Raw genomic sequence first — 72,089 nt, 5'->3', positions numbered from 1 at the left:
TCCCAAACACTTCCAAACTAACTAATCAACATACAAAATAAATAAAAAAACAACCATTCAATCCACAAAAACAACAAAAATCAACCAAAAAAATCAAGTCATTTTAGTAGTCAACAGAATCCCATGATGTGTTGGTCAAAGCCCTCACCTACACAATACCATTTGAATACCAATCAACATTATTTCCATGCCATTATAATGGACTAGAGAAATTACACTAGACAATACATGGGCGCACCTCCAAGAAGGGTGTCCCCATTAGTGGCCAACAGCTCAAACACTACATAGTCAATTATGAGGAAGCAAACATTGATTGTTTGATCTCCCAAGTGTAATATAAGGATATTCTTCTCACTTCCCCTTTTATCTCGACCCTTGTCCAAACCATGGGAAGTTGTTGAATGGAGGTTCGTTGATGATCCTAGCCACATTCACTTTTCATCCTTGGTAGCTTGAGTTTGAGTATCATTGAATAATTTTTTAAAAAAGAAGTAGTTCATAGATACTCAACTTATTACACAACAACTACCAAGTCACTAAAATAGTCCCCTAACATAGTCATAACATCCTTGATCTACTCTTGAGAAAAGCCTCAACTGTTTCTTTCATTTTGGTTAGGACCTTGGCACTAATTTTGTTGGGGACCAAATACCTTGACCTCTCCACCCTTGATCCATGGCCCTAATTTCTTCAATTATGAAGACCTTAACCTCTCCACCCTTGATCTTAACTTGGATGTAAGGCTTGCCATCCTTATTGAGAGTTTTGTAGGACATGAATTTCCTATCCCTTGGCAATAGAGGAACCTGAATCAACACTAGGATCTCAATCCACAAACTAACGACACTTTATTTTATCCAATCAACCATTTTATATAAAAAAAGGTCATTTAAAACCTAATTCTTAGCAACCTCACTTACTACGAGCATTCTATTTTGCAAGGCAAGTCTTGTTATCATCTTGTAAGAGAGATTACCTCTTGAAGCCTTTGTTTCTCAGAGATCTTAGAAAGTTGGTTGCTAAGTAATACATGTTAACTAACCCCTACTATTTAGTTTTATGGATAACTTTTCAAGGTCCCTATAAAGCTTGTTGTTAAGTACTATTTTCACTTTGAATGCTAGGTTTAATTTCATTGGTATGTGCACACCTATACATTTTCAAGACATTTAACAAATCTTAAAAATGTATACATGTGTACATGCCATGTGTCAAGAGCCTTACTATTAGTTCTTATTATCATGGGCACTTGTAACTACATCTAGGCCTGGGGTAATCATACAAGAGCAAACAAGTTGATCAATTCAGGCCTGTGTCATCCTTGTTTTACTTTTCCATTTCAATTATGATTGGCCCAAAAAAGTTTCGAACATCCATTTCAAAGAAAATTCTTAGAAAAAGAACACTTCTTAACTAGGAAGAACTCAAGTTCTATATATGTTTAATACATTGAATAATGATAATATTTTGTTAATAGCCAAAGCATATTCTACATAATTTATTCATGTTTCCAAGTTAAGAGAAAAAAAATGATACTAGAGAGAAAGTAACACTTTAAAGTCCCCATAGGAAAGTCCTAGATTTAGTTGTTCACTAATAGAAATTATGCATACCATGATTATCTTTTAATAACAAAAAATTTTGGCTTCTAAAAGAACATTAGAATATAAAAGGATGCCAACATGAAGCTTCCACATCATTATCACAATGATAAGAATGGTTTCCAAGTTAATAGAAATATGGTACCATAGAGAAAACAACATTGTGAAGTCCCCATAGGAAAGCCATTAATTTAATCATTAGTTCAATAGAAATTGTGCATGCCATGGTTATCATTTAATAACAAAAATTGGTTTTCTAAAAGGACATCCAAATCCAAAAGGATCTTGGCATGAAGCTTTCCACAACATTATCATAATTAGAAAATAACATTAATATTTGATTCATCCAAATAATTGATCATGAGTATTATACCCTATTGTCTAGCTATTAAGCCATAATGAAGAATTGTCATTTTTGTGGCATAGAAGTCATTTGGTAAAATATATGATGAGTAAACATCATACTCTTTGGTCGGGACCTAAAACAGGCCTGACATTAGATCTATGGCACTAGTGGGCCTCTACTACGCACCCAAACCACACCTCGGTCTTGTGGCCAAGAGCGTCTACTAAAGGATATACTACCCTAACCTCTAATGTAGAACTTTGCATTTGTATGGATTGTAATCCAATGGATAACCCTTCCCACAATCCTTAGAGGGAGTCCCTACACATATCAATGTAATACACCATGTAAGCATAGGCAAAGGGAGCGCCCCTCAAGAGACTGATTGCCGCGGACCCCATTACGGCTCTCTAACACCTTGGGGATTGGCCCCAAGATGCACCGCTCATACGTAGAACACATACGAAACATGATCCACTCTTTTAATCAATCATTCCAAGAGATGTAATACATTCCTCATTGCACACTCCCCAAGGTAAACAATTACTACACCTATGGCTTAGGATACCTCCCCTCCTCAATGTGGGTCATTGCTCATAAAAACAATTGATGTATATCTAAGATGATACATGTGTTGCATGCAATGCAATTGTGTATGATTTATAGTGCTCAAACATTTTTCCTTATTGACAACCAACATTGTGAAGGTGCGAAAACATTTCTTTTCATGCCTTCCCTTGAAACATAATTCTTGTATTGCATAGGGCCAGCATTGAGCATGCTCGTGCTATTGAACCCTCTTAATTTTAAACCACATGCGTCCTATATGCCATGCATAAGTAGAAAACCAGGATTCAATGTATTATCAGCACTTAACACCCCCCCCTTTGCCTACTGCTTACGATTGTGCATTCAATGGTAGCTTTAGAGAGTATTTTAAAAGTATTCTCCCTTCATAAAGTAGTAAATACCCACTTTAACATAAATACAGGGCTGAACTAAGGCTCACTCCCATGCCTCAACTCTATCATACATTCACAAACACAAATGTGATTTTTTCTTTTTTTTGACATTAAAAATGTATTTTTCATATTTATTTATTGATAAATAGTGATATCTTTTACTCTATTGATTTGGATTGATTAATCTTGCTAAGAATTTTTTTTCTATTACATTTCATCCCATAAGAACATCATATAAGCAATAAAACCCCAAAAATGCATGATTTTCCTTTAATAGCAACGTTGTAGGTTTTGCGTATTTATAAAGAAATTATTAGATGAGTGATTTTTCTTGATTTCCTTAACATTTCTGATCAATCACAACATTTACAACCAAATATAACTATTTGCAACCATTTACCAACGAAAATGATCATAAAACAATTAAACTTACGACTTACTCATAGAACTATGTCTTATATTGTATGTATCTCGTGATTAGAGGCCCATTGAAGCTTTCCAACAACCCCGTTGACACTCCTTCTAGCCTCGATCTACACTCCTACATGCTCAAGTTCCATCCCACGGTCACAATCTCGCATCTCAACCTACTCCCTTCTCATATAGAATCAACCATGGAAACACACAACAAGAGGAGAGAGGAGAGAGAAAGACTAGAGTTTGATCTTTCTATTTACTACATCATTTTTGCATAGATTGAAGTGATTGGAAGTGTAAAAATTGTTCATATTTCTGCCCTCTCCATTCCTCTTGATGCCAACAGGTGCAAAATCCCATTTTTTAATGGAAAAATGGGGTGTTGAAAACAATGGCATCCCCCTCCCCATGTCATTTGATTTTTGGGCTTTTAGCCCTTAATTACATCATTTAGATCCTAAAATATATAGTTTAAATTTTATATTTTCACACTGCATGCAAAATGGTTTTTGGCATTTTGGAGGCCCAAACAAACTTGGATTCGAGATCCAACTGGATAGGTGCCTTCACATCATTGAAATCTATCAAGTTGACCTGTATCATACACTTTCTGGATTTGGAATCACATAGCTACTTTATAACTCAAAACCTTGTGAAGATTCAATGGGGGGTCAAATGACCTTTGATCAATGAACGGAGCCTTGCCTTGGATTCTTGGCATCAAAATCTATCTATGAAAACTCCAGCTCATCAATCCACAACCGTTCCATTTTCCATGAAAAATTGGTCTTTTGTGCCTGTTGGGCACTTTTTCCCATTAAATTAGGCTCCAAAAATCCACTCTCATCTTTCATAGGTTGAGCTATAAGAATACATATGCCAATTGTCCAACAGTTACATAATCGTGTTAATTTAAGCCTTTTATGAGGATCTCAACTCATAGTAGATCCCCATTCCAACTATGATCAAAATGTAAATCGATAGAGCTAGCATTGCTTAAGATGAATTATGTGCCATGCTCAATGTAGATTTGGTATTATGGTTGTTTTAGTCTACTAGACATGCTCATGATGATTTTTTGATATTCAGTACTATTTTGACTTTGCTTGCTAGGTTTAATTTCATTGGTATATGCACACCTGTATATTTTCATGACAATTAACAAGTCATAAAATTGTATAGATGTGCACATGCCACCTGTCAAGAGCCTTGGGCTGATATCAATAGGAAAATGTAAAAGCCCCTCAAGATCACAATTGAGAAAGACATATTTAACAAAGGCATAATTAGCTAGGGAGTCTACAAAACGATTCCACTGATGAGGAATCAGGTGGTAAGTCATTGCCTCAAACATCTCAAGGATGTTCAAGGCTGCACCATGATACATCCTTAGAATGGGATCTCTCACACTATAGGCCCCATTCAATTGGTTGACCACTAACTACGAGTGGCCTTTCACCAATAACTGGCAAATACCACCATGTGTGGCTAAATTTAGCCCCATAAGCAAAGCCTTGTATTTTGTCATGTTATTAGTAAAAATGGTACCTAAATACACTCCCATTCTCAAAACCACTTGACAATAGGTGTCTTTTATGACAACCCTACACTCACATGCTTAGCAGGCCCTTGAGAGGTTGCATCAAAATATAATATACAAACCAAGACTTCATTGATGTAACCTACCATAATGATCAACCTACTCGTACTTATGATACTCAAAGTCTAACCTAGAGAGGGGGTGTAAGATAGGTACAATCCCTCCTTCCTCACTAAACTCAATGGAGACACTCACAACAATGATAGCAATAGACTCGAATGTCCACGTGAAAGATTTATCTTGCCACTTAATAATGTGATAACCCTTACTCCACCAGATTACTTTGCCTTGGTGGTAACACCACTCTAAATATAGATGCTCAAGATAAGGAATGGCTTTTCCTATCCAATAGTCTTGGTATCCTCTGCAAGTTTAAGGTGAACCTTGAAGGACATGCAAAGGCACCAAGTTTGACGTTAACCCCTATACATAATAGGGCTTCAATTTATTAAAGTTTACTTTCATTTTCCACTCTCCCTCTTGCAAATTTGCTAAAAGGGCTATAGAGTCATTCTTTCTTATACAAACAATTTTATAAAGGCCATCCCACTTGGGCGCTAACTTTCCTGAAAATAGCTCACGATGGGCATCATAATATAGGACCAATTGACCCTTGGAAAATTTATACTTCCTAGCACAAAGGTCATGAAGCACTTGTATCAACTTCTTTCCTACTTCTTGATGTAATAAGGCTTACAATATAATCTCATCAAGATGTGCAAGGGAAGTAAACCTTTCTTATAATACTTTCTCTTCACCCAAAGAATGATTTAGAACAAATCTTATTGTATCCATCTCAATCTTGAAATGTAAAATACACTCTTTCCCATATACTAATTTAAAAGGGGTGTACTTAAATGTCATATTATAAGCCCAAACAATCACATACAACTTTCTTATCCCAATCATGCTTATCTTCGGATACCATCTTAGATAAAATCTCCAAAAACTTCTTATTGGTACTCTCTACTTGCCATTTTTCTTGGGGGTTATAAGGCGTGGTCTTATTGTGCTTAATCTTTAGAGCTTCCATCAAAGCATCAATTCCTTTATTCAAAAAATGCATCCCACGGTTGGACACAAGCTCTTTAGGTGGACCAAAATGGCAAATAATTTACTCCAAAATGAAACTAGCCATCTCCTTGATATTATTCTTCATTGTAGCATAAGTTTCATACCACTTCATAAAATATTCTATTACCATTTTGATATAATGGTTCCGTGTAGTAGATGAAGGATGCATAGGTCCAACAAAGTCAATGCCCCACTTCTCAAAGGAAAGGTCATTAAAATGGAGTTTAGTGGCCTCCCACAATTTTTCCCAGCATATGTATTTGATAGATATCATAATGCTTAGCATATGCAAAAGCATCCTGAAAAAATGTTGGCTACTAATAACTAGCATATAATGCTTTCTAGGTAAGTTGTCCAGCAAAATGACCCCCACATGCTGAATCATGGCATTCATGCAGAATGAATGGCACCTCATCAAGCACTACACAACAAGGATACACCTCATCCACTCCCCTTCTATACAAGACACCATCTATAATGAAAAATCAAATTGCTTGTTCTTTTCTTCCTCTTCTCAAATTTAGAAGAGTTTTCAATGGGTTATCTGTGAGAATAGATAATGTGTAATAGATGCATACCATGATAGGATTGAGGCTACATCAATCTTGTATAGATCCTTGCAGTCACTAATATCAACCCACTATTCCTTAGGCTCACCAAAATCTACCAAATATTCAATAATTCCTTGTAATTTTGGTGGTTTTCTTCTAATCTCATAGTCAAACTCCTGCAAAGAGATTAACCACTTGGCTAGGTGGATAAATCTGATATATTCAAAACTGCATTTAGAACACAATTTGGACACTATGAATTTTTAGTGATGCCTTTTGGTCTAACTAATGCACCAGCTACATTTAGTCATATGATGAATCACATATTTTTGAAACATCAGCATTGTGTTATAGTATTCTTTGATGATATATTGGTATTCAGTAAAAATGAGAATGATCATTATGAACATCTATCTTTAGTTTTCAAGTTGTTAAAAGATTATAAATTGTATGCTAATCCAGAAAAGAGTGAATTCTTTTAAATAGAAATTGAATATCTAGGACATATTGTTTCATTAGAAGGTATTAAAGTTGACCCTAAAAAGATAGAAGCAATTTTAAATTGGCCCATACCCAAAAATGTGCATGAGTTACGTTCTTTTCTAGGTCTTGCTAGTTTTTACAGAAAGTTTGTGCAAAATTTTTCATTACTTGCTTTACCTTTGACTAAACTTTTAAAGAAGGGTATTGTGTATAACTAGACTGATAATCAACAAAAATCTTTTGATTTATTGAAACATGCTTTAACCCATGCTCCTATATTACAACTACCTGATTTCAATAGACCATTCTTTTTAGTAGTTACTGATGCTAGTGGATCTGGAATAGGAGCCGTCCTTATGCAAGATAATCATCCCATAGCCTACTCTAGTTGTAAACTGAAACCATCTGAACTTAAATATTCTACATATGATAAAGAATTGCTAGTTGTAGTACAAGCCTTACGTTAATGGAAACATTACTTAATGGGTTCTGAATTTATGATTAAAACTGACCAACAAAGCATTAGACATCTCCTTAGTCAACCCCAAATATCTGACCGACACATTAAATGGGTAGCTTTCATTCAATTTTTTCATCCCCTTATACAATATCAACCAGGAAAAGAGAATGTTGTAGCTGACGCTTTGAGTAGAAGACCGACAATTCATAATATTTCTGTGATATCATTTGATTCCCTTATCCCTATGAAAGATATTTATCATTAGGATCTTACTTTTTAAGCTGATTGGAATAAATTAGTTGCAAATAATTGGATTCCTATTGATTCACTATCTTACAATAATGGATTCATGTTTTATGAAAAGAGATTATGTGTGACAATTTCATTTAGATCTTTTGTTTTGAATGAGATTCATTGTCCTCCATATCAAGGTCATAGAGGTATTATATCTACTTTGCGTACATTGACTGAAGATTTTTATTGGCCACATATGGACACTGATGTATCTAACTTTGTTTCTGAATGTTTAGTTTGTCAACGAGTGAAAAGACACCATGGTAAACAATATGGTTTACTAATGCCATTATCTATTCCATCACGACCATGGGAACAAATTTCAATGAATTTTATTATTGGTTTACCTAACACTAAAGCTAACCATGATATGATTTGGACTGTTGTAGACAGGTTTAGCAAACAAGCATATTTCATTCCATGCAAGAAAACTTTAACTGCATCTCAAGCAGCTCAATTGTTTTTGAAAACTGTGTTTACTAATCATGGTTTACCAAAAATTATTATTTCTAATCGTGATTCTAGATTTTGTAATAATTTTTGGATTACTTTTTTTGCTAACTTAGGAACAAAGATTGATTTTTCATCTACATTTCATCCTGAAACTAACGGTCAAACAGAAGCTACTAACAGTACTATTTTTGATCTGCTTACACTATTTCAAAACCACACACATGGGATACATATCTACATTTACTTCAGTTTGTATATAACACTACACCACATACAGCTATAAAGAATGCATCATTTGAAGTTATTTATGGATATAGATTGCCTAGACCTATTGCATCATTATCAAACAAAATTCAAACTACTGATGATATTCCTAACATGCATGCTACTATTTTTGATGAAGTTAAAGATATGATTGCCAAAGCCCAGCAACAATCATATACAAAACAAGCAAATAAGAAAAGACAGGCCATGAATTTTAAAGTTCATGATTATGTTTGGTTACAAATAGAAAACCATAGATTACAAAGTGTAGATAAACACCCAGTAGCGAAATTAGCACCTAGATTCTATGGACCATTCAAGATCATACACAAAATCAATGACAATGCATTTAAACTAGAACTACCACAACATTGGAAAATTCACAACACCTTTCATATTAGTTTATTACGACCCTTTAGAGGCCAATTACCTGTCCACCCTATCTATGAAAACCCACCTTTGCTAGATGAAGAGACTGAAATCCTTGAGCCTAAAGCTATCAGAGATACTGACTTTATGACCACTAGAACTGGCCGTAGATATTCTAGATATTTGGTTAAGTTTAAAAACCATCCTGTTGAAGAGGCCCAATGGATGCACGCTAGAGACTTAAATGCTTTCCCCACTCTGTTAGCTCCACATTGAGCTAATAGCAATTGAGGACAATTGCTATCCCACCGCGGGGGTATGATACCAGGAGGCATATTACAAGGTGGATTCCATGAGGTTTTACGGTGGATTCCGTAAGATTTTATTATTGGGGCTCATACACAAAGTGGATTCCTTGTGCGAGAAGTTGATGGGGACGCCTATCCTTTTCGGGCGTTTATTAATTTTATGTGTACATGGGTGATTCCATAGATGGTGATTCCACAAAATACATATTTAATTAATAAACGTTTATGAGTTTAGAGTGCACACTCGTGATAAATTAAGATTAGGATTGATTTCTAACCAATTTATTTATATAGCTGAAGACTGCTAGGTATTCACTTTTTTCGGTTTAATTGTATTATTTTACTAACGATTGTGAATGCTTCAGTTGATGTGTAGAGATAGCAGTAGTGGCAGTGGGAAGCATTGGAGGATAGCGTGTATTCAAAATTTATTGTCAATATTTTGATGGGCGCATACCTTAGGCGTGGCGCCTATATTTTATCGTGCTTATAATCAAGGCGCTTGATATTTATTTATTATTTTTGTATGTGCATGGGCGCACGATTTAGATATTTGTTTTGGACATTGTATTTGGGTACACCTGACTTCTTGGGCGCCCATTAGCTTTAATTCTATTTGGCACAAAAGCAAACTCAAAAGCTAAAGCGTGCTATTTTGTAATTTGGTCTATTATTTGAGCTTGAAGATGATTAATATATGAAATACATGCTTTGTGGAGCGCTCACACAAGGCATGGGGGGAGATTGCACCCAATTGGTCTCTTGTTCATGTCGTGTGAGCTTTCTACATTGAATTGTGTGCAAAAAGTAGAGTTCTTTTGTTCTTGGGGACCTTCTGACGCTCACTACGTGTGCTTATGGCATCCGATCTGTGCACCACTATCTGACCTCAAGTACTTTACTTTTAAACATGTTTCTCTTTCAACTACAGCCTTGAAAGTTCTAAAGTGCTCAAACGCTTCATTCTTTTCCTTCATAAAATATACCCACAGCTTGCTAGATCAATCATTAATGAATGTGACAAAGTATGAACTGCCTCCAAGAGATACCTTTTGTATAGGCGCCCAAATATCTGTATGCACAACATCAAGGATATTTCTGCTTACATCTTTGTCATGTGAAAAGGGTTGTCTTTCCTGCTTACCAAACTGACATGCTTCGTATACCTTATGAAATTCTGCAACTCTAAATGTAGGCAAACCTGTAACCAACCATTTGGACTGCATTAATTTCAGCCTTTGTACATTTGCATGTCCAATGCGTTTGTGCCAAATTTCAATATCTGCAACAACACCTTTTCCTTTAGCATACATAGCAACATTCATAGTAGGAATTCCAGCATCCAGAGTAAACATACGTCCAACTCTACTTTCCTTTGCAACCAACCTGCACTTGTCATTGAAGTCTTTTACAAAGCAGCCCTTTGCATTAAATTTGACTTCAGCCCTTGCTCTACCATTTGACCGACTGACACCAAGTTCTTTGTAATAGATGGCACATGTAATACATCTGAAAGACTCTTTGTCTTACCATCATGCAAGGATAAGGGAACTTTTCCAATATGTGAAATTGGGTGGCATGAATCATCACCCATCTGCACATAACCTGTATTTTGTAAATCCTGCATCTCTCCAATCCATTCTGCATGGCTAATCATATGATTGGATGCACCTAAATCAACATACCAAACATCATCATGTGTTCCCTTTCCTGTAATAGCATTCAGCATATGCTGCATAACAAACAGACGTTTCCTTGCTGCAATTTACCACTGCGAATATCATCTTTCTTAGCATAACTTTGGACTGCAATATGACCTGTTTTTCCACAGTAGTGACACACAATACCAGAGTTGTTAGAACCTCTGGTCTTCCATCCACCTCTTCCTCTAAAGCTCCCCTTGCCTCTAAAGTTACCACGACCTCCTGAAACCTGCATATCGCCAAATTGTTGATTCAATCTATTTTGCTAGTTGTCACTATCATGTCCTGTACCATGGCCTCTTGATGAGAACCTGCCATGTCCCCTTCCTGAACTAGAGTAGAAAGCTTGGACCTGTTCACTACTTTTTTCAGATGTCTCACTCTACATGTTGATCTCTTCATAAGGGAGACCAACTCATCGAAATTTGGAAATGGCTTTCTGACATATACAGAAGTTACAAAAGACTTCCAAGCCTTTTCATTATTAAGTCCACCCAAGGTAGACGATACCAAATCATCATCATCGGGCATTGCATCAATCGCTACCAAGGCATTTGCAATGCTCCTTACCTTCAGTGCATACTCATTGATAGACATCTTCCCTTTCTTCAATGTATTCAACTCTTGCTTGAGTTGAATCTTTCGTGCCTTTGTATTTATGGAAAACATACTTTCAAGTATGGTCCAATCTGCATATGAATTCTCTGCATTTCTAATATGTCCCAGCATATTATTGTCAATTACTACAGACAGCCAATACATGACCTTTTTGTCTTTTGCATTCCATTCCTTCTGTGCCTTTGTCTCTTCTGCAGTTGGAGGATCACTCACCTCTGGCTCCTTTTCTTCACCTGAAACAAACTCGTAGAGGCCTTTTCCAATGAGGAAGTTCATGACACGGAACTTCCATGAAGGGTAGTTATTCTTGTCGAGCTTCTCAATGATGGGGTTTCCACTATTCTCTGCCATTATCACAAAACTAATACCAAACAGCAAGCAAATCTTCTGCAATCTTTCACAACACATGCACAGCACTACACCAAGCAACCTTTTTCACTGATTGCTCAATAATACATGTAATCTGCAACCTATTTGCATATAAACCTTATGTTTTCTTCTTGCAAACACCTCAAAAATTACAGATTCGCAATCTGTAACCTGTGCATCCACTTTCGGTCAATACAGCCGAAATCACAATGTATCCTAAAACTGTTGTCTACAACCTTGCGGCTCTAAAACGGGGCCTGAAATGACCTCGGATGGCCAAAATAGCAGCGCTCTTTGCGCACACCAAATATCACTATAATCCGAGATTTTTTGCTCTGCTCTGCTTCTGGTGCCTCCACAGGCACTATCCAAGAGAAAGAGTGGAAGAGTGGGAGAGCTTCTTACCTATGGCTTGCTTGCTCGAACCTTGCTTCTTCTCCTTCACTTCAACGTTCAAAATCAGCCTCTCTTAGTGGCGCGGCTTTGATACCATGTCAAGAATCACGTGGTGGGGGGACTTGCTCAAGATGCTGCGTCGAATACACACACAGAATGCACAAGGAGAAGCTCATTCAAGAGACAAGAAGAGAGATGGAGGTCAAAACGTTTTCTTGATGGTTTCTTCTTCTTCTTCCACACACTTTACAATGTACACAAAGTATAGATAAGATACAACATAAAGAAAAGTGGCCTACTAAGTCAAACAATGCATAACCAACTACACTAGTCAACTGGCGCTATAACTATGCCAGCTGTAAATAGGTGTAACAACCTGAATATAACAAGTAATGAGTCAGTGGCCATGTGAGAGTCATAATGACCACCGATGTGCTAAGTGTAGACGTGTGGACCCATCTAACCAGGCGGTCCATCATTAATGTGTGCATGTGTTGAGCTTGCCATCTCAACAAAAGGCCTTAGTCTATGTATGCACTTTCAATTTTAATATCAAGAAAATGAGACTTTGCGGGTGATTTGAGGAAGTGGGAGGTTGAGGTGGTTACACCCTCTCTCTTCCTTTATCTTCTCCTCTCACTTCTCATTTCCCTCTCTCTCATTTTGGCACAATACTTTCCTTCTTGTTCTTGATTATTTCTATTGTGCTTCATTGCCTAATCTAATGGAGAGTCAAGAAGAGAAAGAGGGTGAGGATGCTTTTTATTTATCTATCTCTTGTGTGCCTCTTTCTTGTGTGTTTTGAGGCATGGTTCTTGGTGAGGAAGAAAGGTTTCTTGCACGTTTTTGTGGCTAGAAACGTATTTGCAACAACCTCTACCACCTAGCTGGTTTGTGGTTCATATTGTGCCATGGCATGGTGATATTCATGGGTTCTTCAATAACCTTCTTGTGTGGCTGATGAACATCAAGTAGAAAGAGAATCTGAATTGGTAAGTGACCCATCAAAAGAGTGGTCTCCACAATCTTCATCAACAATATATGAAGTGAGAAACTCTCTAAGGCCTTGGCAGGCAATTCAAGCTTGAAGTGAGATATGCTAGCTAGGGTATTTGACAAGGAAATTAGAGTGGACAACTAGCTCAAAGAGAGAAGCTCCAAGAGATCCACTTGAGAGGAGACTAACACTAGAAACTCTGAGAGAGTTTCAACATCAAGAAAAAAATTAGGCCCAAGTACTTAGGATAACAAAAAGGGCATGGACGCAAGTCAGGAGAGTCAGCGGAGATGAAGATGGACCTAGCCACATTATGAGAAATGATGAGACAACCAACATGCCCTCACGTCCAATGTATGTATTGTGGAAAAAACCACTTGCTAGTAGCCGAGTGTCAGGAGCCAAGGTCTTGACCTTGCACCAATTACAGTAGGTTTGGCCATGATACCTTACATTGCAAACTACGAGGAAATTCCCATACTCGCAACCATATGGACAGCCTTACCTAGTAAATAGGCCACAAAAATTATTCAAAAGGGGAGCCGCATTATCTCTCCTAGCACCTAATGATGCCAAACCACCCATTTCTAGGATAGAGATAAACCACATAGGCATACTAGGTCACATGGACCCTATGTAACCCATCCACCCAGTCCACTATGTGGAGGAGCTTAATGATGAAGAGCCTTACGTGCAGCCCTACGTATCGTATGGCGAAGAGGGCAATGCAATCCTTATGGATTACCAACATATACCACTGATGGCGTTAGGTATGGGTAGAGACAGAGGCTTAGGGGGGTAGACCCAAGAATCAATTTCTTGTTGGAATTGCAGTCACTTGGACACATCTCCTCATGTTGCCCCAAATGAGAGCACACTAATTAGGAAAATGCCGATCCAATTCTCTGTTGACTTTATTCATGAAGGGAGTGGACTATGACATCCTATTAGGCCGGCCCTAGATGCACAATGCACGGGTCATAAAAGACTAGGATAACAGTCTAACCTTCGTAGGCAATCAAATGGAGGCAGTAAAAGTAGAGATGGATACATGGAAGACCACACTAGTCGGCCTAGATGCCATCTCCACCATGACGAAGGGTGATGTGCAAATTAGAAAATCTTACATGCCACTAACCAATGGTATCCCTTGTCCCAAAGATGAGTAAGATTGGATGCATGTGTGCGCCATGATAGATCTGCCATTCTTGGACAGTGAGTATGAGCAAGCTGCTACCAAGGATAACTGATAAGCCTTGAACCAAACCCTCAGTGCCAATCTTCATGATGGCCAAAAGCTCGAATGGATGATCCAACCCCATTGAACTCCACATCCCAAGTAACAAGCAAGAACTCTTGGAGATCCTAGAATATCTAATAAGCAATCTAGTTGGCAATCTAGCCTCTAACCTTAAACCTCTCCAAGATATCTTGGACAAACCTAAGTGGTGATGGACCAAAGTGCATGAGTTAAAATTAATGTACAATTGGGTCTTCATCACTGATGAGAAGGAAAGGCCCTATCAAGACTTAGGAGATGTCGAGTAGAGAGGAGGATGGTTCTTGCAAAGAATAAGAGGATTGTTATTCCTTCAGTGATGGAGGCAAATGAGAGATGGATATGGTGGAATATGACACTGAGGGAAGAGTGATAGAGAAAATTTGAATTGACTCCAACCTGTGTAGGAAGAGTGCCTTTAGAATCAAGAGAGAAGTCATGTGCATGGATTGTGATCGAGCATGGCTGGAGCACATAGGGGCAATTGACTACAAACAAGAAGGCATTCCCCAGTCAAGTGCCTTGCCAGTGCTTAGGATAGAGTCATCTTCCAAATCATGACCACCAGGTGACACTCCCTCTTCTAGCAAAGATAGAGAGTTTGATTTTGAGTCAGAGGTAAGTTCAGATAGTGACCCTAAGGTGCCACAACCACCTAAGACTAGATGCACCAAAGGGGACTTGCTAGTCCACGTAAGGCGCTGAAGGTTGAAGGAAGAATGACAAAAGCAGCCTAGGGATATGCAAGCTGAAGAGAAAAGGAAGCCGTAAGACCTAGCAAAGCGATTTACTAAGTTTAAGAAAGGTGATAGGGTAGTGATCTTGCTAGGAGCCAAAAGACAAGGTTAAGCAAGTGAACCAATAGAAGGACCATCCAAAGTCAAGGAGGTTAATCTAGCTAAGGAAGGGCAGACATCCCAACCTATCTTTATTACCAATGACTTGACCAAGGAAGAGAAGGCAAGTCTCATTGCTCACTTGTGAGAGTACATGGACATCTTTGTTGAGAAACACGGATCTAGAGCATGGCAATGCAAAGCTATGGAGGATGGTAGGTGAAGAACAAACTCATATTGACATTACAAGCACTAACTGACAAGAAGACAATGACTAACAAACTGACAATAAGTAAGAGATTAACTGAAGAAGATAAAACATCATCATGCCATTGCATTCATATGATATTCTGTTGTGTACAACTGATGTACCAAGTACATTGTTATATAGGAAATGGGATGTAGCACTTTATGTCACTGTGCTTATGGGATTCAGACTGCCTGCATATTCTTGATCCTGAGGCACCATACAAAGAGGCTGTTAGGTGTGATTGCTGAATCTCAACACCCCTCCTCAATCACAACTAGGAAGGCACAAAGTGTGCAGAGGCTGTAATGAGAACAAACACCTGTAAAGTGTGGGCACACCATAAACATGGCAAAGCACCAGAGGCTGTCGCAGAAAAAAGCTAAGTGTGGGTGCCACAAACATGGTGGTCATCCAGAGGCTATAACAGGGGCCTCACAAAGTGTACAGGGACTGTAGTGCCAAGTTACATAAGGAGTTTACAAAGCTTATGGCAGGAAGCATTAGGGCAAGGAAATACAGGACTAAAAAAGTTGGTTAAAAAATGGGTCAAGGACCGTTAGGCCCTTGCAGTTTTGAGCATTTCTTTTGACATAGATTTTCAATTGATTGCAGTTTTTCTTGTACTTGTACTTCACTTTTCTTGCTGCTTCAGAGTCTTCATGATTGATCTTTTGGTCCTCTTCTTCTTGTTCTTCTTGGTCTGCTTCTTTATGGACTTTGCTTGCATTGGTTGCGGTTGCGGTCTTCATGTCCATGTCTATGTCTATGTTCCCCTCAAGCAAAGAATTTCTTATTTTCCCCAAAGCAATAGGCATGTCTTCTAGTTCTTCAAATAAACACAAGGATGAAACTTGAATCAAGGCTTGAATCTTCCCTGCAAGTAGAATAGGCACATCTTCTATGTAGTGTAGATAAACAACACAAGTCATGTTGCTCTTCATGGAGTGTATCCACATAGCGATCTTTTTGTTCGTCATTTCCATGACCAAGGATGAGCAGCAAATCAACTCCAGATTCTCAGATTTATCAGTGGAAGGGCAGATTGCAGTGTGTCAAGAGACACAAGTAATATTAGTGTGAAAACACACTATGTAGTTTGATTCTTGATGCTTGTTGATGTCGTCTCGTTGAACTTGACCTTCACTTTGAATCTTCTGCTTGCTAGCTTGGAAGGCAAATCTTGCTGGGAAATTCAGTGACACAGTGGATCAGAGTGGCAGGGCCTTCAGTGAGCTTGGAGTAGGCAGGGTGCAGGGTGGCTATGGCTGCCAAGCAGTCCAAGATGAGAATGAAGTTGAAGATGAAGTCATGTACCCAAGCTGAGCTACCTAGAGTTGAAGAGGACTGAGAGAGAGCAGAGGAGAGCTTAGCCATGCTCAACCCGCTCTGATACCATGTTGAGAAACACGGATCTAGAGCATGGCAATGCAAAGCTATGGAGGATGGTAGGTGAAGAACAAACTCATATTGACATTACAAGCACTAACTGACAAGAAGACAATGACTAACAAACTGACAATAAGTAAGAGATTAACTGAAGAAGATAAAACATCATCATGCCATTGCATTCATATGATATTCTGTTGTGTACAACTGATGTACCAAGTACATTGTTATATAGGAAATGGGATGTAGCACTTTATGTCACTGTGCTTATGGGATTCAGACTGCCTGCATATTCTTGATCCTGAGGCACCATACAAAGAGGCTGTTAGGTGTGATTGCTGAATCTCAACACCCCTCCTCAATCACAACTAGGAAGGCACAAAGTGTGCAGAGGCTGTAATGAGAACAAACACCTGTAAAGTGTGGGCACACCATAAACATGGCAAAGCACCAGAGGCTGTCGCAGAAAAAAGCTAAGTGTGGGTGCCACAAACATGGTGGTCATCCAGAGGCTGTAACAGGGGCCTCACAAAGTGTACAGGGACTGTAGTGCCAAGTTACATAAGGAGTTTACAAAGCTTATGGCAGGAAGCATTAGGGCAAGGAAATACAGGACTAAAAAAGTTGGTTAAAAAATGGGTCAAGGACCGTTAGGCCCTTGCAGTTTTGAGCATTTCTTTTGACATAGATTTTCAATTGATTGCAGTTTTTCTTGTACTTGTACTTCACTTTTCTTGCTGCTTCAGAGTCTTCATGATTGATCTTTTGGTCCTCTTCTTCTTGTTCTTCTTGGTCTGCTTCTTTATGGACTTTGCTTGCATTGGTTGCGGTTGCGGTCTTCATGTCCATGTCTATGTCTATGTTCCCCTCAAGCAAAGAATTTCTTATTTTCCCCAAAGCAATAGGCATGTCTTCTAGTTCTTCAAATAAACACAAGGATGAAACTTGAATCAAGGCTTGAATCTTCCCTGCAAGTAGAATAGGCACATCTTCTATGTAGTGTAGATAAACAACACAAGTCATGTTGCTCTTCACGGAGTGTATCCACATAGCGATCTTTTTGTTCGTCATTTCCATGACCAAGGATGAGCAGCAAATCAACTCCAGATTCTCAGATTTATCAGTGGAAGGGCAGATTGCAGTGTGTCAAGAGACACAAGTAATATTAGTGTGAAAACACACTATGTAGTTTGATTCTTGATGCTTGTTGATGTCGTCTCGTTGAACTTGACCTTCACTTTGAATCTTCTGCTTGCTAGCTTGGAAGGCAAATCTTGCTGGGAACTTCAGTGACACAGTGGATCAGAGTGGCAGGGCCTTCAGTGAGCTTGGAGTAGGCAGGGTGCAGGGTGGCTATGGCTGCCAAGCAGTCCAAGATGAGAATGAAGTTGAAGATGAAGTCATGTACCCAAGCTGAGCTACCTAGAGTTGAAGAGGACTGAGAGAGAGCAGAGGAGAGCTTAGCCATGCTCAACCCGCTCTGATACCATGTTGAGAAACACGGATCTAGAGCATGGCAATGCAAAGCTATGGAGGATGGTAGGTGAAGAACAAACTCATATTGACATTACAAGCACTAACTGACAAGAAGACAATGACTAACAAACTGACAATAAGTAAGAGATTAACTGAAGAAGATAAAACATCATCATGCCATTGCATTCATATGATATTCTGTTGTGTACAACTGATGTACCAAGTACATTGTTATATAGGAAATGGGATGTAGCACTTTATGTCACTGTGCTTATGGGATTCAGACTGCCTGCATATTCTTGATCCTGAGGCACCATACAAAGAGGCTGTTAGGTGTGATTGCTGAATCTCAACACCCCTCCTCAATCACAACTAGGAAGGCACAAAGTGTGCAGAGGCTGTAATGAGAACAAACACCTGTAAAGTGTGGGCACACCATAAACATGGCAAAGCACCAGAGGCTGTCGCAGAAAAAAGCTAAGTGTGGGTGCCACAAACATGGTGGTCATCCAGAGGCTGTAACAGGGGCCTCACAAAGTGTACAGGGACTGTAGTGCCAAGTTACATAAGGAGTTTACAAAGCTTATGGCAGGAAGCATTAGGGCAAGGAAATACAGGACTAAAAAAGTTGGTTAAAAAATGGGTCAAGGACCGTTAGGCCCTTGCAGTTTTGAGCATTTCTTTTGACATAGATTTTCGATTGATTGCAGTTTTTCTTGTACTTGTACTTCACTTTTCTTGCTGCTTCAGAGTCTTCATGATTGATCTTTTGGTCCTCTTCTTCTTGTTCTTCTTGGTCTGCTTCTTTATGGACTTTGCTTGCATTGGTTGCGGTTGCGGTCTTCATGTCCATGTCTATGTCTATGTTCCCCTCAAGCAAAGAATTTCTTATTTTCCCCAAAGCAATAGGCATGTCTTCTAGTTCTTCAAATAAACACAAGGATGAAACTTGAATCAAGGCTTGAATCTTCCCTGCAAGTAGAATAGGCACATCTTCTATGTAGTGTAGATAAACAACACAAGTCATGTTGCTCTTCACGGAGTGTATCCACATAGCGATCTTTTTGTTCGTCATTTCCATGACCAAGGATGAGCAGCAAATCAACTCCAGATTCTCAGATTTATCAGTGGAAGGGCAGATTGCAGTGTGTCAGGAGACACAAGTAATATTAGTGTGAAAACACACTATGTAGTTTGATTCTTGATGCTTGTTGATGTCGTCTCGTTGAACTTGACCTTCACTTTGAATCTTCTGCTTGCTAGCTTGGAAGGCAAATCTTGCTGGGAACTTCAGTGACACAGTGGATCAGAGTGGCAGGGCCTTCAGTGAGCTTGGAGTAGGCAGGGTGCAGGGTGGCTATGGCTGCCAAGCAGTCCAAGATGAGAATGAAGTTGAAGATGAAGTCATGTACCCAAGCTGAGCTACCTAGAGTTGAAGAGGACTGAGAGAGAGCAGAGGAGAGCTTAGCCATGCTCAACCCGCTCTGATACCATGTTGAGAAACACGGATCTAGAGCATGGCAATGCAAAGCTATGGAGGATGGTAGGTGAAGAACAAACTCATATTGACATTACAAGCACTAACTGACAAGAAGACAATGACTAACAAACTGACAATAAGTAAGAGATTAACTGAAGAAGATAAAACATCATCATGCCATTGCATTCATATGATATTCTGTTGTGTACAACTGATGTACCAAGTACATTGTTATATAGGAAATGGGATGTAGCACTTTATGTCACTGTGCTTATGGGATTCAGACTGCCTGCATATCCTTGATCCTGAGGCACCATACAAAGAGGCTGTTAGGTGTGATTGCTGAATCTCAACAATCTTTGCTTGGTTCCTTGATGAGCTGAAAGGGGTAGATCTAAGTGTCGTAACTCATAATATCCCCATGACATGTGACACAACACCGATCAAGCAGTGACCATATCCTATGAATCCCAAGCATGCTCACTCTCTCAAGGAAGAAATTGACAAGTTACTAAGGGTAGGATTCATTTACAAGATTGAGCACATGGATTGGGTCTCGCCCATTATAGTGATGGTATTGAAGAAGAATGGAAAGATCAGACTATGAATCAAGTACAAGAAGGTAAATGATGCTACCAAGAGGAAAAATTATCCATTGATATACACTAAACACATGCTAACACATGCTCGAGAGAATAGCGGGAAAAGAGGCCTATAGTTGGCTTCTCAGGATACAATCAGGTGCAAGTGCACCCTGACGATAGACACAAGACCACCTTCACCACCAAGTGGGGCGTCTTTGCCTACATAGCCATCCCATTTAGATTGACTAACACACCTACTAAGCCATGCCTTTTAGGTTGACTAACACACCGACTAAGCCATGCCTTTCAGGTTGACTAACACACCTGCTACTTTTTAGAGGTTCATGTGCACAATATTCAAGGACATGCTGATGCAAACTATATCATCTCTCATTGCAACCCCTTAAAGTGCCGCTTCTAGGTAAAGCAAAAATGCATCCTAGGGCCCATGGTATCCAAGAATGGAAATGCCAATGATTTCTCAAAAGTTAGGGTTATTGTCGATCTTCCACTCCCAACCAAATACAAGTGAGTTTAGTGCTTCCTCAACCATATAGGGTACTATTGACCATTTGTCCTAAACTATGCATTGATTGCTAGATCCCTGTACAAGCTGTTGATAATGTTTGAATGGACTCAGTATTGCCAGCATGCATATGAGCAATTGAAAAAGGCTCTAACCACCACACCAATCTTAAGGGCCCTGGACTAGACTGTAACCTTTCATGTTCATATCGATGCTTCAAAATTCACAGTTACAGCTGTGTTGTGCCAGCGAGTGACCACAATCTAAACTATCCAATGAGTTTTACTAGTAGAAAACTCATAGATACAGAAACGAATTACTCCACAACTAAATGAGAGGGGTTAGCCATTGTGTTTGCTGTAAAGAAATTTCAGCATTATCTTTTTGCTACGCCCTTTATTTTCTTCATTGACCATCAGGCCTTGTTGTATCTAGTGAACGAACCCTGTGCTACAAGACACATAGCTTGATGGTTACTTCTACTTCTCAAATTTGACTTCTCCATCATCGTATGCAAGGGAAAGCAACACTATATGGCTGATCATATGTCTCACACACCCATCACAGGAGAATCCATTGGACAAGGCATTGGAGACGAATTTCATGACACACATCTGTTCACCCTATCTAGTGAAAGAGAGCTATTTAGAGCTGACTTGATGCCATACTAGGCATATGACATAGTCCAAGTGTTGAAGCATAGACTACCTGAGTGACCCATAGAAAAGGTCCGATGGAGGAGACTCATTCTCAAAATCCAACCCTATCAATTAATAGCATGCCAACTCTATCCACTAGGGTAAAATGAATTACTATAAAGATGAATGTGTGAGCACAAAATGCATGATGTACTAGTTGAGACGCATGGTGGAATTGCTTAAGGACACTTCAGTTGAGATACGACAGTAGCCTGCAAGTTGTTGCAATCTCAACTGTGGTGGCCCATGCTTTTCCAAGATGCAGCACAATTCGTGAAACATTGTGATGAGTGCCAATAGACCAAGGTGCTAGTTTGCAAGGACATAATGGAGCTAAGCCCCATCAAAGCATGATAACCATTCGAGAAATGGGGGATCCACTTCATTGGACAGTCCCATGGCTCAATATCGAACCCAAATACATCATCATTGCCATCGATTATCTCACAAAGTGGGCAGAAGCGCGAGCCACCACGAAGAACGACAGACAAACCACTGCTAAGATATGGGAGCAGGTAATCTTTTGATTTGGATGCCCCATCAAACTTGTCAGTGTTCAAGGCACACTTCATCAATGAGGTGACTACTCATCTCTTGTCCACCTTCCTTATCATCCATCTAAAATCCTCACCCTACTACCCTCAGGCACCCTCAGGCAAACGACCAAGCAATATCAACAAATAAGATTTTGGTAAACATCATGACCAAGGTAGCCTTTGTTTCATGTAGCCATTGGGATAATAAGTTAATGGCAGCCTTATATGGGCCTATCGAACAGCCTATAAAATAGTTGTGGGACAGACCCCCTTAAAGTTGACCTACAAAATGGAGGCAATTCTACCTATAGAGTTCTTCGTCCCTAGTTTGAGAATCACCATTCAAAAGAGATGGGAGGGAAAGAAAGCATGGACAAGACATCTAGTTGAGCTAGAAAATGGAGGCATACTATAGAATCTTCGTCCCTAGCTTGAGAATCACCATTCAAAAGAGATGGGAGGGAAAGAAAGCATGGACAAGACATCTAGTTGAGCTAGAATGCTTATCAGAAACTATGCTTCTAGCCACCCATGCGCTAGTATACAAAAATGTAAGATGTAAGAGCTGTGACATATGATTTTTGATGCCGAGAAGTGCTTGAAAATAGCCAAAAAATCTAAAGTTTAGGGGAAAAATATACTTCATCGAAGGCGATAGCTGCAATCGGTACGATTTTAAGCGGCAATGCCCAAAAGTGCTTTAAAGACCCACTGGACGGCGGTTGGTGAATTTTCATAATTTTTTGGCATGTCAGACGAGACTTCTGGAGATGCCCGATAATGGGGGACTTCGAGATGGATGCCGAGGAATTTTCGGAGGTCGATTCAAACGTCGGGCAGTCCAATGGAGTGCCCGAGGCCAAGGACAAAAGAGGAGTAGTGTAAAAAGGACTTAGGGGGCCCAAGGGGGGTGACCCTTGGGGTCTCACCCCCCAAAATTTGACAAATTGGGGGGGGGGGGGGGGTTTGGTGGAGAAGAAGAAAATGGTGACGTCTGCACATGCGCCAATCTTTTGGTGGGAGAGGGGCTATGGGGGCTGAAGAATAAACCCCCCTTTTGATCAGATCTTTAATCTACATCTTGTCTTTGCTCTCCATCATTGTTCTTTGCCCATCCAGTGGCTACCCGGTTGCTCAGATACAAATTCAATCTTTCTCTCTCCTCCCTCTCTCTCCCCTTAAGAGGCAATTCATGCCCATAAAGAAGATTGAAGACCGCTTGTCCGGCATGGTACTGGATCACTCCCAGATTGGTGGAGGGCTAGAGTTAGCTATTCAAAGGTGGGCTGAGCTTCAAATGAGGGCTGATCTGTAGTCCCGTATCAGATATTAAAACCTGCAAAGAAGGAAAAAACCGGTAATTCTATTTTACAACGAAAAATTGCTTGTTTTTTACATTTGATTGGGCCAATGTTGTTCTTATGGAGTGAAAATTGGTAGACATGTTGTTTACTATTTGTTCTATGCTTGCATGATGAAAAATTTAGGAAACATCAAGTTGAAATGCTGGAAATATTTTTAGAAACACATAAAACATGGTTTTTATGAGGAAAATGGGGTTTTTGATGTTTTCGGGTGGGATAAACTAATACACATGGGATAAAATGCTGATAAAATTTATATTTTTGCTATTTTGAGAATCAAGAGCCACAGCTCTAAAAATATTTCAAATTTCTATTGGAAAAATAAAGAAAAATAGAGAAAATGAAAAAAAAGAGAAAAAATAGGAATATGCCTTAGAAAAATATGGAAAAATATAATAAGTAGCTGTGGATGTATGGTAGGGCAAAGCATGAGGTTTGGCCTCACTTTTTCCTATCTTTTTGTTATAGTGTGTGATTTATTGCTCTTTATATACTAAATAATGAAAAAATAATCTCTATACACCTATGCAATGAAGCAAAACTTAAACGGTGAGGGGGGTAGGATTTTGTGCGACAGTTTGAGGGCTGAAATAATACAACTTCTAATTGGTTTTTTCTATGCATAGCATTTAAGAAACGGCCTATTTGGAAATAAGGGATCTAGTAGCACAAGGTTCGCCTTGGTGCTAGATTCTTGCAAAGAAGCATATACATATTAGTTGGAAGTCATGAAAAGATTGTTTGTGTACTAGCACATAGGCTGATTTCGAAACATAACTGTTTGTGCGCAATGAGACATCCACTATTGCATTGATCATACATGTGGTATCGAATCCTAGAAATGCATAGCAATTGTTTGAATTATAGTTGACCCACATTTGAGAGGGTGAGATTCCCCTTGCCGTAGGATAGTCATTCATTTCGTGGGGAAGATTATTGGTGAGAAACATGGTATCTCTAGATCTCGCTGAAAAGAGAGGAGTTTTGTGTGAATGTATTTATATGTAAAAGCAACGCATCTAGGGGCCAATCTCCAAGATGTAGGAGAGCTGCATTAGGGCCACGACAATCAATCGATGGGGTGTGTCCTGTGTCTATTTAATTGTCACATCCAAGAAGAAGGGCATTTAATGATATTCTTGAATATGACCTTGAAGGGAAGGGCGGTTATATGGTATCACGGCCTTGAGGTTGGAACCATAACCACTGTGGATTTATTTTGTGAAGCCTTCCGAAGGGTGTTCACCCTTGAGAGAGGTGGCCAATATTGGCTACATGTGTTGAATTTGACACGCCAAGAACCACATGAAGATATACGAGCATATGCCACGAAGATCAAAGAGGTTTTCCGTAAATTGGATGTGTCTATCCCTATCCCACCTGTTGCCTAGTTGCAATACTTCTTGCATGGTCTTGATTTTAACATCCAGGTGCAGCTGAGTAGTGTCACCTTGGCGGATATAGACACTGCCATTAGATGAGCGCAAGAAATAGAATCCCAACTGCAAGTGGCCTATGCTTCTTGAATCAATCCCACTATGGGTCTAGCATTAGGAAATAATTCACAATTGATCAATGGCAATGGAAGCCAAGGGATAGGGATGGCCAACCCTAATGGGAGAGGGAACATGGTGCCGAATGTGCCTTTATTACCATCTTTGCCTAGTGTGACTATGCCTATGGCTAGCCAAGCAGCGAACCCTAACGTCATTCCTGTGGGTTAGCAACCAATGCCTAATCAAATTGTGTGGCCAAGGGATTGACGGATAGATGATCAAGGCTATGATTCGAGTTTGTCAAATGTCCTTAGCGAAGTCAAGGACATGATGAAGCACTTTACAGCTCTGGCACACCCAGATGAGATTAAATTGTAGAGCTTGCTACATCAGGAGGTTTGCTCTTGATAATGAGACAAAACCTTGTCACTTGTGGGGAATGTTATCAGACCACGCGTTATATGGCAGGCGATGGTTGATATGGGTAATGCAAAGAGTAGCCGAGACCCATCTACCACTATTGTCCTGGACCCATAGATTGGTTAGATGACATGTTATGCATACACCTCTTGCTATATATGCAAGAGGTATGGGTCATAACTTGATGCATTTAGTTTAGGGTTGAAAGCCCTATTTTTCCCCTTGGAATAGAGTGTACTTTCGTCTCGTGGGGGTCACTCATGAGTATATGTATATATAACATGAGTTCAAAATAAGGGGTTTTTAAAACACCAATTTTATACATTTTTTACATATAGAAGGGTGTCATATAAAGGGGTTACTTACAAATTGAATAGATAAGGGTTGTGTTTTATTCAAGAAAAATTCACAAATTAGGATATTTATAAATAGGCCATGAACGCACGTTATATAGAGAATATATATATAGTGAACCCCCTGAGACTTGCATATATCTACCTTCTTCCAAGGAGGGATCTATATGAGCTGGTTTGTTTGATTTTTTAAGGCCAAGCGGGCTAGTTTTTTTAAGGTTTTAATGTTTGATTTCTTTAGGCCAAGAGGGCTAGTTATTTTGCAATACAAATGTATTATTTTGTAACGTGTCCACTTGTTACCATCAGGACACGTTACAGTTGGTATCAAAGCGAACTAACGAAGGATTTGTTTTTAAGTCTTAATAAGAAGAAGTAAAGCAAATGTTGCTGTTAAGAACATTTCCTTACTTTCGATGCTGTCTTGCAGAATTAAGAAGCATGGAACAGGTTCTTAGTCTTCCGAGTCATGTTTATGACTGCGATGCATTCCCCGCATTATCGACAAAGGACCGATATGATGAGCATCCTAGACCGTATTTATAATCCATCGCTGCCCACCGGTTTGCATACCTTCAAACCAACCTAAAGAGGATCAAGTGGTTGGAGGACCTTAAGATCGTGAAGCTGTTCATTTTTGTGGAAGCTCATGTAAACTCAACTTTACATATTGAAGGTCAAAGGGTTGAGCCAAACTCATATGTATATGAGGAAATGACCCACGTAATCCTCGCCGACAGGATCAAGGTGTTGGGACGCTATGAGAAGAATGGATTCCAAAGGAAAGGATATCCTAATCTTCCGATGACTTACCGATTCCTGAAGATCCATGACCTGAAACCATACTATTATCCAGTTCCCGTAGCTAAATGTAATACAACACTATTCTCCCCGAACTAAATGTAACAACTGCTTTAACATCCCAAGAAATATTGGATTCCGAAAGGGCTAGGCCCATATAAATGGAATAAGACTTCTTTTTATCAATGTTTTTCTTGTCTATGAGAATTGATAAAAAGTTAAGTAGCTAGGTTTATTGGTTGATGGCTGAATTGGGTATGAAATATAAGCGAGTTATAACGTTAAGAATCCTCTATCCAGGCACAACCCTAGGTACAAACTCCCAGTTTGCCCCCTACATCAAGTACTGCCGTGATCCAGGAGAAGAAGTTTCTTCTCAAGCAGATCAAGCCTCCAGAATTTGACGGGGGAAAGGTAGGACTATCCAAGTGGATGCTGAGATTTGGATTGAGTCCATGGAAGATAACTTTGAAGCAGCCGGTATTGCACCCACCAACCAGGCTATGCTCGCCAAGCTGAAGCTCACCGATGAAGCCAGGATTTGGTGGGAGAAATGGTGCAGAGATCAAGGGATCTCGGAAGGATCCGTTACCTAGGAAAAACTGAAGAAAGCTGTGCAAGGAAGATACTTACCACCTGCGTATCGCATGCAGAAAATGAATGAGTTCTACGAGCTAAAACAGCTGGGACTCACTCTTGATGCATACTACTCAAAATTCGTCTCACTTCTTAAGTATGCGCCACAAATGGACATGACACAGCAAGTGTCGAAATTTTGTGTTAGTTTAAACCCACTAGTGAATACCCACCTCGAATCTATGCGCCCAACAGATTTACAAGAATCACTCATTCGAGCTGCACCCATAATTCAGGAGGTGTAGGCTAGGCCAAGAAATAACAAAACTTGGTCTTATAATGACCGAAACAGAGGAGCATATAGGCCTCAAATGAAGAGAGTTCAAGGTCAAAACCAGGGACAAAGAAAGAAAGAAAGGAATAATAATGTCAACAACTTTGTCCCTACCCAAAGCAATGGCCGAAATCTCCGTTGTTTCCACTACAACGAGCCCGGTCATTTCAAGAGGCAATGTCCCAAGCTCGGCGTAGGACATCGTCAAGCACCTTTCCAAGGAACTGGCCGTGGCCAGGGAGCCACTACCCGAGGCAGAGGAAGAAGTGCCTGTGTTGCCAACAGGGAAATGTGCAAAGAAGAAGATCCGACCATGGAAGCAGAGTTTGAAAGGGTGACAGTCCATGCCGCTCTTCACAAGAAAGGCCCGAATCGCCAGTTTTTGGTGATTTAGACACCATCGGATTATCAAGGTAAAGGTTTCAAGACCTTGATTGATTGTGGCAGTACACATTCCTTTATCTCACCAGCTTGTGCAAGAAGATTAGGAATAGCCACAGTAGAAGAACCTACCTTGCTTGTGAAATTAGTAAATGGTCGGGAGGTCACTTGTACCAGGCAACTGCTAAGGTGGAATTCTTTCAGGAGGAAAGACGACTTCGGTAAAATTCAGAGTCATGAACCTAGGTATCCATGAGTGTTTACTTGGAATGGATTGGCTTAAACCTAAGGATGCCCACATTCATTGTGGAAAGGGCCAAGTTTCCTTTCGAAACTCTAAAGGGGAATTGGTCACAACTCAAGATGAGACTAGAAAGCCGAAAATTCAATTGGCCAAAGCATCTCGGACTATAAAGGGAGTTAGGAAGGGACTACATGTCTACTTAATTAAGCTCATAAGTTAGATCAGAAGCAGGAGTCTAGTGAAGAACCTTCATGGCTAAAGGAGTACGCAGGCGTATTTCCTGAAGAGCTGACAGAACTCCCACCTCAAAGAGAAGTGGATCATGAGATCAAGCTAGTGCCAGGAGTTGCGCCAATTGCAAAGAGGCCTTATAGGATGTCCATTCCAGAAGCAATTAAGCTGAAGGAGCAACTCAAGAAACTGCTAGATAAGGGCTACATCTGTCCTAGCAGTTCACCATGGGGAGCTCTAATACTGTTCCAGAAAAATAAAGATGGAAAGCTTCGACTGTGTATTGATTACAGAGGGTTAAATCAATCAACTGTTAAGAAAAAGTACCCTATTCCTAGAATAGATGAGCTTCTTGATCGTCTTCAGGGTGCGAAGATCTTCTCCAAGATTGATCTCGGGTCTGGTTACTATCAGATAAGGATCATGGAAGAAGATATCCCAAAGACGGCCTTCAACACAAGATATGGACACTTTGAGTTCCTACTTATGTCATTCGGACTCACGAATGCACCTGCCACCTTTAACAGGTTAATGCAGGATATCTTTAGGCCATATCTTGATGACTTCGTACTCGTCTTCTTCGACGATACCCTAGTCTATTCCAAACAAGAAGAAGATCATGAACCCCAGCTTCAATTGTCCTCAAGACAATGAGGGCACACAAGCTCTATGCTAAGATGAAGAAGTGTGCGTTCTTCAAGCGTCAGATTGAATATTTGGGATTCATCGTATCAGCGGAAGGAATCTCAGTGGATCCAGCCGAAGTCAGAGATGTTCTAAATTGGCCAATACCAACAACTGTCAAAGAAATACACAGTCTTCTTAGATTAACAGGATGGTATAGGGTCTTTATCAAAAACTATGCTTTGATTGTAGCACCTCTGATGGACTTACTGAAGAAGCAAACATCCATTGCATGGTCAACTGCCGAACAATCTAGCTTTGATAGATTAAAGCAAAGTTTGGTATCAGCACCTATACTGAAACTCCCGGACCTCAGTAAGGAGTTCGAGGTAGTAACTGATGCTAGCACGCTTGCTATAGGATGTGTGCTCATGCAAGGAGGTCATCCTGTAGTATACCCTTCAAGGAAACTTAAGAGCCATGAGAAGAATCATGCTACCCATGATCTAGAACTGTTAGCTGTCATCCATGCTCTAAAGCTTTGGAGACACTACATGTTGGGTAACAAGTTTACTCTAGTTGACTGATCATAAAAGTCTCAAGTGGATGTTTACCCAGAACGAGCTCAACATGAGACAACATCATTGGATTGAAGTTCTCGAGGGGTATGATTTTGAAATCAAATATTGACGTGGAAAGGAGAATGTAGTTGCCGATGCACTCAGTCGCAAGGCATTCCTTAGTTCTCTAATCTTGCAAAATAGATCTCTAGCCACAAAGGTATCCATGCCGAACAACCCAATACTTGAGCTAGCGAGAGAAGAAGCATGCCATGATCCATCCTATCAAAAGATGTTAAGGGAGATCCCTATCAAGGAACAGGACCAGAAGCTACAGGCTAAGTATCATGAATTCTCTATCAATAGTGGACTTGTCTACTATAGAACGAGATTATGCGTACCGACAAGCCAATCATTTAAGCAGAAGATACTATGGGATGCTCATGATTCCCCTTTCTCAGGACATCCTGGCTATGCCAAGACTCTCAATGCAATTAGAAAGAGTTGCTATTGGGAGAGGCTTAAAGGTGACGTTCTCAAATATGTCACTGAGTGTTCTTGTCAACATATCAAAACCGAACATGTCAAAATTCCAGGAAAGTTGCAACCACTTGACATTCCCCAAATGAAATGGGAGTTCATTAGTATGGACTTTGTTGTTGGCCTACCCCAAGTTCAGGGTGGATACAACTCCATCATGGTTGTGGTTGACATGCTTACTAAGGTTGCACACCTTATTCGAGTAAAGACAAACTATAAAGTCTCAAACATTGCAAGGTTGTTTATCAAGGAGATATTTAAGCTACATGGGTTACCCAGAAGAATCATTAGTGATTGTGATTCTCTCTTCACATCACACTTCTAGAGAGCTATCTTTGAAGCCATTGGGACTCGGCTCTGTTTTAGTACAGCTTACCATCCCCAAACTGATGGCCAAATGAAGCGAGTCAATCAAGTCATTGAGGATATGCTAAGGGCACACTGTTGCCGTGAACCAAAAAATTGGATTCAATACCTGTCCTTGGTTGAGATTGCCTACAATGGTTCTTACCAACAAAGCATTCAGATGACCCCTTTTCAAGTATTGTATGGTCATGACTGTCGAAGTCCCCTAAACTTCTCAGATCCAACCTTGAGGGTTGAAGCTTCAAGGCAGATGTTGGAAGAGATGGATGACCAAGTAAAGTCAATAAGATAGGACATCCAAGCTGCTAAGGATAGGAAAAAGGCATACGCGGATTTGAAGTGTCAAGGTAGAACCTTCAAGGAAGGAGACATGGTCTTCATTCGTGTACGCCCAAAGAAGAGTCCCCTATCCTTAGGTGATTGCGAGAAGCGAAGTCCAAGGTATTGTGGACCATACAAGATCCTCAAGTGCCTAGGGCCTAATGCTTATAGATTGCAACTCCCTAAGAACCTAAAGGTTCATAATGTATTCCATATCAGCCTACTGAAGAAGTATGTACCTAATCCTAGCCATGTACTTGATAACCAACAAGTTGTATTGCCTAGCCAAGGAGTCCTTGAGCTACGGCCTGACAAGATTTTAGATGTTAGGGAGAGACAACTAAGATCCAAAACCTTGAGAGAATTCCTCGTCCAGTGGAAAGATTATCCCGAGGAGGACGCCACTTGGATGGATGAAAGCACTCTCAACCATCAATATCCCGAGTTTATCTCGAGATGAGGACATCTCGATTCCTCCAAGGGGGAGAGAATGTAATATTTCTATTAAAAAATATTACTAGTCCGACTTTCCACACCCCGCGTGAAACTCATGCAAAGGTCAATTCCGGCATTGGAGTTACCAACAGTGCAATCTATAAACCATACGCGAGGAATCATGAACTCCCCATTAGCAAATTGGGACTGAGTTTCAAAACCCGCATAACCACAGGTGAACTCCCTCTTGGGAGGAGGTTAAGAGGATAATGATGGAATTATTGCAAATTTTTTTAATTTACCTTCCCCCAGCCGATGCATGGCTGAGGGAAGGGGATGGGCTATTATGGGCAACTGGAGGAGGTGGAAGGGAGGATACCATGCAAGGGGCCATGTGGGAGGGAGCCCTCTCCCCCCTTGTCCTATGTATACACCCTCTAAGGGGGAAGGTGGAGAGGAAGGAGAGCTACGTCATTGCCATTGTTAACTATTGTGTGTGGAGGAAGGAAGAGAGTGCAGTGCTGCGTCATGAGGAGGAAGGAGTTGCTGCAGAAGAGCCGCCGCTGAGGCTGGATAGCCCCGCCAATCCGCCAGCTCCACCTTCACTACGCCATGGCTGGTAGTTGCTTACGCCGCCCTTCCCTCATCCACTAATCGCCTTCGTCCTCGTCCACGTGGTCCTATACTCACTTCCCTAGAAGCTTCTTAGAAGCTTATAAGGGGGCTTCTTTAAGCCCCCTTCCCATTGCAACTCCCATAAGTCCATATTAACCTCGGTTTTTAAGCCCCCTTCCCATTGCATTCCCACACAAGCCATATTAGCCCCGATTTTAAAACCCCCTTCTTGTGGAGTCCCTATAAAGCCCATTGTACCCCGGGATTTAAGCCCCCTTCCCCTTTGGATCCCACACAAGCCATTCCCTAGGCAGGTTTTAAAGCCCTTCCCTTTAGATTCTCAATAAGCCCATTACAGGCTTTGAAGCAAAGGAAGCTACTAAGGCCCTAGGCTCGGGTCTTGTTGAGAAGAACAGGGTTTCTTTAAGCCCCTTTTTCAAGAATCTTTACCCCAGGATTTGAAGAAATTAGGCATAAAGGCCTTTCCACCAATCACCCATAAGGCCCTAGGCTTGGGATTTAGAGTTCCCTTTTTCCGCAAGGCTCACAAAACCCTTCCTAATCCAGGAATTTCAAGGTGAAGAATAGCTCTCAAGCCTTTGTTGTCCAAGGGCCCTCACAAGAACCCTAAGGCCTCCCAAAGCCAAATTTCGCAAGTCGGAACTTCGGTCAAGGAAGCCGTACCTCAAAGGGAATTGTGCGTACGAGGGAGATGGGCCAAGATCATAAGACTGCGAGCCAAGGAAAGAAGTTGGAATTCCACACAGGCTAACCAGAGGTCGAATTCACAATGGCCCCTAAAAAATCACAAGGTGCAACCGCAGGAGGATCATCTCCTAACATTCATGTGGACATTTCACTGAACCCACAAGTCCAGGTTTTCTTCCTATTTTTGATTTACGTCGAAATATTGCAATTATGCATGGTTAATTCATGGAATTAGGATGCACTTTTGTGATTGAAATGCATTGGCTATTTTTAAAAGAAGTAACTCATGATTGAAGATTGGTCATTTGTATTTTTCAATGGAACGAATGAAAAAAAGAACATAAGATGTCTATGCATTCTTAGCAAGTTGTTTTTGTGCATTGCAAAGTAATGAATCTAGATCAACTAATGACCATCATTGCAAAGTTGAAATTATTGTAGTACACCTTTGATTATGCACAAAAAGTTTAAACCGCATGTCGCATTATTAGACAAATCTTTCTTTGTAATGATTCATTAAGAAAGTTGCTAGCAAACCGTAGGAAATTACAAGGCATGAAAATGATTCTAGGGCTGTATGAAGTAGGTTAACTCTAGTCAATTGGCATAACTTCCATTGGTCCTTAACTTTTCTTGTATGAAGTAGGTTAACCCTGTTTCTTTTCTAATCATGATTCCATGATTAGAAGACATCGTTCGATGGATGAAAGAGCCCCGTGGATTAGATGCAACACTTGTGCAACAAGCTGCAACGTCGCATGATCTTGTGGTTTGATCACAAGAGAATGGCCAATTCCTCGGAATGAGATTGCAAGATTCTTGCGCAAGTTAAACTTGCAAGAGGACGAGTAGTCATCCTGTTATAAAATTGCCACGATAAGGGAATTAGGTATTTTCTTGGAAGCAAAGTACCAATCAACAAATTGGAGCAACATATTCGCCATGGTTTACTGTTAATAAAACCTAAGGTATTGGTTAAGTTGGGTTAATAAGGTACGGCCCTAACCCAAGGACATAAGGGTTAACAAAAAAACCCTTGCGGATCTTGCCAAGTCACAATTGATCCCGGATTGAATGCTGGATGCATTCGGAGAGAAGGATTCACTCCTTAGCAGTTGGCCAAAATAATGACCACTGGAAATGATTGTGCTTGTAACAGTTTAGAGAGCATTGTTTGCTTTGTTTGCTCAAGGAATTAAAGGATGAAAAGATATCTAATGCTTTAGGTTGAAGGCTTGAAGGGAGAGGCAGCCTTAGTTACCCCTGAATATCTGCCTGACCCTAACCAAGGGGGTTGTTAGCCGCGCCGGGAAGGTGGACCGAACCTGCCGTGTGAGGTCTCTCCGTTGAGCGCTACTTGGAGCAGGAGGATACTTGGGTGCTAGGGGGGGCTCTGGCCGTCAATCCCTTACCTTTCGGGCCCTGCACGAGAGGCCAACGTGACTTGGGATTGGATCTCGAGGCCCGCATACTAGTCTATAGGAGGAATCTTGGATTAGTAATCCCTATGAATTGCTGGATAGCCTTCGGGCATTATGGATAGGTCTGCGGGCTGGACTTTATGAATGTATTCCAAAGATAAATATGATAAACCTGTTGAAAAGGAACTTGTTTGATACTGTTTTTCTATGTCAAGTGATAAGATTACGTGAAGGAACCGGTGTCTAATGGGCTAATTAAGGAAGTTGGTTGATGCATGTCCAACTAAATGTGGTAGGCAATTAGACAACTAAAACAACCTGAGGAAAGTGCGGTGGATGTGGCCATGGGTCCGTCCTACGGATGGGTGGTCCCGGTTGGCCGGGAACTTTTCTCAATCATAAAGAACCAAAGAGATCTTCTTAAAGGAAATGAACAGCAAGGGCGCTGACCTAGAGTCTAGGTTATAATAATCCTAGTTTATGTTGTTTTAGGGGAACGGAATGGGACTATGCCTTATGGCAGAGAGGTTGAGCCTTGCATCCCTCTCGTTTCCCATTCTCCTTGAACCAAGTGTAGCGTGAATCCGGTTCGGCCTTGGTGTTTCTGTGTAAAGTAGTTCACCTAGGGTTCGATGCTAGATGCCGTTTAGGAAATGACCATTAGGGGAAACCCTGATTCAGGTTGGTCCTAAGTGGGAACGGTCAGAATACTTCCGCTACGTGGCAGACATAGAAATTCCTAGATCGCAAACCTCGTGACATTCCAAGGGAGTTCTAGGCGGAGCTATCTAGACCTCCTTTCCGATGGACTGCTAAGACGTGTCCTAACGGGAATAAGTGGACACGTTACATATTTCTTTAGGCCAAGACGGCCCTATGTCTATTTGATGCAGGTATGTTTAAGGGTTTGTTGTTGTAGTGATTACATCATACAGGTTGATAAACTCGTTGGAGGGAGCCTTTGCTACGGAGGAGCTTCTTGTGGCCATTCCAAGTGATTTCGTTCCCTTTTCGAGTCTTTTTTCCCTTAAGCAAATAGTGATACATGTGTAAGAGGGTACTTTCTTGTTGGGGACTGACAACCGACGCATGCAATCCCAGGTTTAGGTTATCTATGTCTGTGGGAGATCTGAGTAGTCATTGCCTCATGTAAAGGCATTGCCAGGCACTGAAAGACCTATTTTCAAAGGAAGTTCTGGTGACCCTGTTCTGCTGACCTGCTAGGTGACCATTCTAGGAGTTTCTATTGGTTGTGATGCAGTTAGAGAAGCCTACTAAAAATACCCAAAAGGAAAAACCCTAAATATTTGAAAGAAAATATATGAATATAGGGAGGTGTGTAAAAAGGGGTTCTAACCCCTAAAACCATAAAATAGAAAAGAAAGAAAAATCCTTGAGCAGTTGTTTATTTCCTTACGAAGGCTTGGTAGGTTCCTGGGGACGAGTCAGACCCAGGGCCGATGCCTTGTCTTCCTAGGGGTGGCATCTAGCTGGAAAAATAAAAATAAAAGAAGGTTGGAGCAAAAATAAAAGTGAGCGTTAGAAAAGGATTAAGTGTCGCCTTGTGAGGGCTTGGTAGGTTCTTGGGTACCAAGACAGGACTTCAGGCTGATGCCTTGTTCTCCTTGGGTAAATAGGCTTAGCTCCCTTATTTTTGCATGCTTGAGTATGGAAAATAAGAGGCTAAAGGATCAATGCGCTAAAAGATAATATTTGTTGATCAAGCTATAGGAGTCCTCGCCTAGTAGGAGCTCCCAGTTGAGTTGTCCTTAGTTAGGTAGGTAGTTCAGACCACCACTTAGGATGACCTCTTTGATAGCTCTTTTTATCTTGGATGTGTTGGAACAATTGGTTAGTGACTAGCTTTAGGCTTTTTATTAGATTCTGGTAGGCCTAGTCCTTGTGGATCTCATGCCTTTGTTTTGTCAGGGGGTAGGGTGAGAGATGTGATGTGTTTTGATGCGTATCTCTATCGTAGCAGCTTGATGCTTCCTTTGGTTGTGTATGTGCAGATTTGTTCATGGGATTCGATGGGATAAGTCGCCATATCCCGTGGTCGCTAATGACAAATGATTTTTGACATCGAGAAGTGCTTAAAAATAGCCAAAAATTTTGAAGTTTAGGAAAAAAAAATAGACTTCGTCGTCGAAGGTGGCAGCTACAATCAATACGATTTTAAGAGACAATGCCCAAAAGTGCTTTAAAGACCCAATGGATGGCGGTTAGTGAAGTTTCATAATTTTTTGGCATGTCAGATGGAACTTCTAGAGATATTGCGACAATGAAGGACTTCAAGATGGATGCCCAGGAATTTTCGGAGGTCGATTCGGATGCTAGACAATCGAATGGGGTGCCCGAGGCCAAAGACAAAAGAGGAGTACTGTAAAAAGGACTTAGAGGGCCCAAGAGGGATGACCCTTGGGGTCTCACCCCAAAAACTTTGACGATTTTGGGGGGGGGGGTTTCATGGAGAAGAAGAAAATGGTGATGTCTGCACACGCGCCGATTTTTTGGTGGGAGAGGGGCTATGGGAGCTGAAGAACAATCCCCCCTTTTGATCAGATCTCTAATCTACATCTTGACTTCACTCTCCATCACCATTCTTTTCCCGTCCAATGGCTTCCCAGTTGCTCAGATAAAAATTCAATCTTTCTCTCTCCTCCTCTCTCTCCCCTCAAGAGGCAGTTCATGCCCATGAAGAAGATTGAAGACCGCTTGTCCGACATGGTACTGGACAATTGATAGTGATAGAGGGCTACAGTTGGTTGTTTGGAGGTGGAATAAGCCTTGAATGAGGGCTGATCTATAGTTTTGCATCAGATTTTAAAATCCATAAAGAAGGAAAAAATCGCTAATTCTATTTTACAAAGAAAATTTGCTTGTTTTTTACATTTGATTGGGCCAATGTTGTTCTTATGGAGTGAAAATTGGTAGACACGCTATTTACTATTTGTTCTATGCTTGCATGATGAAAAAATCAAGAAACATAAAGTTGAAATGCTAGAAATAATTTTTAAAAACCTATAAAACATGGTTTTTATGAGAAAAATTGGGTTTTTGGTGTTTTCGGGTGGGATAAACTAGTACACATGGGATAAAATGCTAGAAAAATCTATATTTCTATTATTCTAAGAATCAAGAGTCATAGCTCTGAAAATATATCAAATTTTTATTGAAAAAATAGAGAAAAATAGAGAAATGGAAGAAAATAAGAGGAATATGCCTTAGAAAAATATAATAAGTGGTTGTAGATGTATGGCAGGACAAAGCATGAGGTTTGGCCTTAGTTTTTCCTATCTTTTTGTTATAGTGTGTGATTTATTGCTCTTTATACACTAAATAATGACAAAATAATCTCTATGTACCTATGCAACGAAGCAAAACTTAAACAGTGGGGGGGTAGGATTTTGTGCAACAGTTTGAGGACTGAAATAATACAAATTATGATTGGTTTTTTCTGTGCGTAGCATTTAAGAAATGGCCTATTTGAAAATAAGAGATCTAGTAGCACAAGGTTCGCCTTGGTCCTAGATTCTTGCAAGGAAGCATATACGTATTAGTTGGAATTCATGGAAAGACTGTTTGTGTACTAGCACATAGGCTAATTTCGAAACATAATTGTTTGTGCACAATGAGACATCCATTATTGCATTGATCATACATGTGGTATTGAATCCTAGAAATGCATGGCAATTATTTGAATTATAGTTGACCCACGTTTGAGAGGGTGAGATTCCCCTTGCCGTAGGATAGCCGTTCGTTTCATGGGGAAAATTATTGGTGAGAAACATGGTATCTCCTAGATCTCGTTGAAAAGATAGGAGTTTTGTGTGAATGTATTTATATGTAAAAGCAGTGCATTTAGGGGCCAATCCCCAAGATGTAGGAGAGCTGCAATGGGGCCACGGCAATCAGTGGATGGGGTGCCTCCTGTGTCAGTGGTACGTGGCACTTATTGCCAATATGTGTGGGATACCCCCTTTGAGGGGTTTTGGGGAAGATGCCATTGGACTCTTATTTAGCTACAAATGCAATATTAGATGTATCTAGTGTGCATCTAGTTATTACAGACTATCCTGGCCCATGAGGCGGTGTGGTGGTGGAGGTATCCCTCGAGGCGGCGTGGTGGTGGAGGTGTCTATTGTATGCACAAGGATCTGACTCGTGCCATAGTCAGTGCCGGCCCATTTTTTGTCCCATCAAGCTAGTATGACAAACATGTCAAGCAACAAGATTTCAAATAGGGAGACTTAGTATTATTGTACTTGGACAAGGGACATAAACAAAAAATGAGGTTTAGGGGGCTAGGACCTTTCAAAGTTTGCACCATAAGCCGAACCAGTACCATGGAACTTCAAACCCTGGAAGGTGAGGGCATAGGCTTCTTTAATGGAAGCTACATTAAAAACCACTTACCCATCATGAATCCCCAATGCTAGAATCCCACGGCAATGTACGAGTAGCTACCATTATGAAAATTGAAGTGGAGGATAAGGAAGCAGTAGCTCCAACTTACCTACACATAACCATTACAGCCCAGCAGACACATGCCATTGATGCATTGATCGATGAGGTGCTGACTTTAATGTCCTGACTCACAATCATTGGACTCAAATCGGCAAACCATAGTTACAGCCAACTAACACCAAACTCAACCCATTTGGCAATCGATCATATGAACTTCTCAAAAAGTGCAAAGTTGCAGTCTCTATCGAGTTTGAAAGCTTTCCGATGATATTTTATGTGTTTCCAAACACGAAAGATGTAGGCTTGGAATCACTATTAGGACAAGCTTTAAGAAGCAAGCCCACTATAATGTCTACTACCAGTCACAGCACATCCACCTGGTCATCGACAAGCAACGCATGAATTGTCACATCCTTTAGCAAGGGCTATGTGACTCTATCATAGTTCGTAAATCCACCAATAGAGAAACCCACCATCTAGCCTAAGAAGTGGCGTTGTGATTTGTCATCACTTCCCAAGCCTCAGCACTAGCAAAAAGCCACCACAAAGCTAAAACCTTTGAACACAAGCTCAAATGGGTGCCAAAACATCCAAGACTGCTACCTAGAAGTGCCTAACCATGTACTTGCAAGGCTAGAAACCTTCCCTCAAAACTTAGGAGGTCTTGTAGAAACTATAGGCATCGATGAACAATCAAGTTGCAATGGATCCTCAAGACCTTATTGCAAGTGCAAGGCTATTACGAGGGTAATACCTAGATTTGGGTACCTAAAGCCAAGACAGCCAAGGACACTACTCAAATGCTGCCCTCAATCTTAACCACACAAAGCATCATGATAAATCAAGCATCAGTGTCACGAAAGCCTTTAGCCCTAGGGCCCAATACCCTTCCAAAATCTAAACCCATTGAGACAACCAATCCATCAACCCAAACCATAGCTTGCTACTCATAAACTGCCTCAACCTTGCCATACTAGTACCCCAACTGCCGCCCAAGCATCTAGTAATGCGCCACCCACTACACAAGCCACACCTAGTATACCAAGGCCACATCCCCAGCTTGAACTACAACAAGAGTTGCACCCCTCAACTAAGCCCAACTAAAACAAAGCCACTTGCTAGCCTTAGACCTTTAGTGTAGGGCCTGAGGAGCCCTCGACCTTGGTTCGGTCTTATGCTTCAGTAGCGTTATATAAAGATCAATGATTTGTTTCAATAGTACGCTACTGAATGGTTATTTTAGAAATTATCTCATTAGGCCAAGAGGACCAGTCATTTTGTAGAGAAATGTCACATTTTGTTAGGCCAAGAGGGCCATGTGTCTATTTAGTGTGGGTACAGTTAATGGTTTTGTTTTAGTAGTGTGCTATACATATTTAGTGGAACTTAGAGGGAACTTGATGGTGCACAGAAGCTTCTTATGCCAAGTTCATGTGATGTTCTTTCTTTAGGAGTACTTTTCTTTAATACAATGTATTTACGTACTTGGGGAAATTGTTCTTTTGTTGGGGACCGACAATCAAGGGATGAAGTGCTAGGGCTAGGTTAGGTATATATGGGGGAGGTTTGAGTAGTTGTCTGCCTCTTGTCAAGACATTGTCAAACATTGAAAGACGTGTTTCTAGAAGGCATCCATAGTAACCTTGTTTTGCTAGCCCACTAGGCAGTTGTTCTAGAGGAGTCCATGAGAGTGTGAGGTAGTTGGAGAAGCATACCAAAATAAAAAGAAGAGCAAATTTTGAGTACACTTGAAACGTAAAAAATACAAAGGTGTGTAAAAAGGGGTTCTAACCCCTAAAATAGAAAAGACAAGAAAGAAACATATTAAAATACCATATTAAGGAATATGGAAATTTCCTATAAGTTTGGGACATGTGGTCAAATCTTTAGATATGTCATAACTTGAATACTATAACTTCAAATTGAGCACTCCATATCTCAATAGATTCTATTTTTCAAGAGCTTTCCAATGATAGGTCAAACTATATGGTTTTAAGAAACTTATGAGCATGTTACCTGGGTGCCACCTTTTTAGTATTCAAAAAAAGGGAATTGGGAGATTCCCAAACTCACTAATATGTGTTTTAAGAGTAGTTGATTATCACTTCTTTCAAAGGCTTGGTAGGGACTTGGGGACATGGGGCCAATGCCTTATCTTTCTAGAGATGGCATCTAGCTGGGAAAAGGAAATTCTAAGAATGGTTGGAGCGAAAATAGAAGTGAGCGGAAGACAAAAAATTGAAGTCTGGCCTTATGAGAGCACGGTAGGTTCTTGGGTACCGAGTCAAGACCTGAGGCCAATTCCCTATTCTCCTTGGGTTACTACATTCAACTCCCTCCTCTTCTCACACCCGAGTATGGAAACCTTGAAAGAAAAATGTATTAAAAGAAACTTTATAACGACCAAGCTATAGGAGTCTTTGCCTAATAGAAGTTACTGGTCCACTTCTCTTAAGTTAGGTAGGTAGTTCAAGCCACCACCTAGGATGACTTCTTTCATAGTTCTCTTTAGCTAGTTTGTATTGTAACAGTTGGTCAGCAAGATGCTTCGAACTTTTGTCAAACTATGTTGGGATTTTCATACCTTGATTTTGACAAGGGGTAACATAAGAGCTGTGCTTTGCTTTGTTAAGTATCTTTTTTGTGGTAGCTTGATGCTTTTTATGGCTGCTGTTTGTGCATATCACTTCATGGACTTGAGGGGGTACTGAGTTTCCCTATCCCATGGTCGCCAATAAGAGCGGATTTTTGGAGCCTGATATAATGGGAAAAAGTGTTAGGGAGGTACAAAAGACAAAATTTTCATGGAAAATAAAATGGTTGCGGATTGATAAGCTAGAGCTTTCCTAGATAGATTTTGATGCCACGAATCCAAGGCAAGTCTCCGTTCATTGACCCGACGTGGTTTTGACCCCCCATTTAATCCTTACAAGGTTTTGCACTATAAAGCAGCTATGTGATCTAGGGGACAAAAAGTAAAAAACAAAGGTTAGGTTGATAGATTTTGACACTCTGAAGCTGCATATCTAGTTGGAACTGGAATGTGAGTTTGTTTGGTCTCCAAAATGCAAAAAGCCACTTGCATGCAGTGTGAAATTTTATGATGACCAGGCTATAGGAGTCTTTGCCTAAGAGAAGTTCCTGGTACACTTCTCTTAAGTTAGGTAGGTAGTTCAAGCCACCACCTAGGATAACTTCTTTTATTGTTCTTTTTAGTTAGCTTCTATTGGAGCAGTTGGTCAGCAACTTGCTCTGAACTTTTGTCAAACTATGTTGGGATTTTCATGCCTTGATTTTACAAGGGGTAAGGTAAGAGCTGTGTTTATGCTTTGTTAAGTATCTTTTTTGTGGTAGCTTGATGCTTTTTATGGTTGTTGTTTGTGCATATCACTTCATGGCTTCGAGGGGGTACTGTGTTGCCCTATCCCTTGGTCACCAATGAGAGCAGTTTTTTGGAGCCTGATATAATGCGAAAAAGTTTTAGGGAGGTACAAAAGAGCAAATTTTCATGGAAAATAAAATGGTTGCGGATCGATAAGCTGGAGCTTTCCTATATAGATTTTGCTTCTAGGAATGCCCCACAAGTCTCATTTCATCGATGCGAGGTGGTTTTGATCCCTCATTTAATCCCTACAAGGTTTTGCACTATAAAGGAGCTATGTAATCTAGGAGCCAAAAAGTAAACAAAAGAGGCTAGCTTGATAGATTTTGACACTCTGAAGCCGCATGTCCAGTTGGAACTCAAATTTGAGTTTGTTTGGGTCTCCAAAATGCAAACATCCACTTGCATGGAGTGTGAAAATTTATGATGACCAGGCTATAGGAATCTTTGCCTAATAGAAGTTCCTAGTCCACTTCTCTTAAGTTAGGTAGGTGGTTCAAGCCACCACCTAGGATGACTTCTTTCATAGTTCTTTTTAGTTAGCTGGTATTGGAGCAGTTCGTCAGCAACTTGCTCTGAACTTCTATCAAACTATGTTGGGATTTGCATGCCTTGATTTTACCAAGGGGTAAGGTAAGAGCTGTATTTATGCTATGTTAAGTATCTTTCTTGTGGTAGCTTGATGCTTTTTATGGTTGTTGTTTGTGCATATCAGTTCATGGATTTGAGGGGGTACTGAGTTTCCCTATCCTCTGGTCGCCAATGAGAGTGGATTTTTGGAGCCTGATATAATGCAAAAAAGTGTTAGGGAGTTACAAAAGACCAATTTTTCATGGAAAATGAAATGGTTGCGGATCGATAAGCTGGATCTTTCCTAGATAGATTTTGATGCCAGGAATCCAACGTAAGTCTCCGTTCATCGACCGGAGGTGGTTTTGACCCCCCATTTAATCCCTACAAGGTTTTGCACTATAAAGAAACTATGTGATCTAGAATCCAAAAAGTGAACGACAGAGGTTACGTTGGTAGATTTTGACACTCTAAAGCCGCATGTCCAATCAGAACTCAAATCTTAATTTGTTTGGGACTCCAAAATGCAAGAATCCACTTGCATGGAGTGTGAAATTTTATGACAACCAGGCTATAGGCATCTTTGCCTAATAGAAGTTCCTCGTCCACTTCTCTTAAGTTAGGTAGGTAGTTCAAGCCACCACCTAGGATGACTTCTTTGATAGTTCTTTTTAGTTAGTCTATATTGTAGCAGTTGGTCAGCAACATGCTCTGAACTTTTGTCAAACTATGTTGGGATTTTCATGCCTTGATTTTGACAAGGGGTAACAAAAGAGTTATGCTTGTGCTTTGTTAAGTATCTTTTTTGTTGTAGCTTCATGCTTTTTGTGGTTGTTGTTTGTGCATGTCACTTCATGCATTTGAGGGGGTACTGAGTTGCCCTATCCCCTGGTCGCCAATAAGAGTGGATTTTTGGAGCCTGATATAATGCGAAAAAGTGTTAGGGAGGTACAAAAGACCAATTTTTCATGGAAGAGAAAATGGTTGCGGATTGATCAGCTGGAGCTTTCCTAGATATATTTTGATGCCACGAATCCAACACAAGTGTCCATTCATCGACCGGACGTGGTTTTGACCCCCCATTTAATCCTTACAAGGTTTTGCACTATAAAGCACCTATGTGATCTAGGAGCCAAAAAGTGAACGACAAAGGTTAGGTTGATATATTTTGACACTCTGAAGCTGCATGTCTAGTTGGAACTGGAATGTGAGTTTGTTTGGGTCTCCAAAATGCAAAAAGCCACTTGCATGCAGTGTGAAATGTTATGACGACCAGGCTATAGGAGTCTTTCCCTAAGAGAAGTTATTGGTCCACTTCTCTTAAGTCAGGCAGGTAGTTCAAGCCACCACCTAGGATGACTGCTTTCATAGTTCTTTTTAGTTAGCCGGTATTGGAGCAGTTGGTCAGCAACTTGCTCTGAACTTCTATCAAACTATGTTGGGATTTTCATGCCTTGATTTTACCAAGGAGTAAGGTAAGAGCTATGTGATTTTACCAAGGAGTAAGGTAAGAGCTTGTGCTTTGTTAAGTATCTTTTTTGTTGTAGCTTGATGCTTTTTATGGTTGCTGTTTGTGCATGTCACTTCATGGATTTGAGGGGATACTGAGTTGCCCTATCCCCTGGTCGCCATAAGAGCGGATTTTTGGAGCCTAATATAATGCGAAAAAGTGTTAGGGAGGTACAAAAGACCAATTTTTCATGGAAAATAAAATGGTTGTGGATTGATAAGCTGGAGCTTTCCTATATAGATTTTGATGCCACGAATTCAATGCAAGTCTCTGTTCATCGATCGGAGGTGGTTTTGACCTCCCATTTAATCCTTACCAGGTTCTACACTATAAAGCAACTATGTGATCTAGGAGCCAAAAAGTTAACGACAGAGCTTAGATTGATAGATTTTGACACTTTGAAGCCACATGTCCAGTTGGAACTGGAATGTGAGTTTGTTTGGGTCTCCAAAATTTAAAAATCCACTTGCATGCAGTGTGAAATGTTATGACGACCAGGCTATAGGAGTCTTTCCCTAAGAGAAGTTACTGGTCCACTTCTCTTAAGTGAGGTAGGTAGTTAAGGCCACCACCTAGGATGACTTCTTTCATTGTTGTTTTTAGTTAGCCGGTATTGGAGCAGTTGGTCAGGAACTTGCTCTGAACTTCTATCAGACTATGTTGGGATTTTCATGCCTTGATTTTATCGAGTAAGGTAAGAGCTGTGTTTATGTTGTGTTAAGTATCTTTTTTGTGGTAGCTTGATGCTTTTTATGGTTGTTGTTTGTGCATATGAGTTCATGGATTTGAGGGGGTACTGAGTTTCCCTATCCCCTGGTCGCCATTGAGAGTCGATTTTTGGAGCCTGATATAATGCGAAAAACTGCTAGGGAGGTACAAAAGACCAAATTCTCATGGAAAATGAAATGGTTGCGGATCGATAAGCTGGAGCTTTCCTAGATAGATTTCGATGCCAAGAATCCAACCCAAGTCTCTATTCATCGACCGGAGGTGGTTTTTACCCCCCATTTAATCCCTACAAGGTTTTGCACTATAAAGAAAATATGTGATCTAGAAGCCAAAAAGTGAACGACAGAGGTTACGTTGATAGATTTTGACACTCTAAAGCCGCATGTCGAATTAGAACTTGAATCTGAATTTGTTTGGGACTCCAAAATGCAAAAATCCACTTGCATGCAAAGTGGAAATTTATGACAACCAGGCTATAGGAGTCTTTGCCTAATAGAAGTTCCTGGTCCACTTCTCTTAAGTTAGGTAGGTAGTTCAAGCCACCACCTAGGATGACTTCTTTGATAGTTCTTTTTAGTTAGTCTGTATTGTAGCAATTGGTCAACAACATGCTCTAAACTTTTGCCAAACTATGTTGGGATTTTCATTCCTTGATTTTGACAAGGGGTAACATAAGAGTTGTGCTTGTGCTTTGTTAAGTATCTTTTTTGTGGTAGCTTGATGCTATTTATGGTTGCTGTTAATGCATATCACTTCATGGATTTGAGGGGGTACTGAGTTGCCCTATCCCCTGGTCACCAATAAGAGCGAATTTTTGGAGCCTGATATAATGCGAAAAAGTGTTAGGGAGGTACAAAAGACCAATTTTTCATGGAAAATAAAATGGTTGCGGATTGATAAGTTGGAGTTTACCTAGATAGATTTTGATGCCATGAATCCAATGCAAGTCTCCGTTCATCGACCGGAGGTGGTTCTGACCCCACATTTAATCCTTACAAGGTTTTGCACTAGAAAGCAGCTATGTGATCTAGGAGCCGAAAAGTTAACGACAGAGGTTAGATTGATAGATTTTGACACTCTGAAGCCATATGTCCAGTTGGAACTGAAATGTGAGTTTGTTTGGGTCTCCAAAATGCAAAAAGCCACTTGCATGCAGTGTGAAATTTTATGACGACCAAGCTATAGGATTCTTTGCCTAAGAGAAGTTCCTGGTCCACTTCTCTTAAGTCAGGTAGGTAGTTCAACCCACCACCTAGGATGACTTCCTTCACAGTTGTTTTTAGTTAGCCGGTATTGGAGGAGTTGTGTAATATATTAAATGTATAAAAACAAGAAAAATTTGCGCCTTCATGGCGGCGCATGTGCTGTAGCCGTGACACCGCGAGAGGTACGGGGATCGATAGGGGATAGAGGGGGGGCCAGCAAGCTCCGCGCTAGAGCTTGCTCAGGCCCCTCGCCATGCATACTGACAGGCAAGGGGGGGAGGATTCCCTCCCCTCCCCTATATAAAGAGGAAGGGCCGCAGGTACAAGGACGAAGAGAGGAGGTGAGGAAATTAATGCTGCTAACGTCGACGTCTGCCGTGAGAAGAGGGAGGGGTCCGCCATATCGCCACCACTGCTGAGGAGGAATCGCCTTGCATCCAATCGATAGGCCGCAGTGCCGACTCCATCAACATTTGACGTCATCTCCCCACGTGGCATCAGAGATTCCAGTGAAGCTTCAAGAAGCTTCTTGAAGCTTCTAAGGGGGACCACCTCAAGCCCCCCTTCCTGTGCTTTTTCATTCCCCCTCCCCCGGGTTTTTAAAACCCTCAAGCTCCCCTTCCTATACCCTTTCTTACCCTTTTCATTCCCTCCCGGTTCTAACCTTTAGAAACCCTTTGCCCCCCTAGCATCCCTCGGAAGCCAGCTTAGCCCAAATTCCCTTGACCTCAAAAACCCTTAATCCCCGTGCCGAGATCCATAAGTCCCATCTTTCTTTGAAACCCCGTGTTTTAACCCTCATATTTCTTTCGTTCTTACACCCCTAAGCTTTTTTTTAAAGCCCCATGTCCCCTTTCTACTTACACGCCTTTTCCCCCATATTGTAAACCCTTATGTTATCTTTCAAATTTTCCTTTGGGTTTGAAAAACCCCTAAGTCCTTTCACGCAAGTGCCAAAGATCTCCCAAGGGCTTTCATAGATGTTGTGAAGCCACATTCACACATAACTTTTTCCACCGTGATTATATCCTATAGACCCTTTTTCTCTTAAGCTTTATAAACCTTTCCCTCTTTGAAGAAGATAAGATTTTAGAGGTCTTATTATCCCTTCTCGTGGTCAACTTTTTGAACGACTTCTTGCCTCGAGAGAGAGACGGTGGAAATCTGAAAGAAAGAGTAAAAGCTGCCTTTATATTCGAACTGCGATGCCGCCTAAGAAAGTTCAAGGAGTAGCTGCGGGAGGGTCATCTCGCGGTATACATGTGGATATCTCACCCCAAAACCAGGTTTTTCCTTCTTGGTTTTTTAATCGGGTTTTAAGTCAAATCATGTAAAGATAAATTGTTAAGGATAGGATATATTTTTTCGAGTTATTTACAATAAAGGAGTTTAGTTTAATTGAACAAATGAAATGTATAGAACGTAGTTTCCTTCGAATAGCATCATGCATTTATAACGAATTACGAACAAGATTATCTACTTACTATAGTAGTATATTTCAGTTAAATTCCTGAAGGTATAAAAGCTGCATCTGGCACCATTAACCCTATTCTTTTTGCAACGAGTCATGATGAAATTCATGAAAGCTTTTTTACGTTGCTCAAATTACTACGAAGTTATCATTGCTAATTGCATATCTTGGCAAGGAAAAGAATGTTAATTGGCATACGTTTCGTTTGCAAGGAAAAAGGTAGATTAAATTGAATTTACCTACCACAAAGCAATAAATTTTAGGACTGAAAAATCAATTATCATAAGGATAAAAAATCATGCCGAGGTGATCAATAGTTCCTTCCAAAAGATAACCAAATCAATCTAAATTTAGAAATACCATGCTGCAAAATATGCCTTGGGAATGATTTAAAGACCAAAGGAACGTTTATACCTTAAGCACTTGACTCCCTTCCCTGATTGTAGGGTCAATTAATTTCGTAAAGGTAAAAGAACTAGGGTTGTCCCTGAGGTTCTTAAAAAGAGACCCTAGGTCCGACATACGTCAGCTAAAAGAATCTAAAACGGATTATTTCATCCCACGACTTGAGCAGCAAGTACGAAGTCATTTAGTCTTGTGATTGATTCACAAGGAGAAAGGGTAAATACCCTCAACAAGGATGGTAGATCCTTACGCAAGTTATCTTGCAAAAGGACGTATTCCTGGATATCCTTCTAAATAAGGAAAGTTATAAAATGGAAACTAAATTATCTAGTGAACTTTAGGGTTGACCAAGTTGGGTTAATAAGGTACACCCTAACCCGGAATATAAAGGATCTTGCCAAGTTGCAAGACACCTTGGAACGAGTGCTGATACATCGAAAGGAAAGAATAAGTCCTTAGCAGTTTGCCAAACAACACGGTCGATTAATGGAAATGTTTGTGCTTGCTAGAGATTTTAGAGCACTGTTTGATTTATGAATTACAAATTAAATGAATACCTATACTTCAAGTTGAAGGCCTGAAGGGAGAGGCAGTTTCAGTCACTACAACACAATGCCGCCATACACGCGTCCATTACACGCGAAAAGTTACGGGCGCGTGTATGGTCGTTTATACTTACAGCAATATCGGGCGCGTGTATACATGCATGTAACAGCGCGTGTATAATTGCATGTGAGGGCGCGTGTATTTGCGCGTTAAGTCTGTCATAATACACGCTCTGTTACACGCGACACAGAGCCTAACTACAGAAATCCATTTCTTTTCAAAACAGAAAACCATTAAGTTTTAAAAATGTCATTGTGCATTGCAGTGTTTACAAACCATTACAAAATCCCACTACATGCACTTACAACAACGTAATATATTGAAAAATATATCTTCATATGGTTATTGAAAGACAAAGTATACAATAGAAATGTCATGAATTTGGAACAATACAGTGATGGATTGGTTAGGGTTCGATCTCATCTTCAATAAGATCCATCCTTGCCAAACGATCAACATCAATATCCATTTGATCAATTTGTAAGGCTACGATTAAATTTATTCTACTATCGCTATTTTGCCCATTGATAATGGTACCGATGCCTTGATCATTCTCATCATCATCACCATCATCCTCAATGGAAGGGTCATCCTCATGATCATGAGAAATGGCACGCTCATCCTCATTATCATGATCATCTACATTGGCATGTTCGACATCATCTTCTTTGCGGCTTGCCACATCCTCCATATGCTCCATATCAGTGAATGTATTATACATTACTTTGGAACGTGGTGCAATAGGGATGACATACCACCATTTACTGTCATGCACCATTGGCAGATAGATAACTTGCTCAAATACACATAATTCATTAATTAATTAGCATATCAAAAGTCAAGGGGTGCGCGAGCTTAGATATATATGTACATGAAACACATTTGTAAAAAAATGCATACCTGCTCACATTGTTGTGGCAATACGAGCCTATCTTTCTTTGTTTGCCAAAACTTTGTAGAGTCAATAGTTACATAGCCACTTGCATGGCGTTTTATCGTTGCGTTAGGCCCTTTTTCCACCACGTTCATTTGCCATTTGACATCCAAAACATACACAAAGAAGCGGCGAAAGTCAAGTCTGTATATGTCTTGGATTGTGCCACAATAATCATCAATTTTTCCATTGGCTCCCTCAAAGCTACTAATGACACCGCAATCTTGTGTATTCCTCTTTTCATCTATTCTTTGTGTTCGAAAATGCTTGCCTTCACACCATATAGCATTGAACATAGTGCACTGGACCAAAATATAAGCAATATCTATGTAAGCAATTAATGTGAATAAATATGAAAAGCCAATCACTTACAAAGAATGCAAATTTACATTTGTTCTATGTACCTTTAACATGCATCCTCGTGCATACTCCCATTCTTCTGCCTTGATATGCAGCCCCTCATCTCTCTCTGCTCTCTCCATTTCCTCATGCAACAACCAATAAACATGAATATCATTCGGAAGTGTTGCTAGATGCTTAGGGTACGCCTTACGAGAGCCATGTTGCCTCCGAAAGAGAGCTCTGTCTGCTTGCCTTTTTGTCTTTGCATCCTCGTATCTTGTAACCCATCTGCTCATCACATCACTATTAAGGATGCAAGTGAAATTAAGATCATCAATCAATGTTCTCTCAATTACTTTGCTCTGTCCTTTTCCTTGAGGCACAATAGACGTCATCCTCAAGTCCTCTTCATTGCTCCATAGTCGCGGCAAAGAGCTATCCACCTGATCAAGAAATTCTGATATATATACAAGAGACTCTTGTATCAACCAACCCTCAGCCATGCTTCCTTCGGGCCTTGCACTTTGCCTCACAAAGTCTTTTAAGGTCTTCATGAAGCGCTCTAGGAAGAACATCCAACGGGCATGCACAGTGCCACATAAAGCAATTTCATCCACTAAATGCACAATGAGATGTAGTTGACTTGTGAGAATGGTTCGCGGAAAAGTCTCCTCTACCATACAAACCACCTCCACTGCCATAACACGCGCATCATCCAATGTGGCTGGATCAATTGCTTTGGAACTAACATATCTGAAAAATAAATGCACAGTACGTTATACCTCATGCACATTCATTTTGCAAGGTATAATGAAGGGTGATCTTACATGGGATTTACATACCTCACAAGCTCGCCCATCTTATAAATACATCTTTTCAAACTCCTGTCTGCACAATGGTCGATGCTAGTAGGTAGTATGAACTGCGCACATAAGAGCACATGTATATTTGGGTTAGGGCATTACAAAATTTAATTTCAACCTACAATAATTGGAAAACACTTACTTGGAGCATCTTGTGCCAATCGTGGGACTTCAACCCATGTAGTTGCTCAACCCCTCTTTTCTTAGTGGTTGTAAACGCTCCCTTCAACGATCTCATGCATCCAGTGGGAGTACGCAAAGTGGTGATGGCTTGCTTTACCTGCTTCTCCTCCTTCTTTGATATAATCCAGGGAGCAGGCGGAAGACGAACGTGCCCACCCTCCTCTCGTGGCCAAGCTTGATGCATACGTCCTGCGACCTGCAAGTCCTCCCGTACGCTAACATTGTCTCTTTTACCAATAACATGTTCCCAAATACTAGATCCCACATTCTTGAAGATGTGCATGGGATCAAGAAGATGGTTGATCTTGAGATGGGTCCAATATGGTAGCCGGAAAAAAATGGAGTACCTACACAAGGGATTGCAGACTGTCATCTTTATTCCAACTTTAGAGACTACACAAAACAAGATTGAAAACAATGGAGATGTACCTGTTCATGCCATCTGGAGGAAGAACATTTGAAGACTCCCAAATACGCTTCCAATCTTTTGCACGAAGTGTCTATGGATGAATGTTCCTCTTACTAGGAGCATATTTAGGGTGATCTGATGGGAGAAATCGATGATGATTATCGAATATGGTCTTACACAAACCATCAGCATACTCATGTACCAATGAAGGGCCACATATAGGACATGCATGTTTACCCGATGTCCTCAAACCTGTTAAAATAAAAAAAAAGTTAGAATAATAAAGTCAATAGTTATAATTGATATAGCTAGTAGTATTAGAGTCGGGAGGTAGTTAGAATTCTTACCAGAACAATCGCTGTATCCTGGAAAGTCATGCATTGTCCACATCAACACTGCTTTTAAGTCGAAGTGTCGAGAGGAGGGAGGCCTACTAATGTCCACTACCGCAACACCTCTCCATAGTTCCTCCAACTCATCAATCAACGGTTCAAGATAAACATCCATATGCTTGACTTTATGTTTCCCTGGAATTAGAAGGGATAACATAAGATGTCCCTTCTTGATCGCCATTGATGGTGGAAGGTTGTAATTCACCAACACAACCGGCCACACGCTGTATGCGGTGCTCTTGAAACCAAACGGATTCACTCCATCCATACCTAGGCCAAGTCTCAAGTTTCTGGGCTCTGTTTTAAAGCTGGGCCACTCATCTTCAATGTGCTTCCAAGCAGGAGTGTCTGCAGGAATTCTCCACATGCCATCATCCGATCGATGCGAGGAATGCCATGACATGAGCTCTGCTATGGATTTGCACTTGAACATGTGTTTGATGCGAGGAATTATAGGAAAGTGTCGCAAGACTTTACGAGGTACATCAAAACTCTTCACATCTGTTCTATACCTTGCTTCACCACAAGTGGGACATTGTCGAGCCTCCTTATGCGTCCCACGAAAGAGAATGCAATCATTGACGCATGCATGTATGCGATCATAATCCAATCCTCCAAGAGATGTCACATAGCGCCTCGCTTTGTCTCTTGAGGTGGGTAGTCTATTCCCCTTTGGAAGCATGTTTGATAATAGCCTGCATCCAATATCATCAATTAGCCCATAACCCTAAACCCTATACTGTAAACCAAAAACCACTAACTCAAATTTGCAAGTTACAATGCTTACTTCAATAATGCGTCAAGACTTGCATTGCTCCATCCATAAACTGTTTGTATATTGAGCAGTTCAAGTGAAGCACGTAAAATAGAGAATGTGCACCCTTCAAAAACCGGTGTCGATGAAGCGTTGTAGAGATGCTCTTGTTCCATATCATTATCGTCCACACCTTTGCGATCATCCCTAAAAAGATTCCGCACCATGTCATCAAACACTTCCTCTTCCACAACTTCGTGGGGTGCAGGGCTATTGTCATCCCTTTCCCACTCATCTCCGACAACAGATCCCGAAGCTCCAGCATCATCTCGTCGACGCTTTGCATGCTCTCGCCGTGCGTATGGCACCATGTTAGGGTGTGGTACTGCATCCTGCTTCAATCACAGTATATATATTACAACGTGCTCCATTAATTTGCACACCATGAGTTATTTTAATACTTTCAATTCACATCTTCTCACCTCTAAACCTGTTTGAATCCATTCTCCATACATCGAGATGTGATTCAATGTAATTCGACGCGCTCGTACAATGCACCCTTGACATCGATTACACGTACACTTGATCCTTTGTGCCAGCCACACGTCGCGATCACGATGACGCATTGTCTCATCCTCACCAGAACTGCTTGAAGAGGATGATGACATGCTATGTCCAAAATAACCAATACAGAAGTAGGATCAGTTTTTAGTGAAATCATACACATCCTATGCACAAAACAATGGATACACAAGAACAATCAGTTTTTAAAAAAAGTATAAACAGTCTCTGTGTCGCGTGTACAGGCGCGTCTACAATGTATTCTGCTGCGCTTTTACACGCGCTTTTACACGCGTGCTTTTCGCGTTTACCTACCGCGCGCGCCGCTTTCTTTCTTTCAAAAGCCCTCTTTCAAAACACTTCTTCTTCTTCTTTCTGCGTCGCTTTCTTTCTTTCAAAAGCCCTCTTTCAAAACACTTCTTCTTCTTCTTTCTTTGTCGCTACAGTACCTCTGCCTCTAGCTCTTCCAAACCCCCGAACCTGCCTCTTCGAACCAGCCTTCTCCCTCTTGGACTACCCAAAAGAAGCAAAGGGTGCAGACAACACAGAAAGGGAGAGAGAAGCAAGAATCAACGAACTCACTTTTCAAAGACTTTTCAAAGAGGTTGGTTGTCGTTTGTTTGTTTTGGCAAATCTGTCGCTTTCTTTCTTTCCACCCGTGCTATGTGTACTTGAAAGCGACAGAGGATAGAATTCACACACATTGTATATGTGCTTAACTATTTATTTCTTGACAAACGACATCCGTCAAGATAGAGGAAAGAGAGAAGAAGGAACCCTTGTGTATGTGTTTAGTCATTTCTCCCTTGATGGACAATGTCCGTCAAGATAGAGGAAAGAGTTTTTGTTTTTCATGAATTTCGTCACTAATTCGAAATGAACTTCTTCTTTTGGCTTATGATCTTCTACTAATTCGATGTTTGGTATTGTAAGAGATATGTTTATTTTCTAGAATGGTAGATATATGTTGTAGGTTATAAATTGTAGGAGATATATTGAGGAGATATATTGTAGGAGATATGTTTATTTTTTATATGCATGTTTTGCTTGGTTCATTGAGGCGGAATTTCGACGCTTTGCAGATTCTTCATGGATCCAGGCTCTTCCTCCGATCCGTGGGCATACGCCACTTGGATGATGGAGATGATAAACCATTTTGGGCGCCATCCTAATCCAGTGGAGCTGACAGAGTATATGTATGCCCATCCTCCTCCTAGACTCCTAGGTCACACCGCGCCCCCAAGTACACAAGCCTCTCCACTGCCGTCTATGCCTGCGAGTCCGGCGAGACGTACCCCTGCGCATACACGCTCACCGAGGAGACACACCCCTGCACGGACACACTCACGCACACCCTCCTCTGTACCGTCACGTGAGGGCTCACGGCCACCATCACGTGCTCCCTCACAGCCACAGTCACGTACACAGTCACGTGCAGCCACCCCTAGTCATGGCTACTCCCGCAGTACAGATGAGAGCCGACGCCGCAGTAGGGAGAGCGGGAGTGGAGGATTATGCGGCGGGTGCTTTGGTGGGGGGGGTAGTAGGGCACGCGGTGAGAGAGGGCATGGAGGGAGGCATGTACGAGGAGACAGTGAGGAGTCGGAGGAGGCGAGAGAGGTGGAGGGAGAGATTTTCTACGATGTTACGGATAGGGGCGGGGTAGTCATGGATGCGAGAGGGAAAGAGGTGATGGAGTATACGCGGGGGGTAGTTTCAAACATGTATAGAAACTGTTTTGTAAAATTTAAAGATCAGGATAGCCGGTTAGTTAGGGAGGTCCTAGATAGTGTACATAGTCGGTACCGCAATCCCCCACGAGCGACATTCTCGGATGTATGGGGAAGGACGCGAATAAGGGAGATCTTAAGTAATAAAAGATCTCACCTTAAGAAACTCGCGTACGATGATGGGGTGAATGTAGCTGTGGGTGGCTATCCTTGTGAGAAACCTGCCACTGCCCACAAACGCGAGTGGAAGGAGGCAAAGAAGCGCGTAGAGGGAGGCGTGAAGAGCAGGCAGCATGTGGAGGCACGACGGATCCAGATGGAGACCATTGGATCGTCGCATTTCGGATCTGGCGGCGTCGAGTCGTGGGAGGCAGAGTTCGTAAGTAACTTGCCTCTTTATTTGATTGTTTGCCAAATTCATTGATTCTATGATTGTTTTGATCTTACAAACTATCTTGATTATGTTACAGCGACGGGTTATGGGGAGAGGGCCCACAGCCCACGAGACTGGGTATGCTCGCCGCAATAGCAGACGTGACACGTGGGCCATCTTCAGAAACGAGGGACGTATTACGGATGCGCAGTTTGACGCGGCCATGAGACCATACGGTCGACAGGTACTTGAAAACTCTAAATGAATGATTTCGGTTTATTTAATTGCATATATATGTATACTTACATACGGTATATTTCTTGAACAGGCACAAGCTACTGATGTTCCTGCCCCTGATGATCCAGCCGCCACTGCTGATGTTCGTGCCACTGCTCCTGGTGGAGGCGAGCACCACTCATCGGAATATTCCGATGCGAGCTCCTCTGATCATGGAGAGAGCACAGGGTTCTCATCATCCTCTGATTAGCTTTCAGAATACTGTAGGATGTGGTTGTACAAAAAATTTTTGTAACTGAAGCCATGGGCTTTTTTGCACCTAGCTCCCTATTTGACTTTGTATATATTTGTTCCTAATTAAAGCCATGGGCTATTTTGACATATGGACTCCCTTGTACACAAATGTATCATGTATTGACAATGTATTGAATCGTGAGTCTTGAGTCGTGTATTAAGTTTTAGATAGTAATATTGAATCGTGTATTCATAGAGAGTGAGTCTTGAAATCTAAATCGCTCTTTTTTTATGGTGCAATGCACCAAAAAAAAATCCAGAGAGTGCCTTTGGGTGGCTGGATGCTGGAACAGCATCCAGGCACTCAAAAGCACTCTCTGGATTTTTTTTTCCCCTCTGCAATCGCGTGTATAAGCGCGTGTCATCTGTCAAAATCGCGTATATTTGCACGGATAGTCTGTTAGATTCGCGTGTAAATTTGCAGCAAAACTGCGCAGAACGCGTGTATAAGGTCGTGTATTCGCGCGACTGGCTGTCACTGTACACGCGCTTTTACACGCATGTCTCTGGCCGCGATGATACACGCGCTATTACACGGGCCCGACACTTTTTTTCCCAAGTCATTTTGTGCGGCTAGGAGCGCGGGTATGAGCCCGATCCCTTATAGTGAGTTACCCCCGACTGCCTGCCTGACCCTAACCAAGGGGGTTGTTGACCGCGGTGGGAACGTGGACCGAACCCGCCACGTGAGGTCTCTCCGTTGAGCTCTACTATGAGCAGGAGGATGCTTGGGTGCCAGGGGGGTCTTTGGCCATAAATCCCTCGCCTTCCGGGTCCTATACAAGAGGCTAACGTGACTCAGGATTGGATCTCGAGGCTCACATACTAGTTCACGAGCGGAAGCTTGGAATAGTGATCCCTGTGGATTACTGGATAGCCTTCGGGCGGATTATGGACAAGCCTACGGGCAGAAACTCCTTGTATTCCAAAGGTAAAAATGATGATATGTTAATAAATAACTTGTCTGATATTGTTTTTCTATGTCATGTGATAAGATTACGTAAATGAACCAATGCTTAACGGATAAATTAAAGAAGCTGATTGTTACATGTCAAATTAATGTGTTAGATAATTACATAACTAAAACAAACCAAGGAAAGTGCGGAGGATGGGCCATGGGTCCGTCCTACGGATGGGTGGTCCCGGTTAGCCGGGAACTTTTCTCAAAATCTTGAGGAACAGTGGAATGATTGTCAAAAGACACGAACAACAAAAGCGTGGACCTAGAGTTATGTCTTAACTGATTTACACTATTTTAGGGGAACAGAATGGGACTATGCCTTATGGCAGAGAAGTTGAGGTTTGCATCCCTCTCATTTCCCATTCTCCTTGAACCAAGTGCAGCGTGAATCCGCTTCGGACCTGGCGTTTCTGCGTAAAGTAGTTCGCTTGGGTCCGACGCTAGATGCTGTTAGGTAATGACCAATCAAGAAAACCCTAATTCCGATCGATCCTAAGTGGGAATGGCCAGGATAATTCTGCTACGTGGCAGACGCGGGAAGACCTAGATTGCAAGTCCCATATCATTCCATGGGAGTGCCGAGCTGAGCTTTCTAGACATCCTTTCTAATGGATTGCTAAGACGTGTCCTGGATGATACTAGCGGACACGTTAGAGTTGGTATAAGAGCCGATTAATTACAGAATTGCTTTTATAAAATCTCAATAAAATGAAGTAAAGAAATTGTTGATGTCCAAACATTTCCTTACCTTCAATGCTGTCTTACAGAGTTACGGAGCGTGGAACAAGTTTTTGGTATTTCGGGTCATGTTTATGAGTGCAATGCATTCTCCGCTTTATAGACAAAGAATTGGGATGATGAACATCCTGGAGCAGATTTATATTCCATCACCTCTATACATAGAACGAAGATGGATGGGGTCTTCTGGAATTTACTATATAGCCGCCCACCGATTTGCTTATCTATAGACCAACCTAAAGAGGATCAAGTGGTTTGGAAGACTTGAAAGTCGTGAAGCTGTTCATTTTTGTGGAAGCTCACATAAATTCGACTTTACGTATTCAAGGTCGAAGGGTTGAAATGAACTCATATGTATATGAGGAAGTAACCCGTGTAATCCTCGCCGACAGGATTAAAGTGTTGGGCCGCCATGAGAAGTATGGATTCCAACGAAAAGGGTATCCTAAACTTCCAATGACTTATCGATTCCTAAAGATCCATGACCCAAAACCCTACTATTACACAGTTCCTGTAGACAAATGCAATACAACGTTGTTCTCCCCAAATTGAATGTAACAATTGGCTTATCATCACATGAAACGTTGTATTCGAAAGGGCTATGCCCATGTTAATACAAATAAAGACTTCTTTTTATCAATATTTGGCTGTGCATAAGAGTTGTAAAAAAAGATAAGTAGCTACATTGCTTACGAGATAGCTGAACTAAAAATGAAAGATAAGCTAACGTCCATTATCGTATAATAACGTTAAGAAAACCTTTATTCAGACACAACCCCAGGTACAGGTTCCAAATTCACCTCCTACATCAAGTACTGTTGTGATCCAGGAGAAGAAGTTCCTCCTCAAGCAGATAAAGCCACCGGATTTTGATGGGAGAGGCAGGTTTGTTCAGGCTGATGCTGAAATTTGGATTGAATCCATGGAGGATTACTTCGAAGTAGCCGGTACTGCACCCGCCAATCAGGCTATGCTCGCCAAGTTAAAGCTCACCGAGAAGCTAGACTTTGGTGGAAGCAATGGTTCAGGGATCAAGGGATTTCAGAGGGATCCGTTACCTCGGAGACGCTAAAGAAAGCCGTGCAGGGAAGATACTTACCACCTGCATATCGCACGCAGAAAATGAACGAGTTCTATGAGCAAAAACAGCTGGGACTCACTCTTGACGCATACTACTCTAAATTCGTTTCACTTTTAAAGTATGCGCCACAGATGGACATGACGCAGCAGGTGTCCAAATTTTGTGCGGGCTTAAATCCACCAGTAAATACCCGTCTCGAATCTATGCATCCATTAGATCTTCAGGATGCACTCATTCGAGCGGCGCCTATAATTCAGGAGGTGCAAGCTAGACAAAGGGGTAACAAAACTTGGTCTTATAATGACCCGAACAGAGGTGCATTCAGACGTCAAATGAAGAGAGTTCAAGGTCATAATCAGGGACAAAGAAAGAAAGCAAGGACAAATAACGTCAACAACTTTTTTTCTACTCAAAGTAATGGCCGAAACCTCCATTGTTTCCACTGCAATGAACCCGGTCACTTCAAGAGGCAATGTCCCAAGCTCAGCAGAGGACATCGCCAAATGCCTTTCCAAGGAGCAGGCCGTGGTCAAGGAGCCGCCACCTATGGAAGAGGAAGAACCGCCTGCATTGCCAATAGGCAAAGATGCGAAGAAGAAGAAGAGAAAGATCCGACTATGGAAGCAGAATTCGAAAGAGCGACAGTCCATGCCGCTTTACACAAGAAAGGGCCGAATCGCCAATTCTCGGTGATTTAGACACCGTCGGACTATCAAGGTAAAGGTTTCAAAACCTTGATTGATTGTGGCAGTACACATTCCTTTATCTCACCAGCATGTGCAAAAAGATTAGGAATAGCCACAGTAGAAGCACCTACCCTGCTTGTGGAATTGGCAAATGGTCGTGAGGTAACTTGTACCAGGAAAACTGCTAAGGTGGAATTCTTTCTGGGAGGAAAGAAGACTTCAATCAAATTCAGAGTCATGAATCTAGGTATCCATGAGTGTCTACTCGGGATGGATTGGCTTAAGCCCAACAATGCCCACATTCACTGTGGAAAGGGTCAAGTTTCCTTTCGAAACTCTGAAAGGGAATTTGTCACAACTCAAGGTGAGGCAAGAGTGCCAAGAATCCAATTGGCCAAAATATCTCGGATCATAAAAGGAGTCAGAAAAGGATCACCCGTTTACTTGATCAAACTCAACAAGTTAGATCAAAAGCAAGAGTCTCATGAAGGGCCTTCATGGCTAAAGGAATACGCTGACGTATTCCCTGAAGAATTGACCGAACTTCCACCTCAAAGAGAAGTAGATCATGAGATTAGGTTAGTACCTAGAGCTGCGCCAATTGCAAAGAGACCTTATAGAATGTCCATACCAAAAGCAATTGAGTTGAAGGAACAACTCAAAGATCAGGGCTACATCTGGCCTAGCAATTCACCGTGGGGAGCTCCAGTACTATTCCAGAAAAAGAAAGATGGGACACTTCGACTATGTATTGATTACCGAGGGTTGAACCAATCAACAGTCAAGAACAAGTATCCCATTCCTAGAATAGATGAGCTTCTTGATCGTCTTCAGGGTGCAAAGATCTTCTCCAAGATTGATCTCAGGTCAGGTTACTATTAGATAAGGATCAAGGAAGAAGATATCCCAAAGACGGCCTTCAATACAAGATATGGGCACTTTGAGTTCCTGGTTATGTCATTCGGGCTTAAAAATGCACCTGTCACCTTCAATAGATTAATGCAGGATATCTTTAGACCATATCTTGATGATTTCGTGCTTGTCTTCTTCGATGACACTTTAGTCTATTCTAAATAGGAAGAAGATCATGAACCTCAACTTCGGATTGTCCTTGAGACAATGAAGTCACATAAGCTGTATGCAAAAATGAAGAAGTGTGCATTCTTCAAGCGTCAGATTGAATATCTGGGATTCATAGTATCATCAGAAGGAATATCAGTAGACCCAGCCAAGGTCAGAGATGTGCTTGAATGGCCAACACCAGTATCTGTCAAAGAAATATGCAGCTTTCTTGGATTGACAGGATGGTATAGGGTCTTCATCAAAAACTATGCTTTGATTGCAGCACCTCTGATGGATTTACTAAAGAAGCAGACTTCCATTACATGGTCAACTCCCGAACAGAATAGCTTCGACAAATTGAAGCAAAGTTTGGTATCAGCACCTATTCTAAAACTTCCAGACCTCAATAAAGAGTTCGAGGTAGTAACAGATGCTAGCATTCTTGCCTTGGGGTGTGTACTTATGCAGGAAGGTCATCCAGTAGCATACTCTTCAAGGAAATTGAAGAGTCATGAAAAGAATTATGCCACACATGATCTGGAATTACTAGCTGTCGTCCATGCTCTAAAGCTTTGGAGACACTACCTGCTGGGTAACAAGTTTACTCTAGTAACCGATCATAAGAGTCTCAAATGGATTTTCACCCAGAACGAGCTCAACATGAGGCAACCTCGGTGGATTGAAGTGTTGGAGGAATATGATTTTGAAATCAAGTACTGACCAGGGAAAGAGAATGTAGTTGCGGATGCACTTAGTTGCAAGGCATTCCTAAATTCCCTAATCTTGCAGAATCCATCAACGGCTAGATCTCTGGCTACAAAAGTATCTATGCCAAACAACCCTATACTTGAATTAGCTAGAGAGGAATCATGCCATGATTTGACCTACCAAGTAATGCTAAAGGAAATATCTACCAAGGAGCAGAATCAAAAGTTGCAAGCTAAGTATCAGGAATTTTCCATTGATAATGGACTTGTCTACTACAGAACAAGGCTGTGTATACCAGCAAGCCAGTCACTTAAGTAGAAGATAATATAGGAAGCTCATGATTCCCCTTTCGCAGGACATCCTAGCTACGTTAAGACTCTTAATGCAATTAGGAAGAGCTACCATTGGGAGAGGCTTAAAGGTGACGTTCTCAAATATGTCACCGAGTGTTTGTCTTGCCAACGTATCAAAGCTAAACATGTCATGATGCCAGGGAAGCTGCAACCGCTTGACATCTCCCAAATGAAATGGGAATTCATCAGTATGGATTTTGTTGTAGGCTTACCCCAAGTCGAGGGAGGATACAACTCCATCACGGTTGTAGTTGACATGCTTACCAAGGTTGCACACCTGATTCCAGTAAAAACAAACTATAAATCCTCCAACATTGCAAGATTGTTTATCAAAGAGATATTCAAGCTACATGGTTTACCCAGAAGAATCATTAGTGATCGAGATTCTCTCTTCACATCACACTTCTGGAGAGCTATCTTTGAAGCTATTCGGACTCAACTCTATTTTAGCACCGCCTACCATCCCCAAACGGATGGCCAAACAGAGCGAGTAAATCAAGTCATCGAGGATATGCTTAGGGCATACTACTCTCGAGAACCCAAGAAGTGGATTCAATACTTGCCTTTGGTAGAGTTTGCCTACAATGCTTCTTACCAACAAAGCATTCAGATGTCCCCTTTCCAAGCATTGTATGGTCATGATTGTCAAAGTCCCCTAAATTTTTTTGATCCAACCCTAAGTATTGAAGCGTCAAGACAGATGTTGGAAGACATGGATGATCAAATAAATTCAATAAGACAAGACATACAAGCGGCCAAGGATAGACAAAAGGCATATGCAGATTTGAAGCGTCAAGAAAGAGTCTTCGAAGAAGGAGACATGGTCTTCATTCATGTATGCCCTAAAAAGAGTTCTCTATCCCTAGGAGATTGCAAGAAGCTAAGTCCAAGGTATTGTGGGCCGTACAAAATCCTCAAATGCCTAGGACCCAGTGCTTATAGATTGTAACTCCCTGACAACCTAAAGGTTCACAATGTATTCCATATTAGCCTATTGAAAAAATATGTATCCAACCCTAACCATGTACTTGATGACCAACAAATTGTAATGCCTAGTCAAGGAGTCCTTGAACTAAGGCCGGATAGGATCTTAGATGTTAGGGAGAGACAGTTAAGATCCAGAACCTTGAGAGAATGCCTCGTCTAGTGGAAAGATTATCCCAAAGAGGATGCCACCTGGATAGATGAAGGCACTCTCAACCATCAATATCCCCAGTTCCCTCGAGATGAGGACATCTCGATTCTTCTAAGGGGGAGAGAATGTAATATATTAAATGTATAAAAATAAAAAAAAATTGCGCCTTCATGGCGGCTCATGTGCTGTGGCCGTGACGCCGCGAGAGGTACGGGGATCGATAGGGGATAGAGGGGGGGCAGCAAGCTCCTCGCTGGAGCTTGCTTAGGCCCCTCGCCATGCATGCTGACAGGAAAGGGGGGGAGGATTCCCTCCCCTCCCCTATATAAAGAGGAAGGGCCGCACGTACAAGGACGAAGAGAGGAGGTGAGGAAATTAATGATGTTGCCATCGACGTCGGCCGTGAGAAGAGGGGGGGTCTGCCATATCGCCACCGCCGCTGAGGAGGAATAGCCCTGCATCCAATCGACAGGCCGCAGCGCCGACTCCAACATTTGACCTCATCTCCCCACATGGCATTAGAGATTCCACTGAATCTTCAAGAAGCTTCTAAGGGGGACCACCTCAAGCCACCCTTCCTGTGCTTTTTCATTCCCTCGGGTTTTTAAAACCCTCAAGTTCCCCTTCCTATACCCTTTCTTACCCTTTTCATTCCCTCCCGGTTCTAACCTTTAGAAACCCTTTGCCCCCCTAGCATCCCTCGGAATCCACCTTAGCCCAAATTCCCTTGACCTCGAAAACCCTTAATCCCCGTGCCGAAATCCATAAGTCCCATCTTTCTTTGAAACCCTGTGTTTTAACCCTCATATTTCTTTACTTCTTACACCCCTAAGCTTTTTTTTAAAACCCCGTGTCCCCTTTTTACTTAAACGCCTTTTCCCCTGTTGAGATTCAGCAATCACACTCACTAAACAGCCTCTTTGTATGGAGCTTCAGGGCCAAGGACATGCATGCTAACCTATCCCATATGCACAATGGTGCCTACTGCAGTTTCCTACTTTCCTATAAAGCATTGTACTTGCTTCCTTTTCTTAATGCAATGATAGTACTCTTTTCTTTTCAGTGAATTGTCAATGTCATTTTCCACATACAAAAGATTGTGTTTATGAGTCCAAGTCTCAATCTTGGAATCTAATTCACTTGTGTAACAAACAATGTCTTTATCTTCTTCATCATGAAGGCAAGAAGGATCAGCTCTTCTGTGACTTCTGCAAAAGGACCGGACACACCAAGACGTTCTGCCATGCAAGAAAGAGATCCCAAAAGGCCTATCTAGTCGTAGTCAAAGAAGAAGAAGAAAATGGAGCAAAGGAAGAAGAATATGAAGATGAAGACCACCAGGATCGGAAGGACAAGACTCATCAGTCCTTCTTCTCTCATAACTCTGATAGACTGTTTTAAAAGCCTTGAACTTCCTTGCCCAAATGCTTTCTGCCATAAGCTTTGTAAACTCCTCATGTAACTTGGCATTACAGTCCCTGTACACTTTGTGAGGCCCGTGTTATAGCCTCTGGATGTCCATCATGTTTTGGTGCCCACACTTAGCCATTTCTGCGACAGCCTCTGGTGTCTACCATGTTTGTGGTGTGCCCACACTTTGCAGGTGGTTCTCATTACAGCCTCTACACACTTTGTGCCTTTCTAGTTGTGATTGAGGAGGGGTGTTGAGATTCAGCAATCACGCTCACTAAATAGCCTCTTTGTATGGAGCTTCAGGGCCAAGGACATGCAGGCTAACCTATCCCATACGCACAATGGTGCCTACTGTAGTTTCCTACTTTCCTATAAAGCATTGTACTTGCTTCATTTTCTTAATGCAATGATAGACGTCTTTTCTTTTCAGTGAAGTGTCAATGTCATTGTCCACATACACAAGATTGTGTTTATGAGTCCAAGTCTCAATCTTGGAACCTAATTCACTTGTGTAACAAACAGTGTCTTTATCTTCTTCATCATGAGTCCACACTTCTCCTTTCATCCACCATAACTCATTGCCATGCTCTAGATCCCGCATGTTTCTCAACATCCCCCATACTGTAAACCCTTATATTATCTTTCAAATTTTCCTTTGGGTTTGAAAAACCCCTAAGTCCTTTCACGCAAGTGCCAAAGATCTCCCAAGGGCTTTCATAGATGTTGTGAAGCCACATTCACACATAACTTTTTCCACCGTGATTATATCCTATAGACCCTTTTTCTCTTAAGCTTTATAAACCTTTCCCTCTTCGAAGAAGCTAAGATTTTAGAGGTCTTATTATCCCTTCTTGTGGTCAACTTTTTGAACGACTTCTTGCCTCGAGAGAGAGATGGTGGAAATCTGAAAGAAAGAGTAAAAGCTGCCCTTACGTTCGAACTGCGATGCCGCCTAAGAAAGTTCAAGGAGTAGTTGCGGGAGGGTCATCTCCGGGTATACATGTGGATATCTCACCCCAAAACCAGGTTTTTCCTTCTTGGTTTTTTTATCGGGTTTTAAGTCAAATCATGTAAAGATAAATTGTTAAGGATAGGATATATTTTTTCGAGTTATTTACAATAAAGGAGTTCAGTTTAATTGAACAAATGAAATGTATAGAACGTAGTTTCCTTCGAATAGCATCATGCATTTATAACGAATTACGAACAAGATTATCTACTTACTATAGTAGTATATTTCAGTTAAATTCCTGAAGGTATAAAAGCTGCATCTTGCACCATTAACCCTATTCTTTTTGCAACGAGTCATGATGAAATTCATGAAAGGTTTTTTTTTACGTTGCTCAAATTACTAGGAAGTTATCATTGCTAATTGCATATCTTGGCAAGGAAAAGAATGTTAATTGGCATACGTTTCGTTTGCAAGGAAAAAGGTAGATTAAATTGAATTTACCTACCACAAAGCAATAAATTTTAGGACTGAAAAATCAATTATCATAAGGATAAAAAATCATGCCGAGGTGATCAATAGTTCCTTCCAAAAGATAACCAAATCAATCTAAATTTAGAAATACCATGCTGCAAAATATGCCTTGGGAATGATTTAAAGACCAAAGAAATGTTTATACCTTAAGCACTTGACTACCTTCCCTGATTGTAGGGTCAATTAATTTCGTAAAGGTAAAAGAACTAGGGTTGTCCCTGAGGTTCTTAAAAAGAGACCCTAGGTCCGACATACGTCAGCTAAAAGAATCTAAAACGGTTTATTTCATCGCAGGACTTGCGCAGCAAGTACGAAGTCATTTAGTCTTGTGATTGATTCACAAGGAGAAAGGGTAAATACCCTCAACAAGGATGGCAGATCCTTACGCAAGTTATCTTGCAAAAGGACGTATTCTTGGATATCCTTCTAAATAAGGAAAGTTATAAACTGAAAACTAAAGTATCTAATGAACTTTAGGGTTGACCAAGTTGGGTTAATAAGGTACGCCCTAACCCGGAATATAAAGGATCTTGCCAAGTTGCAAGACACCTTGGAACGAGTGTTGATACATCGAAAGGAAAGAATAAGTCCTTAGCAGTTTGCCAAACAACACGATCGATTAATGGAAATGTTTGTGCTTGCTAGAGATTTTAGAGCACTGTTTGATTTATGAATTACAAATTAAATGAATACCTATACTTCAGGTTGAAGGCCTGAAGGGAGAGGCAGTTTCAGTTACCCCCGATTGCTTGCCTGACCCTAACCAAGGGGATTGTTGACCACGCCGGGAACGTGGACGGAACCTGCCGCGTGAGATCTCTCCGTTGAGCTCTACTTGGAGCACGAGGATGCTTGGGTGCTAGGGGGGCCTCTGGTCGTAAATCCCTCGCCTTCCGGCTCCTGCACAAGAGGCTAACGTGACTCGGGATTGGATCTCGATGCCCGCATACTAGTTCACGGGTGGAAGCTTGGAAAAGTGATCCCTGTGGATTACTGGATAGCCTTCGGGCGAATTATGGACAAGCCTACAGGCAGAAACTCCTTGTATTCCAAAGATAAAAATGATGATATGTTAATAAATAACTTGTCTGATATTGTTTTTCTATGTCACGTGATAAGATTACGTAAAGGAACCAGTGCTTAACGGATTAATTAAAGAAGCTGATTGTTACATGTCAAATTAATGTGTTAGATAATTACATAACTAAAACAAATCGAGGAAAGTGCAGAGGATGGGCCATGGGTCCGTCCTATGGATGGGTGGTCCCGGTTAGCCGGAAACTTTTCTCAAAATCTTGAGGAACAGCGGAATGATCGTCAAAAGACACGAACAACGAAAGCGTGGACCTAGAGTTATGTCTTAACCTATTTACGCTATTTTAGGGGAACGGAATGGGACTATGCCTTATGGCAGAGAGGTTGAGCTTTGCATCTCTCTTGTTTCCCATTCTCCTTGAACCAAGCGCAGCGTGAATCCGCTTCGGACCTGGTGTTTCTACGTAAAGTAGTTCGCTTGGGACTGACGCTAGATGCTGTTAGGTAATGACCAATCAAGAAAACCCTAATTATGGTCGATCCTAAGTGGGAACGGCCAGGATACTTCCGCTACGTGGCAGACGCGGAAAGACCTAGATCGCAAGTCCCGTATCATTCCATGGGAGTGTCGGGCTGAGCTTTCTAGACATCCTTTCTGATGGACTGCTAAGATGTGTCCTGGATTATACTAGCGGACACGTTACAAGTTGGTCAGCAACTTATTCTTCTATCAGACTATGTTGGGATTCTCATGCCTTTATTTTACCAAGGAGTAAGGAAAGAGCTATGTGATTTTACCAAGGAGTAAGGTAAGAGCTTGTGCTTTGTCAAGTATCTTTTTTGTGGTAGCTTGATGCTTTTTATGGTTGCTGTTTGTGCATGTCACTTCATGGATTTGAGGGGGTACTGAGTTGCCCTTTCCCTGGTTGCCAATAAGAGCGAATTTTTGGAGCCTGATATAATGCGAAAAAGTCTTAGGGAGGTACAAAAGACCAAATTTTCATGGAAAATAAAATGGTTGCGGATTGATAAGCTGGAGCTTTCCTAGATAGATTTTGATGCCATAAATCCAACGCAAGTCTCTGTTCATCGACCGGAGGTGGTTTTGACCCCCTATTTAATCCTTACAAGGTTTTGCACTATAAAGTAGCTATGTAATCTAGGAGCCACAAAGTGAACGACAGAGGTTAGGTTGATAGATTTTGACAATCTGAAGCTGCATGTCTAGTTGGAATGGAATGTGAGTTTGTTTGGGTCTCCAAAATGCAAAAAGCCACTTGGATGTAGTGTGAAATTTTGTGATGACGAGGCTATAGGAGTCTCTGCCTAAGAGAAGTTCTTGGTCCACTTCTCTTAAGTTAGGTAGGTAGTTCAAGCCACCACCTAGGATAACTTCTTTCATAGTTCTTTTTAGTTAGCTTGTATTGGAGCAGTTGGTCAACAACTTGCTCTGAACTTCTATCAGACTATGTTGGGATTCTCATGCCTTGATTTTACCAAGGGGTAAGGTAAGAGCTATGTTTATGCTTTGTTAAGTATCTTCTTTAAGGTAGCTTGATGCTTTTTATGGTTGTTATTTGTGCATACCACTTCATGGCTTCGAGGGGGTACTCTGTTGCCCTATCCCCTGGTCGCCAATAAGAGCGGATTTTTGGAGCCTGATATAATGCGAAAAAAGTGTTAGGGAGGTATAAAAGACCAATTTTTCATGGAAAATGAAATGGTTGTGGATTGATAAGTTGGAGCTTTCCTAGATAGATTTTTATGCCATGAATCCAACGCAAGTCTTCGTTCATCGACCGGAGGTGGTTCTGACGCCACATTTATTCCTTACAAGGTTTTGCACTATAAAGCAGCTATGTGATCTAGGAGCCAAAAAGTTAACGACAGAGGTTAGATTGATAGATTTTGACACTCTGAAGCCACATGTCCAGTTGGAACTGGAATATGAGTTTGTTTGTGTTTCCAAAATGCAAAAACCCACTTGCATGTCGAATCAGAAATCGAATCTGAATTTGTTTGGGACTCGAAAATGCAAAAATCCACTTGCATGCAATGTGAAAATTTATGACAACCAGGCTATAGGAGTCTTTGCCTAATAGAAGTTCCTGGTCCACTTCTCTTAAGTTAGGTAGGTAGTTCAAGCGACCACCTAGGATGACTTCTTTGATAGTTCTTTTTAGTTAGTCTATATTGTAGCAGTTGGTCAGCAACATGCTCTGAACTTTTGTCAAACTATGTTGGGATTTTCATGCCTTGATTTTGGCAAGGGATAACATAAGAGCTGTGCTTGTGCTTTATTAAGTATCTTTTTTGTGGTAGCTTGATGCTTTTTATGGTTTCTGTTTGTGCATATCACTTCATGGATTTGAGGGGGTACTGAGTTGCCCTTTCCCTGGTCGCCAATAAGAGCGGATTTCTGGAGCCTGATATAATGCGAAAAAGTATTAGGGAGGTACAAAAGACCAATTTTTCATGGAAAATGAAATGGTTTTGGATTGATAAGCTAGAGCGTTCCTAGCTAGATTTTGATGCCACGAATCCAACGCAAGTCTCCATTCATCGACCGGAGGTGGTTTTGACCCCCCATTTAATCCTTACAAGGTTTTGCACTATAAAGTAGCTATGTAATCTAGGAGCCAGAAAGTGAACGACAGAGGTTAGGTTGATAGATTTTGACAATCTGAAGCCGCATGTCTAGTTGGAACTGGAATGTGAGTTTGTTTGGGTCTCCAAAATGCAAAAAGCCACTTGCATGTAGTGTGAAATTTTGTGATGACCAGGCTATAGGAGTCTTCCCCTAAGAGAAGTTCCTAGTCCACTTCTCTTAAGTTAGGTAGGTAGTTCAAGCCACCACCTAGGATAACTTCTTTCATAGTTCTTCTTAGTTAGCTTGTATTGGAGAAGTTGGTCAACAACTTGTTCTGAACTTCTGTCAGACTATGTTGGGATTTTCATGCCTTGATTTTACCAAGGGGTAAGGTAAGAGCTGTGTTTATGCTTTGTTAAGTATCGTTTTTAAGGTAGCTTGATGCTTTTTATGGTTGTTGTTTGTGCATATCACTTCATGGCTTCGAGGGGGTACTCTGTTGCCCTATCCCCTGGTCGCCAATAAGAGCGGATTTTTGGAGCCTGATATAATGCGAAAAAAGTGTTAGGGAGGTATAAAAGACCAATTTTTCATGGAAAATGAAATGGTTGCGGATTGATAAGTTGGAGCTTTCCTAGATAGATTTTGATGCCATGAATCCAACGCAAGTCTCCCTTCATCGACCGGAGGTGGTTCTGACTCCACATTTATTCCTTACAAGGTTTTGCACTATAAAGCAGCTATGTGATCTAGGAGCCAGAAAGTTAACGACAGAGGTTAGATTGATAGATTTTGACACTCTGAAGCCACATGTACAGTTGGAGCTGGAATGTGAGTTTGTTTGGGTCTCCAAAATGCAAAAAGGCACTTGCATGTCGAATCAGAACTCAAATCTGAATTTGTTTGGGACTCCAAAATGCAAAAATCCATTTGCATGCAGTGTGAAATTTATGACAACCAGGCTATAGGAGTCTTTGCCTAATAGAAGTTCCTAGTCCACTTCTCTTAAGTTAGGTAGGTAGTTCAAGCCACCAACTAGGATGACTTCTTTGATAGTTCTTTTTAGTTAGTCTATATTGTAGCAGTTGGTCAGCAACATGCTCTGAACTTTTGTCAAACTATGCTGGGATTTTCATGCCTTGATTTTGGCAAGGGATAACATAAGAGTTATGCTTGTGCTTTATTAAGTATCTTTTTTGTGGTAGCTTGATGCTTTTTATGGTTTCTGTTTGTGCATATCACTTCATGGATTTGAGGGGGTACTGAGTTGCCCTTTCCCTGGTCGCCAATAAGAGCGGATTTCTGGAGCCTGATATAATGCGAAAAAGTCTTAGGGAGGTACAAAAGACCAATTTTTCATGGAAAATGAAATGGTTTTGGATTGATAAGCTAGAGCTTTCCTAGATAGATTTTGATGCCACGAATCCAACGCAAGTCTCCCTTCATCGACCGGAGGTGGTTTTGACCCCCCATTTAATCCTTACAAGGTTATGCACTATAAAGTAGCTATGTAATCTAGGAGCCAGAAAGTGAACGACAGAGGTTAGGTTGATAGATTTTGACAATCTGAAGCCGCATGTCTAGTTGGAACTGGAATGTGAGTTTGTTTGGGTCTCTAAAATGCAAAAAGCCACTTGCATGTAGTGTGAAATTTTGTGATGACCAGGCTATAGGAGTCTTCTCCTAAGAGAAGTTCCTGGTCCACTTCTCTTAAGTTAGGTAGGTAGTTCAAGCCACCACCTAGGATAACTTCTTTCATAGTTCTTCTTAGTTAGCTTGTATTGGAGCAGTTGGTCAACAACTTGCTCTGAACTTCTGTCAGACTATGTTGGGATTTTCATGCCTTGATTTTACCAAGGGGTAAGGTAAGAGCTGTGTTTATGCTTTGTTAAGTATCTTTTTTAAGGTAGCTTGATGCTTTTTATGGTTGTTGTTTGTGCATATCACTTCATGGCTTCGAGGGGGTACTCTGTTGCCCTATCCCTTGGTCGCCAATAAGAACGGATTTTTGGAGCCTGATATAATGCGAAAAAAGTGTTAGGGAGGTATAAAAGACCAATTTTTCATGGAAAATGAAATGGTTGCGGATTGATAAGTTGGAGCTTTCCTAGATAGATTTTGATGCCATGAATCCAACGCAAGTCTCCGTTCATCGACCGGAGGTGGTTCTGACGCCACATTTATTCCTTACAAGGTTTTGCACTATAAAGCAGCTATGTGATCTAGGAGCCAGAAAGTTAACAACAGAGGTTAGATTGATAGATTTTGACACTCTGAAGCCACATGTCCAGTTGGAGCTGGAATGTGAGTTTGTTTGGGTCTCCAAAATGCAAAAAGGCACTTGCATGTCGAATCAAAACTCGAATCTGAATTTGTTTGGGACTCCAAAATGCAAAAATCCATTTGAATGCAGTGTGAAATTTATGACAACGAGGTTATAGGAGTCTTTGCCTAATAGAAGTTCCTAGTCCACTTCTCTTAAGTTAGGTAGGTAGTTCAAGCCACCAACTAGGATGACTTCTTTGATAGTTCTTTTTAGTTAGTCTATATTGTAGCAGTTGGTCAGCAACATGCTCTGAACTTTTGTCAAACTATGCTGGGATTTTCATGCCTTGATTTTGGCAAGGGGTAACATAAGAGTTATGCTTGTGCTTTATTAAGTATCTTTTTTGTGGTAGCTTGATGCTTTTTATGGTTTCTGTTTGTGCATATCACTTTATGGATTTGAGGGGGTACTGAGTTGCCCTTTCCCTGGTCACCAATAAGAGTGGATTTCTGGAGCCTGATATAATGCGAAAAAAGTCTTAGGGAGGTACAAAAGACCAATTTTTCATGGCAAATGAAATGGTTGTGGATTGATAAGCTAGAGCTTTCCTAGATAGATTTTGATGCCTCGAATCCAACGCAAGTCTCCCTTCATCGACCGGAGGTGGTTTTGACCCCCCATTTAATCCTTACAAGGTTTTGCACTATAAAGTAGCTATGTAATCTAGGAGCCAGAAAGTGAACGAAGGAGGTTAGGTTGATATATTTTGACAATCTGAAGCCGCATGTCTAGTTGGAACTGGAATGTGAGTTTGTTTGGGTCTCCAAAATGCAAAAAGCCACTTGCATGTAGTGTGAAATTTTGTGATGACCAGGCTATAAGAGTCTTCCCCTAAGAGAAGTTCCTGGTCCACTTCTCTTAAGTTAGGTAGGTAGTTCAAGCCACCACCTAGGATAACTTCTTTCATAGTTCTTCTTAGTTAGCTTGTATTGGAGAAGTTGGTCAACAACTTGCTTTGAACTTTTGTCTGGCTATGTTGGGATTTTCATGCCTTG

General features: G+C 41.1%; 2 protein-coding genes across 2 annotated transcripts; both read right to left on the bottom strand.

Annotated features, from left to right (window-relative positions):
* Positions 1 to 49,753: 49,753 nt before the first annotated feature.
* On the bottom strand, positions 49,754 to 50,586 carry LOC148010320 (uncharacterized). The gene is made up of 2 exons (XM_087671050.1): positions 50,570 to 50,586; positions 49,754 to 50,480 (listed from the first exon to the last, which is right to left on the bottom strand). Exons 1-2 carry the CDS (start codon positions 50,584 to 50,586, stop codon positions 49,754 to 49,756), a joined length of 744 nt encoding a protein of 247 aa, XP_087527176.1.
* Positions 50,587 to 50,866: 280 nt separating this feature from the next.
* On the bottom strand, positions 50,867 to 52,504 carry LOC148010319 (uncharacterized). Its single transcript, XM_087671049.1, has 4 exons — positions 52,362 to 52,504; positions 51,530 to 52,269; positions 51,366 to 51,434; positions 50,867 to 51,000 (listed from the first exon to the last, which is right to left on the bottom strand). Exons 1-4 carry the CDS (start codon positions 52,502 to 52,504, stop codon positions 50,867 to 50,869), a joined length of 1,086 nt encoding a protein of 361 aa, XP_087527175.1.
* Positions 52,505 to 72,089: the final 19,585 nt, after the last annotated feature.

Source organism: Lygodium microphyllum, chromosome 29 (genome assembly GCF_053477565.2).
Source record: "Lygodium microphyllum isolate KBCC chromosome 29, Lygodium_microphyllum_v1.1.10, whole genome shotgun sequence".
Taxonomy (NCBI): Eukaryota; Viridiplantae; Streptophyta; class Polypodiopsida; order Schizaeales; family Lygodiaceae; genus Lygodium; species Lygodium microphyllum.
The sequence above is the reverse complement of the archived record's forward strand: the minus strand, read 5'-3'. Positions and strand labels throughout refer to the sequence as shown.

Coding starts and splice junctions, on each gene's coding strand:
- LOC148010319 (XM_087671049.1), bottom strand. CDS start 52,504: ATGGAACAAGAGCATCTCTACAACGCTTCATCGACACCGGTTTTTGAA. Junction 52,270..52,361: donor AGTCTTGACGCATTATTGAA/GTAAGCATTGTA, acceptor TATTGGATGCAG/GCTATTATCAAACATGCTTC. Junction 51,435..51,529: donor AGGATACAGCGATTGTTCTG/GTAAGAATTCTA, acceptor TTATTTTAACAG/GTTTGAGGACATCGGGTAAA.